Source organism: Ylistrum balloti, unplaced genomic scaffold, assembly GCF_031769215.1.
Source record: "Ylistrum balloti isolate Yb309-2 unplaced genomic scaffold, AGI_CSIRO_Ybal_v1 Utg370058, whole genome shotgun sequence".
NCBI lineage: Eukaryota > Metazoa > Mollusca > Bivalvia > Pectinida > Pectinidae > Ylistrum > Ylistrum balloti.
This window is the reverse complement of record NW_026782107.1, coordinates 1,182,570-1,254,658: the sequence shown is the minus strand read 5'-3', so window position 1 is coordinate 1,254,658 and position 72,089 is coordinate 1,182,570. Positions and strand designations below refer to the sequence as shown.

Below are 72,089 nucleotides of genomic sequence, written 5' to 3'. Positions count from 1 at the left end.
CTAAAAACTGTTACATATCACTACGTTGACGTTACGTCACTGTATTGGTTCTCACGGCTGTTGCCGTGGAGAGGGCGCGAAATGTATTTTCTCGTTATTAGGGCAACAGCGTTTTTTTTTTTTTTTTTTGCGATAACGTCAACAATGCACATTGTAGTTCTAAACCACCGGAATAATATTCCTACCCCCTAATAACAAGAGTAATGCATAAACCTTTCTAAGGAACAAAAATCACACAATCTCCATAGAATGAAGATGAAAAAAAAAGACGAGGACGCAATATCGATGTAAACAGTGATGTCGAACTTTTTGTTTTGTATTCAATGTGCTGTCTCGTGTATTTGTGTGACCAAGCATTTATTAAAGCTTCTAACTACTAGAACTATCAAATCAGGGTTACAGTCTTCATGTAATATTGTTTACTTGTAAAGTGCAGTTATTTACATATGGACAGTAAAGAACTCCAAAAGGGTTCAACACCATTCTCTGTAAAAGCAACATTTTTTAAAAAAATTATCCAATCGCATTCCATTCCCGTTTCCGAACTGAAGGAAGGCCTAAATTTTCCAGAAACGAGTTTTCCTTTCATGCACGTTCAATGGCGATACAAATCAATAGTTTTAAACAATTCTTGAATTTTGTGGGGCAAAAAAACAGTCCAAATAAACAAAAAAAAAAACTTTGCCCCTCTTTTATCAGATCTGGTTTTATTTTCACACCAGGATAAATTTGTCGAAGAGTTTATCAAGTCTTGTGTGTCTTTTGTTACCATCTTCGACATTGCACGTGGTAGATAATGTTGGTTGAGTTTTAGTCTTCGATGTTTACCGTAATTTGCATGCCATATTTCAATCATTTCCATTTCAGACACGGTTCGAAATATACAAATGTACTTAGGTTTTATTAATCAATAAATACTGAATACAACAAAGAAAATACCGATATGTCAACATATTCTCATTTCAAACTCTAATTCGTTGAAACTAAGACAAATTTAAACTAAAGAAGTATTTACACAAAGACTTTTGAAATAAAACACACGGAGAATAAGATTATCTGTTCCAGAAGGACTATAGATAATAATGATATTGTGAAATATATACATAGTACATATATGACAGAAAACCACAAAAATCTGACAGTTACAGAACTGGGCAATTAACTCTAGTCTTCTTTTTTTTAATTGAGCGGTTAACGGACTTTATAATGAGGAGTCTGGAGTACCCAATCACTAGCTATTATCACGAACAAGTGTGATACCCCACCCGTTATACAGGACACCCCTGATACATCGGAACCATTCCCTGTCATATTAACAACAGAATTACGTCCTCCCCGGTCCTGTTGTAATCAACAGCCCGCGTACTCCAGTTGCAATACAGACTGAAAACTCATTTAAAAGGTTAGTTAGAGACAATCTCTTATGTGATCCACATGCCATATTTCATATGGACAATGATGAAATACATGTAGGTGATTTTTCAACAATATCACGTGCGGTACCCCCACGAGAACACAGCAAAATTTCTGTCACAATTTTCTTTTTTTTTTCAAATTAAATTACTCTAAGCTTGATACATGAAATGTCACTACCTTCGATTTGTATTTACATAGTCTAGCCTTTTCTTGATTCAATACCTTGCAGTACAAATCTTGAGGAAAAAATTTGTCAGAGTTTAAAAATCGTAATTTTCTCAACGTAAGCCAAATCCGAACCATTTTCCTTGAAATAAAAAATGTTTATAACCTCAAACTGGTAGTTCAGCCAATAGAAGATTTCCACTCCAATGCAAAGGAAAAATAAAGTATGCTTGGTAAACCTAATTATGAAACATTAAGGAAGTTTATCAGTGGAGTGCCAGATAAATTACGTCTATTTGTAGGCGCTGGAGCACCGAATGACATCATGACAACTCTAACTCAAGCACAGCTAGGACGGAGACAAAATAACCATATACAGGTTGTCGCAGCAGCTCAAAGGACGGATAGTTATAAGAATCCTACATTAATAGAACTGAAGCTCGAGGTTGAACAGCTGACACATTTGGTGAAACAGTATATATATATCAACTGCTTCACGATCCCAGGTGTGCCAATCTCGACACCCCAAGTTCAAGGTCATGTAGCTTGACTATTCAAATCTGGTCGTCATGCTTGAGTTATAATTGAAATAAAAGACCCATTACTGTGATATACAATAAATTATGTAATCTTTTATACATGTAGTTGCATGCTTCAAAACTTTATTTGTAGTTGATATTTTTTTTTCACTGCTGGATGTAAATCGAATGTAATTTTTGTCTAAAATGAGACCAGTGTTATTCCTATATAAACTATTTTACAGATAGGTTTTGATCCATATATTATGTTATGTTGACACAATATCATTGCATGTAGACTTTCGCTTCATTTGCTAGTAAGTTTCCAAAAACCAGACTGTATGTTTTCATTAAACTTAAATGGAATGCTTTTAGAAGTCATTGTGTGTGCTTGACCATTCTAGCTATTCTCAGTTCCCAGATTAATGTAGTACATTTGATATATACTGAATTGTAAAGTGTTTGACAAAATTGTGTTGACATCAGAAAGGTGCAAGACTAGAAAATTCAGAGCAGCGAAGCAAAAATGTGTATATTATGTGTGGAATTTTTTTCTTGTCAGTGTAATTTTCTCAAACTTCACTATTTTATATAATACTTCATATGCTGGTTTGGAGATAATTATGCCAACATCGCCTGGTTATGTACACATCAGTTCGTTTATGTATTGCCTTCATATGTTTCTGAGGATAATTCTGTTAGTACGCTGTCACACTTGCAATGAACCACACATGTATTTCTGATTTAAATATAATGTTTTAACGAAACATTACTCCAGTTAAACATGGACATTTGAAAAAGGTGATAGTGATTATACGAGGTACGAATGCATATCTACAAACACATTTCTTTGCTTTCAAGTGATTGTCACTGTTACCAATTTCTCCTTAATTCAATACCTGTGTTTGAGATGAAATTAACTACAAATCTGTCAATCATGATCGGTTACTTGTACATGTATATGACTTTTTTAGTGTTCATTATCTCCCTTTGGGAAGCTTTAAAATATTTTGTTTATTCATAGTAAATGATATTTGAGAAACAGTCTAAGAAACATTTCATCTAAATGATTTTTTCCTCACTATACACCACTGTTCCTTAGTCTAAACTGAAAAAACGACTTCCTTCTCGTTATGGGAGTATTCTTTTACAAACAAGTGAACGGTGGAACAAACGTAAACTACATCGAGGCGTAATTCGCGTAAAAATAAGCCCCATCAACGAATACAGAGGAAAAAGTCAAATTAGACGATGTTTCTATTTAACATCTTCGTCGAGATTATTGACATACTGATCATTGGGGAACTAATCATACCCTTGTTAGCTGACTTGTTTGATTTTCATACGAGGCGTATTTTATCGAAAGTTTATCCAAACAGGTCACAGAGACCTTGCCAAGTCCGTTAGGTTCACTTTCAGGTGTATTGGTGACACCTTGTCCTTAAATATCAAGCGCATTATTTACGTCTATCATATATTCCAATCAGAAGTGGAAATCAAGGCTACGACAGACTCTTCTAAACCAGTCGCTCATCTTGATCTTCTCTTTCAACGAAACCAACATGGACAACTTTCCGCCTGGTTGTATAAGCGCGATAATTTCAACTTACCTATTGCGAATTTTCTATTTCTGGATAGCAATATCCCTTCATCTTTAACCTACGGCGTATTGGTGTCGCAGTTAATGGAATATTCAAGGCTCCCGATATAACGGATTCCGTGAAAGATGTCAACTGGCAAACTCTTAACACAGGGTTTCACAAGATACAGATTAATTAAAAGTATGGAGTGGTCTTGAGGTCGTCATACTCCTATTATTGAGAATAATCATACTTCTTTTTTGGCGATATGAAGTTTGACGTGTTTAATGTTCATTATTTTGCCTGTTGGTTCCGTTGTTGTATACCTTGTTCTCATTTGAGAACGTGACATTACTCATTTGCATCGACAGATTTACATTGCGGATGTTGTAAGTGAACCAGAAGACGCTTCTCTCATGGAACACCTCGTCGTATATATAATAAAAAATGTTTATTTAAAAAAAAAAAAGAAAATAAAGAAGGATTTCAGCTCCCGAAGCGGCCCCCGATTGAACTTGCAACCCACTTTGTCAGGGCAAACAAAACCAGTTGACACTTCTCCTAAGACAAGAAATTATAAACACGAAACATTTTGTTCCCTACAGACACTCACACGAAGGGCCAAGAATCATTTGTATACGAACGACACATTGGCTGTAACGCATTTCTGAATTAAATTTCCTGTTCGAATATTAAAATCATGGCTGTGGGTATTGAAGTAAATTGCTTATGTACCGACTTCTTTCATATTTTGATATATGCGTCAAGATTCCATTTTTACAACCGGACGTGAAAATATGGGATACCTACCAGACAACCTTGAACACCCACCATACAATTTTACCCGGGCTAGAAGATTATCGTGCTTATTGCATTTAATTCAGTGAAGTTTTAATTCCATTTTCCAGATTCCTGTTGTACATTTTGACGCCGTCTTTCTTTTCGCGTGCCGACACGATGTCTACCATTTCTAGAAAAGTAAATATCTTGATGTGGTACAGTATCGCGCGAATGGCGCTTCTTATTACTTGACCTGGTCAGGTTTTGTCCTTGTATGTAAAGCAAAGCTGCTATATTTTATTCTATGTTCTACACGATAAGGTAGAGTTTATCTTATTTTAACCTATGATGTAAAGTTTAAACGTTTTACACTCTAGACAAGATATATCTTATCTAACCTTAATGGAAGGTTTTACTCTATATTCTAGATAAGGTAGATTTGATCTTAACCAAAACAATGTTGTTCAGTTTTACTCTATATTCTAAGTGATAAGGTAGATTTTGATGTATACATTTGATGTTTTGTGTCAGGAAACTGGTCTTGGAAGTTTCAATTTTTGCGAGACTTTGCTAATTTCATGAAATAAGGAAGACTTTTTGGCTAAACTCGAAAATGTTGCATTATACCAGGCAAATTTTTTTGTTCATATTAAGAAATCATAATTTATTCACGTGCTGCCAACAGGTTTTCGACGATATAGGTATTTATCATGATTTTGTCTCCGTATGCTTCTCGTTTTTTCCTCCCTGAAATACACTTCAGTAGAGATAATCACCATATGTATTTGTATATCGTTCAACTTTCTTAGATAGAAAGCTTTCAAATGAGATCGAAGGCGTTGATTCGGTTTAGAATGGGGTGTGGTAGCGTACAGGGTGAAACAAGAGTGACATAGGATGGAACATTATATACCGTCCTATGCCAAAGAGATACAAATATGGAAATGGCTACGAGTAAAATAAATATGTGTTCTGGTCATAATTTAAACCATACGCGTTTTGAAATCGACGGGTGGAAAATTTAAAAGAAATCTGGACAATATTAAAAGAGTGACAAACTTTTTGAAATATAGTTGACTTTCTTCATAAAAACAATCTCAGGTTGTGGTTTTTAAGTCTATAGATTTTTTTCAAATGATTAAAAACTGAAGGTGGAGATATCTGGACAAAATGTTTAAAAAAGGACAACAACTCTTCTAAAAATTGCAAGTTCATCGTATCATTAAGGATAACATTTCTCGTAATGCTTATAAAGCCTATCTCGTTTTAAACTGTTGAATCATAGCCCCGTGTAGGAAAAAACTACTTGGTCAGTTATTAAGAATAACAAGTTGAATGAAACCCGAGAGGAAATCTAAGAGCAACATTATGAAAACACGTGAATCCAAATGACATTCTGGATAAGCATCACTTAATGTCATAACGAGAAAGATCAGTTGAATCCAGACATACAAGTTAAATAGAAAGAGCAAACACTGCCATACGTTCCGTCAAAATGTTCAACGGGCTTGTAAAAATCAAATATCATTGATAAAGAAATTAAATTATTTAAGAAGAGTATTATGTTTTGATCAAATGCTCTTTGGGTTCTTTACAATTCACACATTAATTCCACTTAGTAAAAATTATCACAAAAACCTTGTTTTGACAGTACTAAAAAAGGTAGCAGAAACTTCTGTTAAAGGAGACTTCTTTCTCTACTACTTCTAACTGAAACCGTTATCCAAAGGTGTTTCTACTTCAATGGTTTTAGTCCCAGTGACATTTTACGCACGACTGAATTTCTCTAGAAATTTACCATTCTCTTGTCATGCCCCATCTCCTTCCCGTGTATCCTAAAATCCATGGGCTATTACACCACACGAACATATTGTGACTTAACCGAAGCGTCACAAGCAGGCAAACAGTTAACAAGTCCGAACCTTCCTTCTCAAATGCTTTGAAATTAGTTCCCAAGTTTAGTAAAGTCTGCACGATGGCAACCAAATGTTCCCAGTTTCGAGGAAAAAAGACAACAACATAGGCATTATTTACTAAAGCTTGTATATTTCTGAGCTTTAAATTGGATTTTTTTGACAATGATAAAATTTAGGTGTCATTCTGCTTTGCAAAATGACCAAAATGAAATAGGCAAAAAAATAATGTAACACCCAGAAATGTTAGCACTTCTCGTCGTAAGCACTAATGTAGAAATATATAGAGCCTCTTGTACACTATAGTAATGGAATCTGTAAGATACAGCGCCAGTCCTCAAGGTTTAGGGGCAAAAACAAATAAAAAAAGAAAAAAGGAAACGGAATTGACACAATCATATTTTGGCTTTATGTATGCAAGTATGATGTGAATGTAACGTATCACTAGAAACAATTTATTAGAGTTTTAAATTCTGTTTTGAAAGTGGGCTCTTTCACTCAAATATGACAATCTAATAAATTCTGTGAATGAGACGAAGTTTCATTTCTTTCTGACCCATTTCAACACAGACATTTGTGTTTAAAAAGGGAGTTATCAGTAGCACCACTTAAGAATAAATCCAAACCTTTTGTCATTAAGTTGATATCGTGAATTTTTTGGTCATGATTATGAAAACTGATAACTGACACATAAAGTTGACTGTAAAGATCTACAAAAAAAGTGCATTTATAAAATAAAATCACTAATTGAATTGCATTCAGCCAAAATAATCAGTTGTAAACACAAGGAACCAAAAAAACAATATACGAAAAAGGAAATATTTCACGTCATACGGAAATGTCAGGAAGAGGATAAAAGTGATAGATATTTTATTTAGTAGGTTTGTAAGGACTGTACTGCACTCAGTAAATCTTGGCACGGATACACTCTCTCCTGTGGATGTCTTTGTGTATATAGACACTGTTGACCATGAAAAAACTACATTTTAAACTTAATCTCTGTAATTGCATGCAAAATCAGGACTTCCAAAACACAAAGAAATATCACAATGTGAGAAATAATGTGTCACCACATCTTTCAGAGGAAAAACTCCAACATTAGAGCTTGCAAAAATATCACATGTTAATACAACATTCGGCAAAATATATTATGGAAAACTGTTCATAACTTAATAGGAAATACATACAAGTAACTATAGTTCAAAATGTAGTAAATTCATGATCAACTGCGACAATGTGACGTTACACTGTCACAATACCGGTCTTTATCACATTGTTAGGAAACCCACTTGTAGTTTGTAATGAAAGACTGCGTTTTCAGGGTTTCTGCAAGTCCTCAAAGTTCACTAGAGTTTCCTCAATTAACATTTTCCCTGGAGTTCCCTCTTTGTGTGGAGTTTGCTCGCTAGGTGTGTTCCCTGGAATTTGATCTGTGTGTTCCCCAGAGTTTCCTCAGTAAGTGTGAGCCCTGGTGAGGGCACTGTGGAATTGTTTGTAACTCTGCCCGCTGTCCATTGGAGATCGGGAGGCTCAGGAGTCCCGGATAACAAGGCGCTCAGCCAGAGCCAGATTAGTGGACACTCTCTCTCTCTCCTCTCGCTCTTCTCTCACTCAATGCAATTCGCCACGTTGGACGAGCTGATGTCAAAACGGACATTTACGGTATCCGAATGTCACATAGGAGTAGAGGATTATTCCATGTCACCTTCTGTAAATAACAGAAAACAAAAACTAATTATGGCTTGCATAGTTTTTTTTAAAAATGTTATTCATGTAGCAAGGATTTTTTTAGGTCAATAATGGGTCCCATTCTCAATTGTAACTATATTTTGTTGAAGTGAAATTCCCAAAATTTGACAATCATGAAACCTGCGACCAGAAGTTGAAGGACTAGTGATAAAGATGGTCAGACACCTTGACCACTTGGTCAACGTGACCTCTCAAATACTGGTTCTAGATAATATGGTTTGCGCAAACCACACACCAAAACATGCATCCGGCAACAATCAAAATAACATTACCATGAAGCGGCATTCTTCAGTTTACGTATCTCTTTCGTAGCCCAGGTTGCCAGCGTCTTTGCTTTGGTGGCTTTAGAGCGACGTCCTTTAGTCAAAAGGGCTGTAATAGGTTCCTTGTCAACCAACTGAAGAATCTTCATACCAAATGCTGTACAGAGGTCACTAAGGAAAGAAAGGAACAATTAGTAACTGATATACCTGTTTAATCACAGTTACTATAAATGAGGGTACAGAAACCCGAATTGGTGAAATTTAACACCTGTATCCAAGGATTTCAAGCACTTTCCTACATATCTAAATTGTTAGGGGTGAAATATACCACCAGTTTCTGAAGGCAAAGGGTACTGATTTAATACAAGTTTTGTATGGCATATTCCTCCTCCCCCCATCCCCTTCAACTTCCATTAAAAAGGATATTTGGGGTTTTACAAAAGTAAATTTTTGAACCAACAATTCAGTATTCTTAAAGTAGGTATGAAAAAAGCAGTCTAACACAGTTCACATCTCAACTTCCAACTAGAGTAGAACTTGTTTGTGTCGAACACATACTTGAATCGAATACATTAGAGGAGTCAAATGTTTTGTTCAGTCTTGATTTTTTTCTCTTCTTTAACTTAGTGAATTAAACATGGATGATTTGAACACAGAGTTAAATGATGAGTTTGTGTCAAACATTTTGTGGTCTATCCCTTCTACATTTACACCTAAATTTCCTTCTTTGGAGTTGAACATTCATGCATCACCTTTTCTCTGGTAAAAAAAATTCCTGGTTTCAGTCAAAATGAACGAGTGTGATTGGTCAGTATAATTTGAGCCCTATTGTAAGTTTCCATCGAACATTAATCCCTGCTTTTATACGAGTGCAAAGATGAAAGTTTGAATTTATAAAGAATCAGACAACCAAACTCGATATAAAACACACTAGTCTGTTAATCATCAATCTACGGTGTTCTGTGTGCATGGCTAATGGAAACCAAAAGGAAAAAAACAAGCAATAACTAAGATTGCCATTGACATATCACTTTATGATTAACTACATATACTGGATAAGTTTTTATCTCATTCTGTTTTACGGTGTAAGCTCTTACAGTGTGGTTAGAGTTAATTTCATTGTCATCACTACATCTTTGAACTGTATTTCTATATCTATACATTTATGCATTATCTATTTGTTTATATGGAAGCTGAAAAAATTCCTCATAAAATTTGACTGTTGTCAATTATTTTGAAATTTATTCATATGCATTTGAATAAATATTTCTGATCTTTGTCTTCTTTCTTCTAGAATTTTACCCAATATTTACATATTAATCACGAGTTTAAGAAAAGAAAATTCTTTGCAACAAATCTTTACAGCTTAAACTCAAAGTACTATAAAAAAATTTGTAAAGATGATACATATTGATTAAGCTGTCCTGTATAAATTAATATTTATAGTTAGGGCTGAGGGAATAATTAATCAATGTATCTATCTATTACTTATTACTGTCATGCCATTCTATGGGACACGTATCCGGTAATCAATTGATGAAATAGGGTCAATCTTTGATGCATAATGTCTCCGTTCATAGAAACACGGTTAAGTCAAACCATCAGATAAGTCTAATATTTCATTTGGTCATGTCAACTTTGATTTGTCTGTGTGTTACTGTACATAAACCAGCTGATCACAGGGTATAGTATTAGCTTACTCTAATCACTTTTATCATACTACATCAAAGAATAATTTGGTTAACAACTGAACCTTCATTTTTAACACATTTCTGCTGACATTGTTTTACACAAATCATCTTCATATGGAATAGAATCCAACATGGTGACACAAGAATGAAATTCCAATTCTATAGAATGTGTTGTTCTTGTGATTGTGTAACCCTTCTTCAATAGCAACACTGTTTCACTTAAAAACAGGCACCATACATTCAAGGAGTTCTATTCTTGCCAAGTGTCACAAACAGGCGTTTTTGGTTGATAAGACCACAATGTTTCAGCTCACAGTTTTTTCAACAAAGTAAATGTAATTTCTTGAAATGTGCAAATGAACAAACATTTCCAATGCCAATAGTGAATAGGCTTACACCAGTATGGGAAGCAACACAATTCCTATATGAAGAAATACACCCTGACTTTACACTCATTCCTGCTACACTGTACACAAGAACCATACATCTAAAACATGGCTGGACAACTTACCCTATCAACCCACAGCTGGCTGCTATATTGTCATCACTGTGATCTTCGTCAAGAGCAATGTGTTCGATGAAGGAAATTATGTGACCAACCTGACCCTGGATTAGATCAATGTCAGCTGAAACAAGCAATAACCAAACTATAAACTTATGTTAACTTTATTTTTCAGGAACCTATTTATAGCAAGGACTGACTCTACATTATGTAACAGTAAGGGTACTGACAGGAACCTATTTATAGCTACAGGACGGACTCTACATTATGTAACAGTAAGGGTACTGACAGGAACCTATTTATAGCTACAGGACTGACTCTACATTATGTAACAGTAAGGGTACTGACAGGAACCTATTTATAGCAAGGACTGACTCTACATTATGTAACAGTAAGGGTACTGACAGGAACCTATTTATAGCTACAGGACTGACTCTACATTATGTAACAGTAAGGGTACTGACAGGAACCTATTTATAGCTACAGGACGGACTCTACATTATGTAACAGTAAGGGTACTGACAGGAACCTATTTATAGCTACAGGACTGACTCTACATTATGTAACAGTAAGGGTACTGACAGGAACCTATTTATAGCTACAGGATGGACTCTACTTTATGTAACAGTAAGGGTACTGACAGGAACCTATTTATAGCTACAGGACGGACTCTACATTATGTAACAGTAAGCTAATGGGTACTGACAGGAACCTATTTATAGCTACAGGACAGACTCTTTAAAGTTGTGAAAGTAAGCAGAACACTGGCAGGAGACTGCTGTAACAAACTCAAAGTTAGAGGATATCTTCACTTACAACTTGGTGTTTCTCCATCTCCTTTCAGACCTTGTACTATTCCAGTGTAGGCTTCTAGACATCCTTCACGTAACTCGTTTAGGTAGTCGATCATGTCATAGTCAGTCTGAAACAGCAATTACACACATCTTGGAAATTCAAGATTAACACACGAGATAGTCACATTGATGGGTCTGAAAATTTTTTGACTTTGTGGAAGCTGTCATTACATAGTGCTAAAGCCTTTGTAATGACAGGTTTTAAAATAACCTTTTATCCATCCTGAAATTCCAGAAGTGTCATGCTGTTTGTGAATCTGCATATCAACTGTTCCATTTTCAAAAAATTTTGTCTTTGAGAATTTCTAAATCACAACAGTATATATATTGAACAATTTCAGAAATTAAAGACTTCAATGTTGGGGGATAACCTTCAGAAAAGCAGAGAAAAACAAAACAGACAACTTTTCTTGGAGCTGTGATTATTCGGTATTTAAAGCTTTGTCAATGAGTGAGTGACACTATGTCTAGTTGTGCAAGTCTGATGATATTAACTGTGTTAATGAAAGATATATATGTAATGTTTAAGACCTCACCTTGTCAACGTGTGCTTGTGAGGCTTGCTGTAGAGTGTTTAGCACATATTCCAGGTAAGGCTTGAAACTGGGACCAATAGCTAAAGCAATATCCCCAAATGCTGATAAAATCTGGGGCTTCACAGATCGGTGGACAGTTGAATTCTAGCAACGTAAATTATATATGTATTCATCAACTACAATGCTATTGTGAAAAGGATTTTCATTTTTGGTCACAATGTTTCGTAAATTGAGAAATTTTGATAATCATTAAGAAAACTGTTTTCATTTATGTAAATAATTTTCAACGAATGTGAAAAACAAAAGATGATTTAAAAGCATATTTTGTACATGTCGAAAAACTAATAAACATCTAGGTACTGAAAATAATCTGAAGCACCTACCCCTAGATTCTCCAAAAGCATGGTCATAATTTCATCACAGTAAGTCAAGACTTTAGGTCCTAGGGCCCGACACAGATCTCCAACCAGTCCTACTGATGCTAAACACACCTGAAAATTAAAGCTTTATTATAGCACTGATCCACACAAATGTTTCTGTGAGAATACAGGTATATATGCAATTTCAAGCATATGCACAGACACATCCCTTTATAACTACTTTATATATAACGACAACCCATATTTCTTATTTATTTTTTCTACCTGAATCTAAGTGCTGACTAGCTGTATCGTTAATATTAAGTCAGAATTACAAGTTTTTCTAAGCTCAAAAATTGGAGTTCTGTTTTTGGAAAATAACTCAATTTTAAGCATATCGAAACAATCTTTTTGGTCATAAAATAAGGCAAAACATATTATCAATGAGTAAGAACGATTTATATCAAGCATGATAAAACATGCTGTATCATGGAAAGTTCTGAAAAGCCTGGCATCAGATTCAATTCCATTGTTAGGAAGTAAAAAGTTGATCAGTTTAGCTACTTACTGTATATTCTTCAAAGTTCTTCAAACTCATCAGCAGGAATGGTTTGAAAGCTTCCATATAATTGATAAAGTAATCTCCTAGTACTGTAAAGAATAATACAGAATGACATATATAGCATGACAGAAGATGTGTGAAGAAGTTCGAAAGTCTGAGGTGACCAAAGATGTGTGAAGAAGTTCCAAAGTCTGAGGTTAAGAACCTGTTTTTATCCATGACACCAGATAAAATCTGGTGAACTTCTTGGCTATTTAGGTCAGATGGTGGGAAGATTTTAATTCTCTCCTCTAAAGTACATACCATGTGGCTGCAAATTTTGATATTATATCTAAATACATATCTCAAAATATCTGTTCTTTACAAATACATCCTTGTTATCAAAAGCTAAATCACATTAATTCTAGATATTTTTGGATCAGAGATCCATGTCATTCCATTATAATGAACACTAACCCTCAATGAGTGTGGACACAGCTAGTAAAGCATCTTCCTGAACACCACCTGTTTTGCCTGCGGAACTTGAAAACATACTGAGAAGGGCTGTCATCACCTGGTCCGAGATCTTTGGTGCATCCTCAGGGGTTACTTTCCTTAGAACACTCTACAAAACATTAACACTTCTTGTTACAAAAACTAAACCAAAATGTACCTGAAATGGACTTAAAATGTTTATAGCAGTGCCAGCACTTCACAAGGGGGCTACACTATGTAGCAGATCTAGGTCTTTATCGACCCATGTATGGGGGTTTATCTCTTCAATCTGACAGTTTAAAGAAAAATATGACTACTATTAATGAAGATATTGACAAACTGGCCCTGGTTGCTTAAAGGTTAGTCAGATTTTACCAGTGGGCAGTGTCTGTATATCTCAACAAATCTACAACTGTAATATGTTAAAGAATGATCCAAACTTCGATTAATTTGTCGGAAAAATATTTTTCACTAACCAGGACCAGAAGTAGTTATGTTGTGAAAAGCAAGTGAATAAGCTCATGTGTTGCAATGGTGCCAAAAATTATCATTTTGGTTTTATCATTTTCCTGAACTGAAAGAGAATGATTGAAAGCTTATCTCTGGGCATGTATTGGGTCCCTTTCAGTACATTTTCTTCAGGTAGGTAATGTAAACAAAACGGAAGTTCTTATACCACAACCAGTAGAAGATTTAAATTGTCACGTTTCTATGTAAGCGAGTGCTAGTATGCTCCATACTGGTCATTTGTCTGATGAAGGTGACCATGTCGTCCTGGTAATGTCACACTCAAATCTTCGACTGGTTGTGTTATGAGAACTTCTATTTGATGTACAGGGGACAATTCATTATCATGCTGTTGCGCATAACCTGCTAAAGTTACTAACTTGTAGAGTAGCACACAGAAGTGACTGCAAGTCATTGTACTGAGCTCGATCTGCAGACATCTGAATCATATTCTGCAAAAAAAAAAAAAAAAAAAAGTTGTCACAATGCACTCTTAGATTTAATAGATTTAATTCTTGTCTTCAGTGGAATTGGAAATTCAAAAGTGTAAACAGGAATATAAATTAGAAATCCTAACAATTTTAGCACAAGAGAAACCCCAAAATTTTTGTGACTCTGAAAAAGTACAAATATATAAGCAATCCTTTTGAACTACAAATCCTGAATTTAACTTTTGATTTTGTTTTTTCTGTTGTGGCAGAAAAAAAAGTAATAATGCCAGACAAACCTCCATCTGAAGGACTCGGTTCAATTTTTCTAGAATAATTAAAGTTGTTTTCTGTACTATTGCATAGCAATCCTGAAAAGAAAACAAAAAAATCATTTTACAAAACATAAGTAATCATATTACACTGTTAACATAGCATGCCCAATACATTTGTATTCATACCAAAAAAAGGTAATGAAAGTCATATAGGGTTATTAATAGCTACCTGATACAAACTTTGCTGCTGCAACTGTCACTATTTGACATATGTTTATATTGTAATAGTTTTCATAGACTATGTAAATATTTCTGTATATCAAAATCAACTATTTTTAAAATCATTTTTATGAAAACCACTCACCTTTGGACTATTTTTGATCATTTCCATAAGTGCTTCATATGCAGCATTTCTTAAATTGTGTTGGTTTCCATCAGCCCTGAAGTAAAAAAAATAGTTATTTCAACTAAAATGTTTGTTAGGGTTTTTGTCAGAGATATTTAAATCAAATGGGTCAGTTTCCATGTAAACTGGATCATAACAAACGTTTGTTTGATGCTTATTACTAGAATAGATATATGATCAATGAAATAATAACAGTATTGATAAGTGAATTGTCAAATTTTCAAGGCAATCTGCCCCTTTATCAAGACACAAGTATTACATAAATTACATCATATACATAGAACATACCACATACTCTTTATTGTAACTAATTTTTTTTGGTATTTTTAACCAAACATCCTTATTTAGAGTTTGGCCAAGACGTACCGGTAAACTCCTTTCCTCTGTTTGATAATTTTTTACCCCTCTGCAATCACATATATGCTCAGTGGCTACAGTGCACAACATACCGAGATTTATATAAAATCATTTTGAGGCTAGTGGCTACCTCAGTGAACATCATGCAGAAGGCCCGTTGAATACTACCCTGAGCAACATGGGGTGTAACAAGTTGCTCTAGGACACAACCACAACAGTATAGTATGTAATCTCAGCTTCCTCAGAAACAAGAACCATCTTGTCTTTTCATAACCTCCATTAACAAATCTGTACAGCTTACCTATCTGTTGTAATTATTAGTTTTTCTACAATGGTTTCAAAGTAGGTGGATAGGCAATAGGTCTGGGGTTCAGCTCCCTCATCAGCTGCCTCTGCAGCAGTGTCGTACGCTGCCTCAGCTAGACTAGAAAATGCCTGTCAATCACAAGACACAACATCACTCTTCCAGAAAAGACTAAATAAAACATATCTTTAGAAACTGGATGTTCTAGCACCATTACATATGACACATTTGGTGCATTTCTGCAATAGAATTAATCGAATAGAATATTAATCAAAATCAGCAAAAACCATAATATGAAAATCTATTTTTCAATTTTGAGCCAAAAATGTATTAGTGACTCTAGAAATAAGTTAAATGTGGAAGTCAGAATAGTATTACTATTTTGCATGGATACCAGGGTTTTCCATAATTTTGTTAGTAGTAGGCTGTGTAGTGAAAGTAGGAGGCTGGCCTGCCATGTACGTGTAGTCGTGTACGGAACATTATTACGGAACTGGATTGGTTTAGGCAGCCAAATGATCAAAGTAGCCGGTCAAATTGGCCGGCGACCAGCTCTTACAGAAAACCCTGGATACTGTAAATTTGCTCCTTCTACTTACCCAACAAATATTGCTAGAAACTCTTGGTTCTGCTGTAAGCCCCTCCACCAGAGCTACTAACAATGGGTTTAGGCATTGTTCGTTGATAACTGCATCAGGCAACATTTCACAAACACGACCTACGGTCCATGCCGCAGTATCACGTACAACAACACTGGAGTCTTTTAACAATTCAATAAGCATTCTCATTGCTTGTTCCACAACAGGTTTTAGCTTGGCTGGGTCAGGTCCTTCCAATATGGAGCCTAAAAACATTAGAAATTGAATTAGAAATATGAAACTAGATTACAATAAAAGGTTACTACAGGCACTTGTGTAAGCACTAAATTCAAATTTAGTAGGGCTGTAACAAGTACCTGAGTACCCTTATTTGGGTTGGGTTTGAGATATAACTGGGTGCGAAAATGTGTACCCGGGTAACCTCAATACCCTCAAAATAGAAAACATTCTGTCTTCCGTCTGTGTTTACATTTTTAGATTATGAAAGTAATACAATATCTCACTCATTTGTTCTGTTTTAATTCACCAAGGATGACATTTTATCTACTTGTTACATTTCCACATTGAACATTGTTGTACTTTAGTTTTCTCACAACAGCATGTCGGTTCGGGAACCGTCAAACATTTGTGTATACACAACAGACTTGTATACTGTACTTTACCCAGTTACCCGGGATAACACTTGAGGATTCCAAAATTAATGGTTTGAATTAAACGTTCTTATTTATATATTTTAATGTGTTTTGATTTTGGGTTGAAACTTTTGCTGGTGTTGTTCCAATGATGTCTAGAACAATAACTCTTGTCAAATACGGTAATGTCTCAATCCCACTGTACTTCCTATTGCATAGGTGGAAGTAACACCATCATGCCATGTTTGCGGTAAGCTCAACGGGCACGTTTTGTCAACTTTAGACCCGATGCGATGCGTCTCCAGATCATTAAAAATTAGAACACAGTTGCAAGATACAAAGCAAGGAATACAATTATATTGTCAGTGAAACAGGAGTTCATACAATGTATATGGTTTATTTTTATTGGTTCCCCGAAGTTACAAGCCCTTTCAACAAGGTAACACTATGTTTCATTACAATATCAGATTAAATTTGGGTAACCAGGTACAGGTTGAGTATTAAAATTTGGGTACCGGGGCCCAAACATTTGTACCTGTGATAGCCCTAAAATTTAGCGTCGAAAATAAGAAACATTTTAATCTTTAGCTGAGAATACCAAATCCCGACGCTAATAATGCAGACATTCTTTACAGCAAGTAATACATGCCGGGTCCACATTATGCAGCAAGTAGAAACATCACCAATTTCTTATCCTTTTCCTGTAACGTATCTCTCTACTTTGAGTCAAAGCATGGCTACCTGCCATGCCAGTACCACAGGTGATAAACTATTAACATAACGATGACGTTTCTTGTAAAACCTGTTTACGAGAGATAAAAAAGAACTTGCCGAAAGCCATAACAGCAGCATCTCTAAAGCGCCAGTCTGGGTGTCGAATGTGGTCATTTACAAACGGTAGAATATGAGGAACAATATCATCTTCACAACAGTTGGCCATCAACATCAGACACACACCAGCAGCTTTACATGGGTTCCATTCATCATCGTCATCAAGTTCCTCCTACAAAACAGGCATTGAGCCATAAACAAGGGTACATAGATCAATTTCAACCTTTTACAAATTTAGGTCACTTTACATCAAACACAAAGGCAAATTTCTAAATCCTTCTTACCCTACAACCCCTTTAATATCCCCAGTTTATAACTTCTAAATCCTTCTTACCCTACAACCCCTTTAATACTCCTCGTATATCATTTTGGTAACTTACTCTTCTAAGACCTGTCACTATTGCACTCCAAATGTTTGGATTTTAAGAGTTCTATTCATTCAATGAAGAAGGGAATTTTTCTTTGCTTGTGACAACCAATTATCAATATTAAATTTCACTGTGAATATTCATGAAAGCATTTGATCTTAGGTTACATTTATCATCTTCATAAATTCATGCAAAATAAACTTTTATCAGATTTGAAAATCACTAAAGGATTTTCTGCTTTAACAAATGATTAACAGCAGTAATTCTATACCAACCCTGCCTGAAGTCTATCAGTGCGTTTATGTGATTCATGGATATTTTTTCACCACTGATTCGAAAAGAATCTTCTCAGTGCTTAGCAGTAATTCATGGACATAAGAAATTTGAAATGATGTGTATGGAAGCAGTAATTAAATACTTGTCACAACTGAGTCACCAAGAAGTTTATACCACATTTCATTATTACTTGTCACAACTGAGTCACCAAGAAGTTTATACAACATTTCATTATTATTTGTAACAAAAGTGTCACCAAGAAGCTTTTCACAATGTGTGACAGGATAAAATTCAATTACTGTGAAAATGGGAATACCTGATAGAACTGTGTATGTCTTAACTATCTAAAGTCTTAACTATCTAAAAAGTTATTTCATTTCTTTACGACATGTCATCATCATTCTATACATTGTTTTTAAGGATGTTTATCTTTGATCTCCTCTATTTCTAAATTAACATGCAAAATTCAAGTCAGGAAATAAATCTACAGGTAATTTTATATTTCTGATGTTAAAACATTCTATTATAGACACTGGGTATAATGCGGGGAGAGTCTGGTAGTTGAACTTCATAAAGACTCATTTTCATAGATTTATGCTTATAGGTCTATACCTAATTATTTCAGCATGCTGTTGTATGGAAAAAATGAACTTTTGAAAATAATGTTTACAAGAGTATTTCCACATATCACCTGGAAAAAGAAAACCCATTTAACTCAAAACAAAAGCATTAATTGAAAGAATTAGTACTATTGGAACAAATTAGTTTAAAATAGCATGTGAGCAACAGCAGATACAACTGGAACAATGTGATTTAATAAAAAAAATGTCAACTAGACCTGGGCCACTCACCTGTCTATCATCAATGCCATTCACAATACATCTCACATATACGAGCTTGAAACAGGTCAAACTTTTATAAACAATTTTTATAATTAAGCTGACATTAGTTTTCATATTATTACCCTAAATATTTAAATGTTTCTTTTAAATCAAATGAAAGTTGTTTCCAGTTTATAAAACCAAAGCAAGCTACAAATTAAAAATGCAGACATATCGCAAACTGTGTAACAGATTTTTTTGCTTGTCTGTCACTAGAAGACTGTATAGTGAATATTTGTAAATGGGAAAGAATTTCTTATGCACTCCTACTCTTCCATGGGGAAATTTGTGTACACAAAAATAACAGATTATTTTACTGCCTCAACAGTAGACCTGGAATGATTCAAGTAAATGAAGTTATGTTCTGTCAAACCACCATGCCACTGTGCCCAGGACACATTTAAAATATGCAATCTAAAAGCTGCTAATCCAGGTTCAATATATCTTGATAAGTGACAACTGATTTTCATTAATTCAAAAATTCACATGTTGGGTAAGTGAACATGGCTTATTACAAGTGTGTAAACTGTTAGACCACTAAGTATGTAATTTAATTGATAATATCACAAGGGTAACTTTTATCATTCGCTACAAGTTTAGAATTTCATGATGTGCAAGACATGTATTTCTGCTGGTTTGCCAAGTATATGACCAAAAAATAAAATGACCAAAAATACTCTCTATCCGAAGAAATAGGAATAGAAGTTGTATTACTTTGAACAGGACAACTGGAAAAAAAACCCAGTTCTATACCGGGTTTATTTGTCAATTCATCATAGATGGGGATAATAATTCGAACAGAAAGCCACTTTGTAAATCATTTCTGTGATTAACATCTCACTGGACTAACATTTTGTCAAAGGCACAAAAGACAAGCCAGGATAGGGTTTAACAATGACTACATATTAGCCACATCAATAATGTATGTTGGCAACCCAATAAAAAATGTAATTCAGCGAATTCAGGGCTGTTCCATATGCCCCTTCAAATGACAGAAATCAGAAATAGATGATGTTGCTTTCAAAGAATTATTTTTTCGACATAATTTTTATACAAGACTTATTTTCATATGTCCTTGCAGAATGCATGTTCTGGAACAGCCCTTAACTTAGTAAAGAGTTAGTTTAAAAAAAGAACTGGTAATACGTACATGCATTACCTGCTTGGTAAGAGACTGAAGCAGAATTGGAGCAAGGTACTGAAGAGCACCTTTGGCATAAAACTTGCTTGTTCTTTCTGGTGGTCGTCCCTGCTCCGCCGCCTAAACAACAAACATGAATCACAAAAATTCCAATCATACTGATATGAAAGAGCTTTCATTCAATTCATCAAAAGGCAATAAAAAGCAATTGGATACAAACTTCTGCAAGATCCTTGATCTATCAAACACGGAACAATGTTTCTAAAAAGTCCAAACTGTTCAGTGGAATTTGATACAGCGTTTCCATCCAATGATCATTCAGGGCTCTTGATTTGCCAGATTTGGGGCCTAATTCCCAATGCAAAATAGTATCTTTTTTTCCCAATTTAAACCCAAGTTCTCCCAATTCTAAGGAAAACACCATTATTTTTCCCAATTCTAAGGGCCCTGGGCCCCAGTCCTAAACTTGGGTGTGAGGGCCCTGTCATTTACATCCCATGATCATTTATTGTGAAATGTTAACATTTAAATATTATATTGAAATATTGTATAACCTCTGACAACTCAATGGATAAGTCCACCTCCTCATCACAGACCGTCGACCAGAACTCTATCCCCTGAAGGGCAATCTCATCTACTTCACTCTTCATAGCCTCCATGGTAATCTGTAATTAATAAAATTCTTTCAAAATTGTTAATTCAAAACAGATCTTATTGAAAGCTATGAAATAAATCCCTTTGTTACAGTCATTAGCTTTAGATTGATGTAGGGGTACAATTGATAGAATTAAACCACTACAGTCCATTTTAAAATCAGAAAGTTTCAACCATTAAATTATTAGTATGTAACATACGTGAATTTTCCAAAAATTTGAACCTAATTTTGTTCCAAGAATTTCAGAGTTATCTTTCAGAGTATGTAACAAAATGAATGATAATTAGTTAGAATGATGTTGATTTAATTAACTACAATATATCAAGTATCAGAGCAGTTAAGTATGGGTACAAACAGTATGTTCGATAGAACGAACAAAAGTCGTTATAGGAAAACAACAAAAATTGATGAACAGGTTCGGCTGCAAAGTTTGTTAGTAGGGGGAAATCATGGACCATTGGCTGTCAAGCTGTCAGCCAGCGACTGCTGGTGATGGATAATTTGTGACAGGGCAGGGAGATCAGTAACAATACACAAGGTGGATCAGGGAGTTGATAATTGGTACTCTTAGTCGCACCTGCCTTTTTAATATGCACAATGGGTAGGATGGAAGGAAAGATGCTCAACTTTAGTATATGGGATATTTGTGATGGAAGGAGAGAAAACAGCTTGTGGAGAGAGACTGAGCAGGAGAGAAAGGAAGAAGCAGACATGTGTAAACACAACGCAAGGGAAATAAACTAATTGTAACCATATGGTGGTGTTGTGTTACAACCAGTTTTAATGAAAATTTTCTCATTCTAGAGTACACACATCTAAACATGAAAATGTAAATAAAGACCCTTGTTAAACCAAATATTATGGATGACATTCCTATAGCCATGGAGTAAACCGCTGAATTCAAAACTCAGGAAAACCTTAATATTGATGATTTTGAACAGGGCTCCAAGTTGCGACTAAAATGGTCACATTTGCGACCCAAAAATTCAAAATGTCGACTGAAAATTTATGCACAGTCGACATTTGGCGACCAAAAAAACCCCGGAATTTTCGGAAAAATAAGTGTTGACCGATTTGACTCTACGTTTACAACGCTTTCCGGTTAAAAAACAAAATGGCGACGAAGAGGACGCTTGCCGATTTTGGCTTCAAATCTAGCTCTGGAGAAAGTAAAAAGGCTAAACCCCCCGAAGACGACCCTCAGATAAAGACCAGACAGAAAAAATACTACTGATGACCACAGAGAATCGTGTCATTCTGGGAAATGAAAAATAGCAGCAAAATGGCTGAAAGAATTCATTTGGCTTAAGGTAAGAGATGGAAAAATGTTTTGCCATCTATGTCAGTTGTATCCACAGTTGGCTGGTAAATCAGATTTCGTCAGTACAGGATGATCGTCATTTAAAAGGGAGTGTTTGACAATTCATGGGTCGAGCAAAAGGCACATTTCTGTGAGGGATTCTGTTGTCAAAAGTAAACAAACAGGAGCTACGGTGCAGGCAAACTTTCAGAGAATTGAACAAAAAAAAAGAAGAGAAGGCAATGAAAGACATGTCTGTTAAATTCATAACTGCATACACTATTGCAAAAGAGAAATGCCTTTTATAAAATTTAAATCATTACTGGAGATGCAACGAAGGAATGGGTTAGAAATCAATAACAATTATGCAAATGATATGAAGCGTGTAGAAATGATTCACTGTATTAGTGATGAAATGAAATCTGAACTGACTGAAAACCTCAGAAAGAATATGTATTTCAGTTTAATAATAGATGCAAGTACAGATACGTCAGTAAAAGAAAATGAGGCAGTTGTGCGTTATATCAGTGAGGGAAAAGTTGAGACAGAGTTGCTTGAGCTAGTGGAGTTGGAACATGCACATGCAGATTGTAAACATACACATAGATATTTGTAACTGAAATTTAACAACAATAATTGAAAAAATTAATGAAAATAAAATTTCGCATTATATATATATTTTTAATTGATTAGACAAATTATGCATACATTTCAAGATGGTTTGTAAGCCCCAGAAAAGTACATTATAAGAGGTTTATTTTTTATTAATAAAACAACTGATGTTACAAATAAATAAAGTAAAACTTGACAAGAGTTTCAATAAATGATTTCTAAAATGGCGACCAAAAATTTGGTTGATGGCGACCTAAAATTTCAAATGGCGGGTAAAAATTTCAACAGGTTGCCATTGGGCGACCTGTACTTCAGGTGTTCTTGGAGCCCTGTTGAACATGGCACTTTTTTTTCAGTGAAAGAATCCTGTATGTGCGACTGTAACTTTCAAATCTAGATAAAAGCTTGTTTTCTTCTGTATGTAACAGAAAGAACAAACTATACATTTGTAACTTACAGCAAATAAGGCAGGTCCCATGTAGTGTTCCATATAGCTATAGTAGAGAGACATAATTTTCACCAGACACTGCATTGCTGCAACTTTCACCTGTAACAAAAACAATTCATATCACACCATTCATATTGGACACTGGGGCAGTGCAAAAATACATATAATACTCCCATGCTTTCAGAAAAAGTTCCGTTTTAAGGGTAACACATTTTAAATTCTAGCAGTAATGAATCCATGTTTAAATCCCCAGACAAATGAAACACTTTTTTCTAAACTGTCCCATAAAATTGGGAGACTGAACATACTATATATATTGGGAATGTCCAATTATTTGCTCTCTTTTTTTGCGGTGGAAAAGGTCCCCATGTTTTAAATGAAGATTAATCACTGATCTAGTGAAGTATGTTAATTATGAATTGTTCACTTACCCTTGTATCTGTTGACTGAGTAGCTTCACAGACAACCTGCATGATGAAGTGCCTCTCTGACTGCAAGTAAAATTAAATTCAAAATAGGAACAGAGTCTAAAAATAAATCTGATCTTATAATTATGAAAATTTTTGAAATATTTCATTTTGTTCACATTGTTGCCTACGAAGTTAAAAGGCGAAAAAGAGTAAAATACCGATTTGTTGATAATGAAATTATTGGTTTATTCCAGTCCAGAACATTTAAGCTGCGTCAAATCATCTGAAGCTGATATTGATGAAGTGTCCTTGTTAAGATGTGTTCAATTTTCACCTTTAATGTTTGACATCTTAGATATTCCAATATTACATTAAAGCAGTAATTGATGCTACCACTGATGGATTCCTCTTTACCTAACATCATATCCATTCTTACCAACAGTTGGCAGTTAGTTGGATCACATTTCACAACTCAACAAGCTCATTTGTTTTCATGACCCCCTCTCATTAATCACAAAAATATTTCAGGTGCCTGTCTACATTTTAATTTTCTTGTACTATCATGGTTGAATGTAAAGTTATTAGCTGACGAAATGTTTCAACACTATTGATATATGATCAGAAGGTAATTCCAACTTGTTTTAAATCCTGGTTAAGTACCATTCTGAAAATATTTCAGCTTGCAACCTCAGTAAGACTAATCAATACACATCATATTGTGTGTCACAAATAGGCATTTGTCATCATCGGTCTCAAGCAAACTGAAATACAACTTAAATACAGGATGGTGCTGTCATCAGTACAAAACTTTTGCCAGGTTTCTAGATATATGAAGATGTTCATGTAAGGAAGTGATGGGAAATTGAGCAAAATCCATAATCAATAATTGTTAAAATCAGAGAGGCTGTCCCATGTAGTCATTATATTACATAATCAACTGTATTCAATATTCACTGAAAATAAATGTTTTTCCTTTGAAGTAGTATTTTTTTTGGCAAATCTAACCTGAAATAACTGGCTTTCCTAGAATTGACATAAGAATGAATATTTATAAGCAATTGGTATCTTTATAATCCCAACAAGATAATGTAACCTTGCTGTTTAAATGAAAGATACACAATCATTAATGTTAATATTGCAAGAAGTTTAATTTCTACTGGTCATCTTTAATTGTTCCATACTAAGTATTGAAATTGAGAACTTCTACGAAGTAGTAGGTTGATGCCTGTACAAAGTTTTGAGTATTTAATAATTACCTTGAACGATTTAGGAGAACAGGTCTGAAAAAGCTGTTCTTTTTTATTTGGTCCTGTTTCCATGGTAATAGAAAGGTTTTAAATGGAGAACTTCCCCATAGCAAAAGATACTACTAGCTTAAAAGGTGTAAAAGGTTTTGAGCAATTATCTTGAACAGTTTCAGAGCACAGGTCCAGAAAATCTTAAATTTGTGATGAGGGTTACCCATTTCCATGGTAACAGAATTTTTTTTACCTTATTTTCCAGGCTATAAACAGCACCTGTATATGAGCTGCAGAGCCAATTTAAAAAAAAAAGGTTTACAAATAAGCCACACCAGAATAAAAGATGAACTGTTTCTTACTATATGGTAAGACAGGTAGTTTGTAAAAATGACAGGCAGGTAGTTTGTAAAAAGGCACTAAGTACCATCTCTACTCCAACAATGTTAGAGGTTTTACATGGTGAGAAGCTTATGAAAGGCACTGTGTAGTTGCAGTCGCACAATGACAGAAAGTAAAAGGCCAACCAGCAGCCTCTATATTATAGGAGGATACCGTCTTGTACTGGTGTAGTAGAACAATTACCCCTACCCCCCAACCCCCCACCAGCTCCTTTTTCTTTTTCATCCCTCCAATATTTTTTTTTGTCCTTACATAAGCCGCACCGGTACATAAGTTACTCACAGAACTCACAAGGAAACACGAGACCTCAGAGGAATCTTGGTGCCCACCATTGTTTGATATTTATATACTCTTTGAATGTTGGATCTTTTCCCTTCTTTTCCCTTCTCTGTATTTGCTCTTAATGATAAGACATTTGAAAACATTCCTTTGCAGAAATAGTGATGATAATCTTTACCTGCCGAATCCAAAATGGCTGTCTGGAAGCCATTTGGTTTCTCATCAGTCCCAAAATCAAATGAACACAAGGCGAGACCAAAGAGAAGATATGTATGAAATTTGATCAATATCCATTCAGCACTTCTTAAGAAATAGCAAAAGCAATCTTTACAAGGCAAAATCCAAGATGGCTGCCTGTTGGCCATTTTGTTTTTCTGATTAGTCCCAAAATTAGACAGACTCCAACTAGGGACCACAAGGAACCTATGTATGGAATTTGTGAGATATCTATACAGAAGTTCTCAAGAAATAGTGAAAACAAACTTCCAAAGTCAAAATCTAGGATGGCCCTCTGTCAGACATTTTGTTTTTCTGATCAGTCTAAAATTATATGGACACAACTAGAGACTAAGGGAAACCTACATAAGAAATTTGAGGGATCCATCTCTTACTTTTCATGAAATAGTGATAAACTTCATTGAAAAAATCCATGATGGTTGCCTGTCAGCCATTTGAGTTTTTTTTATCAGTCCCGAAATCAAACAGGCACAACTAGGAACCAAGGGGAACCTACATATGTAATTTGAGAAAGACTCATTCAGTACTTCACAAGCAATAGTGATAATAATTATTGTTGACGAACAGACGATGGATGCAGAGCGATTTGAATAAAAAAATGTTTTGATTTAAAAAGGTTTAGCTTACAATCCAGAATATTGTTACTAGGGCACTAAACTATTATATAAAGAAAGTTTTGTGGAGTTGAGTGGTTATTTTGAAGTTATAGCCCAGAAAGGAAAGTTAACAATAATTTTGTGTTTTTACCATTTCCATGGTAACAGAAAAAATATAAAAAATGAAATGTCCTTATTGGAAAAAACACAACCAGGACACTAATTTAATATATACAACAAGTTTTGTGAAGTTGAGTTCCACAGTTTTGAAGATACAGCCCAGAAAATTCCTCAGATGGACACCTAATTAATATCCCCAGCAAACACGTGTTTTGGGGGAAAATCATGAATTCAGTTGTTTTGCTAAAAGGCAAGAAAAAGGTACCAATGATTGATTATGAAAAAAATTACAACTGATCATTGCATCAATTGAGGTTACAAAATAATTCAGCTTGCAACCTCAGTAAGACTAATCAATACACATCATATTGTGTGTCACAAATAGGCATTTGTCATCATCGGTCTCAAGCAAACACTCTTGCAAATATCACAATATCAAGATATCATTTGCTTTAGTAAGCTTATACTCAACCTCTTCTTACTTGGAAAAACATGTACAATCCCCAGCAAACACGTTTTTTGAGGGGAAAATTATGAATTTACTTTTTTTCGCTAAAAGGTACCAATGATTTATTATGAAAAAATTCCAAATGATCATCGCATCAATTGAGGTTAAAAAACTGAAAATAATGATTATATTTGATCACTACCCCTTCACTACTATAAGGTCATCTATAATTAAACCTGATTGCTCTTCCAGTTACTAAAATTAGAAATAACTCAGAACAATATAGACTTTATTTAAAGAAAGTGTCCCATTAAATTAAAAGTATTTTAAAACTACTGTCAATTAAGTTGCTGTATATAAACTTTTGTGCTCATTTACACTTTGTTTACTGCTTGAAAATAAACACTGGACCAAGTTCAAAGTCGAAATATATATATATTATATATCGAAATGTATTTTAAGACAAATCTACCTTTAAAGTACAGAAAGTTAAACAACAATGACCAATTCCTGGATGTGTTTTAGCTTGCAACCTCAGTAAGACTAATCAATACACATCATATTGTGTGTCACAAATAGGCATTTGTCATCATCGGTCTCAAGTAAACACTCTTGCAAATATCACAATAAGAAGATATCATTTGCTTTAGCAAGCTTATACTCAACCTCTTCTTACTTGGAAAAACATACAATACCTCTTTATCAAAATTGGCTTTAGTAAACTCCAAGGAATTCAGCAATGCATTGGTAGCTGCTAATCTCACATAGTTGCTGAAAACCAAATTTAATGTTTAAGAGTCAAGCTATTTTATGAAACCAAGTACAATAACTGATCAATTACAATTGATGCCAAAAATGAATTTAACTTAAACTAATAACCATCCCAAATCTAATATCTTATTCTATGTTCTTCAATTACGTTATCCTAGATACTTCCAGGAGTTATGCTCAATACTGCTCTCTGCAACCATGAATATTTCATGATTAAATTGAAGGATCTAGGTGCATCACCTTGTGGATAAGACAAGACTAGTTTGATCCTTTGATGCACATCAAATAAATCTTGAGGTTGCATAATAGTGTGTTGTACTGGATTTGAAGTTGGGTGTCGCTCTTTAGTAATCTTTTAAGAGTGTATCAGACTGTAATTGGTCATTTTTTTTCTCCTGAAACCCACTCTAGACCAAATTATTTTACCTGTGTCTTCAATTTTACCATTCCACGGAGCATCAAGGTTGTAATTACATAAAACTTTGGTCAAAATTACAATTTCATAATTTTCTTCCATCTACTGAACAAAACCAATATTCAAAATAAATTTATCAGAAACATTCTGTTGTAAAAGTTGAACAGACTTTACCTTGGTTCTTCCTTCTTCATACCATGAACAATAGCTGTTAGAATGATGTTGGATTGGGTCTGTAGAATGTCAGGGTCCTGAACAAACAAACAAATGGAAAATTCAGTTACTTCATGATCTTTAAACTAAACACAGTGAGAATTTATGTCAAGATTAATACATCCTTGAGAGATTAGAAATACTAAGTGAAGTTTCTTCTGTTCCCATAATTCTATGAGATCTATGACAATCATCCTTGTAAAATCTGCATGAAACAGAAAGGGTTAAATACTTTCCAAGTATCAAAGAAAACATTCATGAAATGTACCTGGCAGATTTCCAAGAGATAAACATGTCTTGACAGAAATTTAAGAGAACACCTTGTAATTCAACTAGAGATTTTTATTGGTCCAGAGCTTACAAAGGCCGTCGGATGGGTTATGGTCCCCAATTGGGACAAAATTTTCAAGTATAAAATATAACAAAGGGCAACAGAGAGTGATGGTTCTGGTGCTACGCACTTCTCCTTGTCTATATCTATCTACCTATGAAGTTTCATGTTGATATCTCTGATAGTTTTTTGTGTTATACTCCAGACAATATTATGACATGTACGGACAAAGCAGCGACTATATGCCCTTCCTTAGAGGAGCATGATAAATATGACTGATATCAACAAGACAATATTTTCACTGATACATCTGACGGTTTTGTGACAAAAGTGACAGCAACTTTACTCACAATATCTTGACAGATATAGCCAATGGCCTCTAATGCTGACTCCTTCATGATCTCAGTACTTCCTGGGTTAGTCACATTGCTTGTAAGGACTGTGATGAGGTCTGGCCACAGCCCTGAAGGCAGCTCAGCACAGGCAATATAGGCCACACACTGGGCTGCAGAACTTGGACGGATGCTTTCCGTACCCAAAGAGGCAAGTACCTACAAATCAAATATCTAAAAGTTTCTTTTTCTGATAAATTTTCTTTTTTTTTCCCTCAAACTTTTATCAATCAATATATTTCCAAAATGGATGCACATACAGAATTCATTTTCACATTGGAAGAAAATACAGTTCTACAGAATAGAAAAAATTACATAAAAAGCAGTTAAGTACCACCTCCACACACAAAAAATATAGCTATATAGTTAATCAAAAAACAATATTTATGTCAAAGAAAGATGAAATTATAAGTAATTGCAGATATAGACTTTGAACTAACATTTTGTTTGACTAAATTCCTCCTTTCTTCTGGAAACTGGAGCCATCTTTGTTGGTATTCGACTCGAATATTCTGATCTTTGGAATACAATGCATTCTTCAACTGAAGACCAGCCTGCATTCGAACCACTGCGCTATTTCCACCATTTTTGAGGACATCAGACAGGGATTGCAGCAGATTAGGCTAAACAAAAGATAAAACTATGATAGATCTTTATATGTTGTGAAGCTGTATATCCAAAAGAATATATTACTCCTAACATTTTTAAAACCAACGTCGGTCATTAATCATATTAATTCCTTTGCTAGAGACTGGACCTAAAACCTCTCACTTGCTAGTATTGTTATCAACATTGATCTAGCTAGAGATACTTTCTCTTGTCGAGAGGTACATCGTGACTAGTAATTACAATGTATCAGGATTTTTGCTAAAAAGGAAAACTACAACAGAATACTAGAAACATAAAAAAAAGGTAAAATATAATATGCTAATTTACCCACAACACATGTATCAATTCATTTCAAATAGCCAAATTTTAGAAAATCTAATTGATGAAGGATTTTTTCAATAAATATTTTTATCAAGCCATCAAGTAAATATTTCTTTTTAAAATACGATGTAAATTTGGTTACAAACTATGAAAGATAAGAACTATCATAAACTTTTGTTTTTCATCATGACCATGACTTACATTAACATGCAACTTTATGCAATTCTGTTTCAATTTCATTAAATCTTATATACATTATAGTTTACAGAATATATCTTAAGTTGGAATGAAATGTTGTGACTATGCTAATATTCCGCTATTTGGTATTTGACTTATTTCAAACTTTAATAAATTCAACACTACTCATTCATCTATTTGCTAAATATTCACAAATGAAATCATAGTACTGTGCCTAGACTGAGGTGCATTATACTTTATGCATGCCTTGTGTCAGTCTGATTCTTCTGTTTCTATAATCATAAAGCTGCATTCTTTTAGATTTTGCCCTTTTCTCATTATCTATGAGGTCGTTACTTAGATTGTACTGAACTTGCAAGTATTCGAACTAAATCTGAAACTATATACACAAAACAAAATCCTTAACTTAAGTGGTTAAACTCTGGAAAGGGCAAATAGCTCTAATATCATATCACGCGCGTGGTGATTAAATATCCATGTTATCTGCCTATTTCTTGACATCCTAGTCACCATCAAGCTTATGCATTGAATAATTACTGCAATGGTAAAATTACTATTCTGAGTTCTGTTGTAGGTTAAAAGGAGTTTTTTCTTCATTCAACTAAGATTCTTTTTATCGTTTCCAAACAAAGATATACATATATTTTTTTTTAAAAATTCGGTTTTATCGAGATATGACAACCTAAATGATGACATCATGTCATCATACTCAATCAAACACGTGCCGGTCAATTCAACGGGAAAAGTGAACACACCAAATTAGTTTGCGATGCTTGCTCAAGAAATCTCTGTGCTGCTTCAAGTTCTTGTTGATCTGAAAATATAAAATAAGCAGAAAGTTGAAATTAGTATAATCGAATTTACTGAAAAATTGCAGACAAAGTCATCTCAAAACTTCACAAAAATCGGTGCCGGTTATGTCGGAATTTAACAAAAAATCCATCTTTACCTGACGAGACAGTCTTCTCGAGAATGTTGACAAGATCCATGGCTCACTTGGTCACTTTTCCAACGACGTTTTTAACACTCTTCAAACAACTCATCGATCATAGGTGTATTTTTTCTTGAGACCGGTCACTCCACTTCCCCATGTGGGCTGCGTGATAATCCAAGATGGCGGGAGAAAGGTGATCCGGTCTGGGGTGCCCGACAGGGAGAAGTAACACCAAATTTGATTGGATAAATATTTCAGGAACGTCACAAAAATGGGAGATCGAGCTAATCAATAACATTGTTCTTATACGAGGACTATTTTCTGCGTTAAACTTGATATTCTTAAATTTCATAATTTATTAATGTTCTTACAGATATAAGACTGATATGATATTTTTAAATTGAAAGCGACTATGAATTTTATTTGCATGGTAGTAAACCTTACGACGCATGGAAAGATATGTATTCTATGGCACTGCGAGTAGTGATTTGGTTAAAATGACAGCACACAAACTTTTCGCGCCAAATTTGCGAAAGCTGTCACTTTTTATGCATTGTCAGACTTTCATTCATCTCACTCTCTTTCTTATATGATACATTAAAAACAAAACAAAACAAATAAAGGCAAAACATACAAACAAAATAAAAAGAGAACGTTTCAATGGGATGAATAAGTCGTTTAACAATGGAATTTCATAATGCATATTGTTTCTACACGCCTTGTAATAATCAAGCTTAACAAAATTTCGAACGCTTAACAACAATTCCTCCATATTTACCACAACCTGATTAAAATACAGATCTTAATTTACCATTCCAATACTTTCCCTTTGTTGAGGGAATGTATTGGAGAGAGGTAAATTAAGGTCTGTATCTAAATCCGATTGTATATACCAAAGAAATACAAATATCGTTACAACTCCGATTTTAGTTGTACATGTATTATAACCATGTGATGTGCTGAAACACAGTACACGGTCCAATCGTCGGCGGAGAAACTCGACAAAATATAAAGACGCAACTGTCAGTCTCTGACAAAGTGCCATGTATAGTTTTTTGGTCTCTTATTATTATCACACACTATATAAAACTTAAAAGTAACTACCATCCTTTCCCTTCCTCCATTTTCTTATCTATCCTCTCAAATCCCTTTTCTATTTGTCTATTTATCTGTCTGCTTGTTTGTCTGTCTGTCTGTCAGTCAGTCTGTCTGTTGTTCCTTATCTATTTCCTTTTTAATGTATCAGTGCAGTGAAATATATTTGAGTGGGGTGTAAGTGTGTACAGGTGAGATGTAAGAGTATATGAATGAGGTGTAAAAGTGGATGAGTTAAATGTAAGAGTGTATGAGTGAGCATAAAAGGTAAATTTCACTATATATGTACAACATATACCGAAAGCTCCTGTGGATGTGTCATGTTGTGAAAGTAAATGGTGTCTAATTGTTATATAAAATAATGATAATAATAATGATGGTGATGATGATGATGATGATGATAGTTGCAGTAATAAAAAAGACATGTTTATGATGATGATGATGTTGTCATCATCCTCATGACTAAAGTGTGTGTGTGTGTGTGTGTGTGTGTGTGTGTGTATGTGAGGGTGTGTGTGTTGTGTGTGTGTGAGGGTGTGTGTGTGTGTGTCCTGCGTTATGTACATGTACTGAAAAATCTTTGGGAAAAAAAACTTCATTCGGGCGTAATGATAGCTGTGTTAAATCATGTGTTAAGTACGAAGGAGCTTAGTTTCTTGATATGGTAAAATTGAAAACGATTGTGATATCGAAGCCGGGGTGGGGTAGGGTGGGGTTTGTGTTGTTGGGTGGGGGGGGGGGGGGTAATGAACATATAAATTTATCTTCCTTCGGCCTTTTGCGCTTTTTCTGAAATGTTCAAAGCTAACCTATGTCAATTGTCCAGTTTCAAAAAGAAAACAATAAATAATACATAATACATCGGAGACAAGTGTGTTGAAATGTAATGTACATGTACATGATGATTATTGTCTACTCAAGATAAGTCCGAAAAGTGTCAATGACAAACAACGAAACAAAAACGTTATATGTTCCTGGAGAGTGTGCGATAATTCAGGCTTGCATTTCAGAGATGTTTCACGAGAGAAAAGCGAGTTCACTGACCAGGGTCATACAATGGATAGATTATCATACTGTGTATCTCATATAGTGTTCCTGACATTCAGATGTCAATTTTCTTTGTATAATGTTTGTGATATATGTAAATAGGTCACACAGAAATTAAGTTCTCTTCAATATATTCCGCCATGGTGAGACGTGATGTGATCAAGTATATAGAGAGGGAGAAGGGAGATACAAAGAGAGAGAGGAGAGAGAGAGGGGGAGGAAGAGAGGGGAGAGAGAGAGGGGGGAGAGGGAGGGAGGGAGACAGAAGGGAGAGAGAGAGAGAAAGAGAGAGAGAGAGAGAGAGAGAGAGAGGGAGAGAGACAGAAAGAGATAGAGGAAGGGAGAGAGAGAGGGAGGAAGAGAGAATGAGAGAGGGAGAGAGAGAGAGAATGGGGGTAGGGGAGGCATTTGCTTATAACGAGTAATTTTTGTTTAAAATCACCCTCAAATATCGCGCTAACTAAAGTTTCGTCGTAGTTTTCTTTCCGGGTGCGACATTGCATTGACTGTGTTTTTGTTACATTCGATCAGTAAGATGTAAGATAATATGCCTTGCTATACAAGTCACATTCACAGTTATTACAGCATCGTGAAATATATCATTCAACATGGAATGAGATGGTAAACGTTCTCCTCCATCAACCGTCCACAGAATTGATCTTGAAAAATCTCAAAGCCATCATAACTTTCCGGTGCTGCTATATTTAAAGATGGAGCTTAGAGGAAAATACAGGAAAGAACGAAGTGATGCCATCATAATGTAACAACTTAAACTTGAACTAATATGCCTTCTAATCCAACTAACACTCGCAATCTTTTTGTAAAAGACAGATTCAAGCATCCTTCACAGTGCAACATATTAAGGAGACATCGTCCGAGAATCTATATACATGTACAATTGTAAAGGTGAAGGCGAAGCGAGGCTTTACTTAAGTATGATAGATGAAGACATCAATAGGTAAAGGATTTATCCACGGATAATAGTTAGTGGCATTATCCATGTCTGGATAGATGGCAGCACTATCATACATAAATACATCGCGGGTCTGGCATCACATACGCCTTAATGATGGTTGTGATTTTTGACGCTTTATCCGTGCTTAATAAGTGAATGCTTAAATTGTGCAAGAGTATGTGGGCGTCATCAATGCGTAGATAAAAATATCCACAGATAATTAGATGGAGACTTCATCCAGTATAAATATGTTGAGGTATTTTCCATGGATAATCAGGTCACGGTTTTATCCAGTATAAATATGTTGGGGTATTGTCCATGGATAATTAGGTCAAGGCTTTACCCAGTATAAATATGTTGGGGTATTGTCCATGGATAATCAGGTCACGGTTTTATCCAGTATAAATATGTTGGGGTATTGTCCATGGATAATGTTGGGGTATTGTCCATGGATAATCAGGTCACGGTTTTATCCAGTATAAATATGTAGGGTATTGTCCATGTGAAAACGGCGCCACAGCTTTATCCAGTATAATATGTTGGGGTATTTTCCATGGATAATTAGGCCAAGGCCTTACCATAAGGGGGGTTGGGGTTGGGTTGGTGGTTTTAATTTCACCATTATGGCATTTTGACCCCGCATCATTTCCCCATGCTTCACAATACCATGCTACATCAATGTCACATCATATTTGTATCCCCTATCATAAAAGTACCTGGATACTTTACCCCTCATTATGAAAGTATCCGGGGATACTTTTTTGCCCATCAGAAAAGTAACCTTCTATAGTATTTGAATCCCCCTTGAGATCAGTACTATAACTTGATCTGTTGTACAAATTTACTGTTTATACTTCAGTTGTTGGTCACATATATCAGGGGTACCTGTACAGGTGTCCAATTAACTGATTACACTTGGTCAGGTGTTACATAATACCTGTAGGCAGTACCCAGGTGGGGCAAGGCTTACCTAATTGTCTTTTGACAGCCAATATTGGCAGGGTTAACTGCTTGTTTGTTAGGTAATTACTTCCATGTACAAGAATAAGATATCATTTTAAAATTCAAAGGTTACAATAATATACCTTTACTATTACTGCTTGCAGGGACAGGGACAGGGGAAGGGAGCTGGAAATGTCAGAAGATTGATCTAGAATATCAATGAATTCTGCTGTTTGGCAGCTGTTCAGAGTATTGATTATATACAACAACCAGAAAAAATCTTATCCAGTGATTCTAGGAGAAATTAATTACTTACTAGTAGGCATAAAGCATAGTATAGTAAAATAGTAAATAGGGATAATAGTAATTATCAGATATATTTGGGGGTGGGGTGCATTTATGATGGTCATCAGAATAGTCTCTAGTGGACAAACAGTTTAAGTCCAGAGGGTTTGGGCCACTTCTTACATAGTGAATGTGTTGATCTCTTGATGCCCGTCATTGCTATATATTGTTATGGGGTGGGGACCTCAACAGCTTCAAAGATATAACATGGAAATGTCCCTGGGGATGGGGCCAGACCCCAAGTGCCAATTCTAACATCATGATTTTATTTATCTCTTGATGACCGTCATTGATACATATGTATCCCCCTATATATATGATAAATCTTCCCCTGGCCATCATATACATGTATGTTTACAGTATATATATATATATATACACTTATTTTGTTCCTATATGGATCCAGCTTGAACAAATACATATATAGTAATGTATACTTTTATGATAGCCAGAAAAAGTATCTGGATATTTTTATGATGGGGGATACAAATATGATATGACACTGGTATTCCAAGTTTCTCCTCATGGCAACCTCCAAAAAAAATGGTCTGGAAAAACAAAACACTAATTATAGGAATCATTAATCAGACATAGAAGACTGCGGACACCTGCCAAACCCATAGACGTTCATATACCATAAATGTGTTTTTCCCCTAGATGACTCTGGTTCTGGTGATTTTATCAAGACTTTACAACAAAAATGATTGAATTTTTCCCAGCAGTAATGAAGCAGATTTTGATAATCTTTATTAACCTAATTTATAAGTATACATTTTTGGTGATTTTACCCCCTCCCTGAAAATAATATCAAGTATTCGCCAAGTTAGATGCAACAGCTTTCACTCTAATCTACACACAAGACCCTATATGTCTTTCTTGATGATAAGTGACCTTATGTCTTCCAATGATAAGATACCTCACGTCTTTCTCAATAAGGGACCTTTTATGACTTTTCCACTGATAAGATATCTCACATGTCTTTCTCAATGATAAGGGACCTTTTATGACTTTTCCAATGAAAAAGAAAAAACACATCAACAAAGTACAACAGAAACAACAAATATTTATTTATAAAACAACTGGTCTACATTCCATTACATCTACAGAGTTCCATTTTGTTACACATTAAGAACTGTTGATGCCAAATAGCAAGAATTAGCACTGCAACAGAAATGTGAAGTTGGTTGGGTATCTATCCGTGGTATTGGTAAAACAGCTATTACAAGTGACATTTATCATATACCTGGACTTTTGGTTTCATTTACTGGTACCAGCCATAGAATTTTATTGATAATTAGCAGGAATCCGACCTATGGATAGAAACTATTGTTGTTTACATAGATATTTTACTGGCACAGCCATAAGCATTTTGTGTCTTACACTATTTGTAACATTGTTGGAAGAACAGTGCCTCTTTGTGATTGAATCTATATTTCTTATAAGATTTCACTTATACTTGATACTTCAGCAGTTACAATAACTTTCCCTCTCTACACCCCTAGAACATGAGGCAAAATTGAAGTCACAAAGTAATCTAATTTGTTCCAGGTGAAAACAAGAGGCCCATGGGCTATAAAGACCTATATATGAAAGAGGCAAAACAGACCTAAAATGAATTGCTCAACGACTCTACAAGACAATAATACAAATTCAGGTTGCCACCATGTTGATCTGCGTTTTGTCAACACTTTGCATATTACCTCAGATTACACACAAATTACAGCTCAAGACAGGCCTTTCAGACATTTTTTATTTTCATAATGCTTTTCCACTAAACATGAAAAATGAAAATTTTGTTTTGATAAATAGACAGAACAATACTTCAAAACAATATCTGATATAGAGAGTTAACTATGGAATGGTTGCCAGATTGCATTTATAGTAAATATGAAAGCAATCTTGGTGACAACAGATGGATATCATTTAATTTATATCACCTAGATAGCATTCATACATACCATAAACACAATCTGAAAACTGTTCTATCATTAAATAAACCTGTGGAAGTAATGACAGCTAGGGACGTTAGCTGCAACTTCATTGCACCTCGGTGTTGGTTCCAAACTTTGAACCTTATCAAATAAACTTTGTACATTAAATTGTTCCAGTAAAACCATTCACCTCGCTCCTGGACACTAAACATTTAACACAGACATATCCTTAGTTGGGTGTTTTACCAACACTTCTATCTCAATCATTGTTAACAAAATTCTGTATATTTTACTGCTGTGCTCAAACAGAACTATGCTAACAACTTCTGTGTATGTTGTTCAAGAAGCAATTATCGACGATATGAAAATTCATAATTGTACTTATTTGTCAATGAGTAAAAATGCAGACAAATCTGATTGCCCCAATTTATACATGTTTATACTAGGAGCAACTGGAATATTCTTGGGGAGGTACTTCTGTACAAAACATTAAGTTCTGAAGATAGTAACATGGACAAGGTCTTTGTTTGATAAACTGACATCACATCTTGGTCACTCTCGGTCATTAGAACTCTTTGTTTTCATCTGGAAAATAAATCAAAACAAAATGTTATCTAATGTGTACAGAATTTGTACTGGTGTTATATAATGTTATTTCAAACCAACCATTTTTGTGTGACTGCCAACTGACAGAATTTCTATAGCACAACGAGTTTGCAGCAATTAAGTTTCCTTAACCAGGCCATATTACAGTGTAATGCTCAAAACTGTTTTTGTTTTGATAGCACAATGGACAAAAGAAGTTGCAGGCTAAAAAACAGTTGGTTGACAGTAATTTGATGGCTGTTGAAGCTGTAGGGGATAAACTGTAATAATTTTCATCTCTTTTTTGATCACACAATGTCTCTCTATACACAAGTTTACTATATGTCACTAGACCACACAATATCTCTATATACAAGTTTACTAAATGTCATTAGACCACACAATATCTCTATATACAAGTTTACTAAATGTCATTAGACCACACAATATCTCTATATACAAGTTTACTATATGTCATTAGACCACACAATATCTCTATATACAAGTTCACACAATATATCTATGTCATTAGACCACACAATATATCTATATACAAGTTTACTAAATGTCATCAGACCACACAATATCTCTATACACAAGTTTACTAAATGTCATTAGACCACACAATATATCTATATACAAGTTTACTAAACGTCAAATATGGCTGCAGCTGGTGAGTAAACATGATTTGCTGATGACAGGTTTTGTTTCATAAGCATAACACAACGTGTTGGTGAAACATAAAAGTCCTCACTGACAATCCAAAAGAAGTATCGTCTAGATTGTCATCTGACCCCACAATATCTCTATACACAAGTTTACTAAATGTCATTAGACCACACAATATATCTATATACAAGTTTACTAAATGTCACTAGACCACACAATATATCTACATACAAGTTCACTAAATGTCATTAGACCACACAATATCTCTACATACAAGTTCACTTAATGTTGTAGCCATTGCTAGTTGATTTTTAGTTCTCAAGGTTTGTCATAATCTGCATGCCATGTTTTGATTCATTCTAACAGTGGCATGATTCAGAATATAAGAATGTATTTAACATTCTTCTATAATTATAAATCACATGAAAATTACTAAATTTATTGAATTATGGGCTATTACACCTTCCAATCTAGATTTCAACTTTTCATTCTATCATTTTTTATTTTTCTCATGGCTCCAAAATCTAGGCCCTTATCACTGATGAGACTTGGGAAGGCAAAATAGCATTATGATATAGTAACACTCTATATTTGTATCAAAAGGTGCTATTTGCTTGTACATAAAAGAAAGAAGTATACACACCACTCTGTTTAAGAATTCTCCCCGACCATGTAGACTCTAAACCCTTCAGGAACTTTTCAAAGATCCTTAGATAATCTCCCATAGATGTTTTTTTGTAATCTGCAAAAAGAAAACATCAAGAATATTCTGCAGACATAATTTTTTTGATTATTAAAATTTTACTGACAAATATACCAACAAAATGTCCTGATTTTGTCATTCTCTGGTATTGTGCAATATTTTTGTTTTCTTTCCTTCTTGCTGTTTTTCATCATCTTTTTTTAAATTTTTGTGAAGGTGAGACAATAAAGTTGTACATAGTCAATTTTGAGTTACTTTTAAATCATATATTTTTGTGAGGATAAAAAAAAAAAAATTTTGCTATTTCACTGGTACATGACTACGCAGACACAAAGTACTCCTGAAGATGTACTAAAATTAATGATAAATATCTAAATGGTTATTATTTCATAGTCTTGTCTAAAAGTGCCTTTGAGAGAAAATTTTAAACTGCAGTGTCCTACCTTTGATTTTCTTCCCTGTATCATCAGATGTTTGGGTCTGGTTTAGCTCATCTAAAATCTGACTACAATGGAACACAAAACGCAGTCAGAACTCAAACCTTTAATAATTAAAACGTATATTATATCAGTGTTCCATATAGTTTATCTCTTGTAACAAATTACCTAAACAGAAGCTCTGATATAGTTCCCATGTGATATGTAAATTTATGAGACGAGACTGAGAATTTTTCAAAAAAAAAAAAAAAAAAATAAAAAAAGTTTGTGTTTCATAAACCAGGTGTAGAATGGAAACAAGTTGAACCTCCTTTTTACAAGATCATTTTCCAAGCAGATATTGCAGAAGATGGACATTTTTATGTCAAACATGAAGACAAGTCATGTTCGATCTATGTCTTCAGTCTCCATGGCTACATCACAATACCATCGGTGAATGTGCGACATTTATTTATTTAAAGTGACGTGGCTGCAGATGGCAACAATGTGATCATTAGATGGACTAGTATGAGAATACTGGATAGGTCCTCGGGGGCTTAAGTCAGAAGGTCTCCTTATCTGACAAAATTCCTTGAAAGTATGTCACAAAACCTTTAATATCCTCAGTGCCATAACTGTGGAGTTCATTTTTCACCCTTGCATCTAACCACGCATAGTCTATGTGTTTTTTTGTGTAATTTTTTATTTTTCAAATTTTACCTGGTACTGATAGAGAAAGTGATTCACACACCTTTACTCTCATTTAGACAAGGCCCATACATCATTGTATCATTACAATCAGAAATGTTTGCACATAAGGGCCATGCACTATTCATAAGTCTTTTGTTTCTAAATGTACACATACCTACACACTCTTACTCACTTACATTCATGCTACAGAGAGAGAGAGAGAGAGAGAGAGAGAGAAAGAGGGAGAGAGAGAGAGAGGCACATGATAATTAAGTTTTGTACAATGATAAAAGCATCAGGTATTATATATGCAATCATGTGATGAAAATCATTTTTTGTATTACACTTATTTTCAGGAATATAATTGTACAAAATGGTCTCATTTCCTATTCAACTCAATGATATATATTGTATTTGCAATTTTGTCTACACTCACCACAGCAATAAAAGTTTGATCTTAAATACAAACCTAATGGTGGGGACTGCCATCGGATCAAACTCCTCCACTTGGTCAATGTCTATAGGGACACAAACTCTACCTAAAAACAGAAACAAGCACGTTTCAAAGATATTGGCTGAGAAACAGTAATTTTAATGTTTTGGTTAACTTATGGGTATTCTAAATCCAAAAATTTAAACGTTCGCAAAATTATAAACTGGTACACGCAATTCCAGAGGGATCTTGGTGCCAGCCTTTGTTTGATCTTTATATGTTCTTTAAAAGTTGGGTCTTTTCCTTTATTTTCTCTTGTGTTTTTGCTCTTAATGATAAGAAATTTGAACATTCCTTCCGATAATAATCTTGAACGGCCAAATCCAAAATGGTCTCCTGGGAGCCATAATTTTACTGATCATTCCCAAAATCAAACGGGCATAGCTTGGGACTAAGGGGAAATATGAAATCTGAGAGGGATCCATCCAGTAGGTCTCAAGAAATAGTGATAATAAGCTCTAATTGGTGAAATCCATGATGGCCACCTGTCAGCCATTTTGTTTTTTTTGATCAGACCAAAAATCAAATGAGCAAAACTTGGAACCAAGGATAATCTATATAGGAAATTTGAGAGATCCAACGAGAGCTTCTCAAGAAATTGTGATAACAAAGTTTATTGTAAAAATCCATCATGGCCACTGTTGGCCATTTTGTTTTTCTGATCGGACCCAAATTCAAACAGGCTCAACTATGGACCAAGGAAAACCTACATATTTAACAAAAAAAAAAAAAAAATTTAGAAAGATCCATCTCATACTTCTCAAGAAATTGTTATTTATAACAAAAATGTTTACGGAAGGATTATGTCCATCAGATGACGGTCGGCTAAAAAATTGACATGAATTATAGTACCAGTGGATTTTTGGGAGCAAGATTTATCAGTGAAATATGAAACCTTAGGCTGTATGCACAGGGGAATGTTAAGAAGATAGCTAGGAAAACTTACCTGTTTCAGAGTGTATGCAGAGAGGAATATTTAAAAACTTACCTGTTTCAGAGTGTATGCAGAAAGGAATGTTTAAAACTTACCTGTTTTAGGGTGTATGCAGAAAGGATTGTTTAAAACTTACCTGTTTTATGGTTTAAGCAGAAAGGAATGTTTAAAACTTACCTGTTTTAGGGTGTATGCAGAAAAGAATGTTTAAAACTTACCTGTTTTATGGTTTAAGCAGAAAGGAATGTTTAAAACTTACCTGTTTTAGGGTTTAAGCAGAAAGGATTGTTTAAAACTTACCTGTTTTATGGTTTAAGCAGAAAGGAATGTTTAAAACTTACCTGTTTTAGGGTGTATGCAGAAAAGAATGTTTAAAACTTACCTGTTTTATGGTTTAAGCAGAAAGGAATGTTTAAAACTTACCTGTTTTAGGGTGTATGCAGAAAAGAATGTTTAAAACTTACCTGTTTTAGGGTTTAAGCAGAGAGGAATGTTTAAAACTTACCTGTTTTAGGGTGTATGCAGAAAGGACTTTTTAAGAGATGGTTGACACCTTTACTAACATTAACATCCAGACGTGGGTAACAATACTGCAACATTATCTCTTCCACAATGTGATGCGATGCTTTGAAGGAGCCCTGAAACACAGTTAAGGGTGCACAGATCAGTATAAATAAACACACATTGTTTGCCATATAAAGATTTCTCCTATTGGTCCATGCCATTAAGATTTTTAATTGTTAATTTATCTCTTGTTTGTATTTGCTGTAATTAAACTATTAATTAAGGCTCGGATGCTTTTTGTATTATTGATTTCCTTAGGTTATATACCACACCTTGAAACTCAAAACCATTTGGGTTCTGTTTTTGCTAATGTTTTATTTTCTGTCTGACTATTGATAGAAACAGCACTAACCTTGGACACACAATCTTTCTCGCGCTTTTCTATGATTGCCCACCAGTTACTGGAGTTGCTTCCCTTGTCAAAGTCTTCTTCCAATGTAGATCTCAACAGTACCAATGGTTAAGGTTAACAATAGGAGAACTAACTTTGCAACACTTAGTCACTCCAAATGGCTATTGAGACGTAAATAACTTCTTATAACTCGAACAAATTCCTGTCTGAGGTACCTGTCAAAAGTTATAGCTATTAAGTTTGTGTAATTTCAAATCTGTTTTAAACATTTCCTTAAACCATAATTGTCCTTGATTCACATAACTTCAGCTTTTGACATTTTTTTCCGACCACTATGGATTTCTCTCAAGTCATCTCATGGGCTTCAAATTCAGTCCCTTTGCATCATTGATGAGACCAAAAGGACGAAACAGCTGTATGATGCAGTTTTATTCATTGTTCGACTCTGTTGCATATAACTCTAAATTAATATGAAACGGTGCTATTTACTGGTCTTTTGAACGATAGAAAATAAAATTTTCCATAAAACACACTGAATTGCATGAGTATTTAAAAGACAACTGTTGACAAGAAAGGATATCTTCATCAGGTACAAGAGCTAACACTTTCTTCTGTTTTTCTCCGTCTCCTAAAAAGTCCTGTTTTTTGATAGCGTAGTCATGAAAGTTTTGCCGTACTATGTCTATTGACTGTCTGATGGAGGGATGGACGGGGTCATCTAAGGTCACCTTCCTCGTCTGCTGTTCTCCGCCCTACAACATAAGGTGCTGTTTCATCATGTAGATCTTCCTAATTTTATATTCCTGAGGGAAAATTCCAATCTGATTATTATAATGTAACAAACCTAAATTGAAAATATATTTTCTGTATTTTTGCATTATATCATTGTACTTTTACAATAATGAAATTTTATCAACTGTTTGCCTCTATTTCAGATACCTTAACAACACTGAGATATTCTGCAATGGCTGTACGTCCTTGAGCTGAAAGTTTCCTGGCGACTTCATCACAAACCCAACAATGGACACCACGTCGACCAGAATACACCCATAATATATGTTTAAATCCAAAATCATCTAAAAGAGAATTAAGGACAACCAATAGACTTAATTTCATAGTAACACCAAAAAGCATGTGATATAGATGATGAACTTTGTGGAAATTTGATGGCAGATTGAAAAAAAAAAAAAACGAAAAAAGTCTTTTCAGGCTACTTTGGGAATGGAGCCCATGACTTTGAAAATGGGAAAATAGCAAGACAAAACCTAAATTTGAGAAAAAAAGAAATCTGAAGATTTTAATATTTCATAATGATATTTATGTTTTATTTCTGTCCTGTGTACAATCTTGAAGTGAGTACAAAACTATTAGCTATAACTGTCAAAAAAATGTACATGGGACATTGCCACCAAGATTTTCTTAAACATATGTAAGTTTATTCACTACAATTCTTTAGTGAAATCTAATAATTGGATTGGGGGAAAAATGGGCCCCAAACCTGCCTTAAGAATTTTTCTTTTGATATAGCACATACCTCGTAAAGCTCGGTCAATGATCTTTATAGCAATTTGCATAAGGGGCCAACACAAACCACATATATCAGCCCCTCTGAAAAAAGACATAGGTGTAATTAGTGGCAATTAATACAACAAAATAACTTATGTATAATGCTTACAGTACACAAACCTCAAACTTTATTTTGACATAACAATAGCTTAAAAAAATATTCTGAAAGTAACTTACGAACAGCAAGCTCTGACATCATCATAATCTGTCATGTCTATATCAAAAACTAGCTCTTTCTCCTGAGCTTGGAACGCTGCTGCCTTCACTGTCTTATGGTCCTTAGGCTACAATACAAATATTTACACAATGTGTGTTATTAATGTTACATGAATGTATAACGAAACAACTTTAACAGATTTTGAAGGTAAAGTCTTACATGCCAACAAATAAATCAGTTCACTCAGATGCTTTTAAATCTTGTGAGATTTTATAATATTTACATATCAGACTTAACTGCTCATCTTCCAGATATCCTCGAAGTTTAGATCTGATTGAAATGCTTTGTCATTCTATAAAGTGTTTTCATTTAAAAGAAATACTTTATCATTATCATCCAGCAACCAAATACAGTTGAAACTTGTTGTCTCGAAATTCTGTTGGAGTTGAAATAATTTTCAAGTCCCAATTTTTTCCTTCTATATCTTTGTAATTTTAGTTCGGATGACTCAAATTTCATTAAGTTGAAATTTCGGTTGAGTCAAAGGGATTTGTCAGTACCTTCAATTGTAAAGCAAGAGAAAAGTCTCTTGTTGTTTCGAAATTAATTTTTGTCAAAACATCAGCACATCTTCTGACAAAATTCTTAAGTAGTGTCACCATCCTGTGGCAGTGACTTACCTGTACATTAAAAAAGTAGCGTGTTTACCCACAACATGAAAAAACATTTAGCTTGGTTGCTTGCATCTTCAGGAAGGATAAAAACAAAACTGTCAAACCAGTACAAATTTTTGACGAAATGAGATCGCTACAACTCCGAGAGAAACTAATTTTGAGCTTGTTTACAATAACAGACTTTGATTGGGCACTTTGTCAGATTTAGTGTTTGGTTGAACAATAAAGTGCTAAAAGTATTTTTCATTGATTAAATCTATATCTGTGCGTGATTTGAGAAGTCTATTGCTCGAACAATGGTTTCTGTAACAGGTAAAAACTTTGTAGTGCCACGTTTTTCATATGTTTATTTATTCTTAATAAATTCATATTGATGTGATCTGTAGCTTCATACATCGTTTCTTGTAGTGTATCAAAAGCAAGCTTGGTCAAGTAGGGTATTGAACAAGTGTGCTGGACAGAACGTCCTGAGTATATGATTGGAGTTGTTATTTCATGTTTTGTTGTTTGGATGAATAAATAATAAAAGGAGAAAGTAGAAATAGATATATTTGTTTATTCACTGCCATTTCAAATAACAGATTAAACTATGCTGTTTGCCTGTTATCGTCGCCCTATTTCGTAACCGTAATCAATGCCAGGAAACTGATATTGTCAACCTTATTTATACACTTCGTTTGAGTCAAAATTCAGATAAGTCAAAATATTTTCCAGTCCCTTGAATTTCGAGATAAGTTTCGGCTGTATACTAAAAGGACAAACACATTGTTTTCTTCCTGCTCAAAGTCAGTGTGGTGGGTTTAATATGGGAGAAAACATTTAATATTACGAAAGGGATCAACATTTTTCTTCTGACTCAAAGTCTGAGGATGGGACTATAACTTCTACAATTCTAGCATACTGTAAAACCATTTGATTTATTTGAAATTTTGATTGGTAAATATCTCTATAGTGTTTTTTGTTTAAACTCTTATGACTACTAGTTGTTACTTACCCTGTGTGAAAATATGGCACCAATATCTATTTTGTAAGGACATCGTTTTTGTATCTCTTTTTCCATCTCCTGTTTGTCGGCAAAAGACTGGTAGCGGATATATACATCATCTTTTAATGTGAAAGAAAATTCTCGGTTTGTGAAATAACTTTTGGGGGCTGAAAATAGAAAAAAACAAAAATAGGAAATCACCAAAAAATTAATATCTGTGTAAATGAAACATTAAGAAAGTTGCAAAGTCTAATAATATAGATTTATGTAAAGAGGTATTCAAGGTGAGTGTACGTATTGAGTGCATGTATTTGTGCGTGGCTTCCTGTAAGCTTTAAGCCTCATTCTAACAGTGCAGAAACTGATACCTGCAACTCTCAAGTACCACTACAATATATAGATATTCTTCTGAAGTCAGGCAAATGGGACATCGGAGTTGATACTGATAACTAAAAATGTCGAATTACTTGTTAATCATATTAACGAGGGAGTTAATCAGAGAGTACATAACAGTAATTATAACTATCATTTTTAAACACTAGTGTCTTGCAATGGGCAAATATGTCAACCTTTCTCAGAAGTGCGAATGTTCAAGAATCAGTCTCAACAAAGACACAAAGAAAAATGTTGTTTAGAAAGAAGACACAAAATCCAATCCCAAATTTAGTTGACCCTTATAAACAACAGTGTGGACATTGGGTATTATGTTCTAACATACGTTGTCTGCAGAGCTGAAAAGAGGCGCTAGACAGGAATATGTTTTGCCCTGTTCTTATAACTGACACTCGGACTCCAAAATAAATCAAATTGCAATAATTTTCATATTAAAACATACGATTCCCGTACTAATATGCTTTAATTATATATGTTTCTATTTTACAAAAATATCAATATTAAGAAAAAACTAAGTATGTTATTTTTAAGCCGAAACAGCTCTGGATCGAAACATGACCTGCTGATCTGAATGATTGAATGGGACAGTTATGTCTGATGTGATTACCTCCTCCGTAATTCAGCCACCGGAAATAAGGTCCGTACGGGAAAAGTTTCTTGTAATACATCGGTAACAGATCCGGCAATGATGCCGGGTCGTAACTAGAATCATTGTTGCCGTCCATTTCACAGCAAATTTGGCGCCAACGAACCGGAAGTTTATATTTATTCTTCCATCTAACTCTTGATCCCGAATACACCCTTGTTCCGGATTATCAAAAAGGATAACTTGCAGCATTAAACGCTACATAAATGCTTTATAGATATCCTTTCATCAATATCATCGATCAACTAACTTTTGAAATAAAAACGTACGAAAAATTCGTTTTCCTCTCATATGGAATTTAACAAAATGGCGAATTGAAAATTTATTTATTTAGCTTTACTTGTATTGGTGGTACATCTATATCAGTGATATGTTGTAAATACACTACCCGCCATTTTTTCCCTTTGCAGAATAAACAATTGCCTAATTTTCGTTATGATATAGACAGGAGAATATTGTTAGGAGGAGGAGTGTCTGTTTCAGTTTAATCTACATGTAATTGTATCATATCTTTGCTATCCAACCTATGATTATTGCAACATCATGATTTTATGAGAGTTAAATTTATTTAAATTTCACAAAAACTTATCCTTACTTCATATCAATATCACGGAGTTAGATTATCTATGTATAAGTCCCTGTCAAAACAATGTATGTCATTGTACCTTGTCGGCCCAGTATCATCGGGTTTTTACTTAGTTTTTTTATAATCTTGTAATATTGTGAATAATTCGTTACTTTTTGATAGATTTGTAACCCAAAAATTTAATGTTAGTGCATTAATAGAGAAACTGTGTAAGCTAAGAAAGGTGTTTTAAAACCTTTTACATTAAAGCTACATACATACCTTAAAATACACTCTCACATAGCGATATAAATAATTGAAAAATAAATTTACAGAGTAATAAAAAACAACACGCACCACATTGCATCTCATTACCTGTAGATATGATGAAATTTATCACCAGAAAATGGAAATTTCTTATTTTTTTTCAGATTGAAAGGGTTATAAATCTGGCTAAAGGAGATACAAGAATACACAACACTTACTTCTAAATTCATCCCCCTTCCTGCTAGCTGCGATGTCCTTTCTTCGTTCCCTTCATTCATCAGAAATCGATAACTTATGACATCCTGGCCTGAAGAGCTGTCAAGCTGTTAAAATGATTTTACTTAATTTGAGATGATTACGGATATTGACACAATATTTTTTATATACGAGAAAATAACTTGATTGGAGTAACATGAAGTTTTTGTCTGGTATTTGGTATCAGGTGAAAAGACGAATATAAAAAATTGAAAACAGATAAAAGTTATATAACACTGCGCCCAGACGGCTGAGTATTGCTGGTGACGGCAATGTTGAAGATACTCTTCTTTTGAGAAGTCGGAAGTCACTCATGTCCCCTCTCCTGACAGTAGTTATTTACCTGTCCACTGGGTGCCGGTCTTCTGTGCGCCTTCCCAGATATATAAAGAGGAAAATTTTAATGGTCATTTCAACTTGAAAATAATGAATTGTTTGTGCTTTTTAGCTTTTAATTGGCTATATATATGTAATAACTATATATTAGAATTTTTATAGGAAACATCTCCTGGTCATCATATAATTTTAGATATGGATATAGAGGCATTAGTTTTGCCTGCGTCCATTAATATAAACTTTATATATTTTACAACAATTGCGAAACAAGTTTTACCAACTTATACTAATCACTCTTGTTGGCCCGGATGGAAGCGCGCGAGGGGTCTTATAGTGGAAGGAAACCGGAGTACCCGGGGAAAACCCACGTGGTCGGGCAGGTGACCCCTTACCTTTTCACGTCCGTTCCGGGAATCGAACCCCGGTCGGCTAGGTGAAAAGCGAGTGCATTATCACTGCGCCACTCGACCACCTGCGTCCATTACATACTTATTACTTATTTTTACTAATTACTAATACAATACAATACAACACAGTACAATACAATACACTATTTTATTATAGAGTCACACATATCATTGATACAATAAGATATCATTAAAATTCAATACAGATGGGTGATGTCCAGTCGTTTTCGACTTACGAGAAACTTGAAAATTCAGTTGCCAATTGGTTATTAACAAAATCCTATAAAACTTTTGAACTAACCGCAAAAATAACTATGAATTTATGTGGATTGGTGTTCATTAAAAGGATACGTTTACACAAAGGATACATACAGTCATTTAATTAGCACCTATCAAATTTACTGCGAAGATTGACATGTAACGTATTGGTATAAGTGCGGAAGTCTATGATGTCCCACCATTGAAGTACAGTTGTGCTTAGTGTGGACTTCGCACTGACCGGCTTAGAATAATTTTGTCAGCGGGTGGAAAGCGAATCTTTTTGATCATTTTCATAGCCAAAATAGAACTTAAATGGCGTCTTAATGAAATATATGAGTCAGACAGAAAATCACTCTCAACTTTTTATAAAATGCGATTTGGCTGAGGGTGGTACACAATATAGGGTGATATTTTTGTTGTAAATAGTTAAAATAGATATAGTTATGATTTGAAAATACGAAAAAATATCGTGTCTCAACGGACGTAACAAAATAAATTAGAACTTTTACTACTTTCTGTTGGTGTCAATTTTGAAAAGAAGTTGTGTGCTGTTGGAGAAAACTGGTTTGTAAACACAGCATAGCGAATTTATTCGAATTTCTTGGTTGAAGTTATAAAAAAGAGATTGAGACTGTCTCCTAAGTACGCCCTTGAACTAAAACTATTTATACCTTATCATATTCATTGTGTGACATTTAAATTTCATTATTGTGCACGCCACCTTCGTTGTCCGGAAAGACTACACAAAGGTATATCACAATTGAAAGTCCTTCAAAAATATCAATAAGATTTCGAATGAGCGTGGATTAGGGAGGTAGGCCTATTGATCAATATCTGGAATTTAAACTTGAAAGATACAGCAGAAAAGAACTGAAGGTAACAATTACATCACGTAATCACTTGATATATCCTAGTTTCTTTAGTGGTATAATTGCGGAAATACACGGATTTAAAAAAAAAATGGTATTTCAGCTCAGCACATTGTATTTCGGAATCGATTATTGATTGACGGAGTTTAATAATGTTCAGGTACCTATTTCCGATTCCGGTAACTAGTCTCACCGGATGTTAGAGTTACAGCTGAGGCGCGGTAATTTCCGTTCAACTTCCGTGTTGTTGTAATGGGCTGATTTGGTTTGTCAACAAACACGAACAGATGACGAGACATGAGGATATTGGCATTTCTCATGGCTATATTTGCCTCTACAAATATAAGCACAGGTATAATCGATCGCCGTCAGTTTTTTACAAGTATGCTCAAGTCCGTATGTCATGTAAACTTGTCTCAGGTCCATCGTTACACGCAAAAATATACATGTATAAGTGATTATAGATCAATACCCGATGTCACATTTATATTTCTAACGAAATGCCATAGAAATTAGGATAATGACCGGAATCTAAGCATTATGTTGAAATATTAAGTATAATCATCTTACCTTATGCAAGGGGAGATAATTCAAAAATTCTTGTTGGTGCAGCAGCTTCAGTTCAGTAGAGAAAATAATTTTACCTGTTTGGTTATTGTATACGCTGTAAAGGCAATAGACCATCAACCACTCAATACACGTCTAATTAACTTTTTCACAGGGAACATCATAGCTGAACAAAAAATGTACATGTCAGCCACTTGAGGCCAGATACCTGAACATAAACTTAGTTGCAGGATTTTTAAGAAATAATTGGAACAAATAGTCACAGTTATGATTGCAGAGTATAAGAAAGAGCAGGTAAAACCACATGCCTGTTTATTGCTCAAACAGGAATAGCCTTGAATCCCTGGAGTGATATATATAAATTGAACTTTAGAAGCTGAGCGACGGGGGCCATATACAAGCCACACCAATCAAATTTCCAAAAATATATTGTCATTTAAGTATCATTAGTAATTTCTATTAGGTTACCTGTGGATGTCATATGTCACTGTTTCAGCACAGACTGTATTGATTAATAAAAAGACATTTCACAAATTATGTTATTTTGTTTTATCACAGGGGAACATGATATGAGACTGAAGTATTTTGAAACTCTGAAGATATCTGACATCAGATTACGAACCCGAAGAAGTATTGACCCCAATCCTAAGTCTCATTTGCATCAGGTTTCCTTTTACGCCCTTGGAAGGTATGTGGTTCCTGAACCATTTCAACAGTTAGTAGAAGAAATAAAAAATTATCATGAAATGCCACCTTAGTAAAATTAACGATTCATTTCATGGCCCTTATTGTAATTATGAAAATGATGGTTACCTTCAAAGTTCAAACTATCAATGGCTAGAGAGAATATCACTTTAACATACTTGGTAGAATAATGGACTGATTGTTGGAATTATTGCCTCATAGAAAGCTGGAGTCATTTTGAGGCAGGGATCTCATTTTGGAAGTTGGTGACCACCTCATTGAATTAACTTCATTATATGCCATGCAGAGCAATTAGGGAAAAATGTCTTGCCCTATGACACAATCGTGTTAGCACAGATTCCTGCAAAACACAAACTGCCAAATGAAGGGAATGTTAAACCACATTTCTCAGACCTTTACTTGAGTTATATATAAGTAGGTCAGTGCTCTAACAAACTGAGTTATCATGGTCCCTTTGTTTGAACTGAATATAATGTCACGTAGTGTTAGGAGCAGACACCTTTCAAAAGATATAAGTACTTACTTTTTATATTACTATCTCATGTAAAATTCAAACCTTATCTTTAGTTGTGTCTGACAATTAAAATGAACTGTTGTACATGTAGCTCCGTTGTTTACGAAAGAAAACTTATATTTGTATACAATATGTGACTATGTATCTATGATAATTGTAATCCACAGAGACTTCCATCTTGATCTTCACCTGTCCACCATCATACAACCAGGATTTAAAGTTACTGTTGTTGACAGTGAAGGGAAAAAACGCAAAGAGCCCATTGACTACACACAGTTTTTCAGTGGTAAATTAACAGGTAACTGTTGACTGTTTGATACAAAGACTCAGACATCAAAGGTTAAAGTCTATAAAATGTACAAATTAATTTCTGTATAAATATAGACTTTGGTCTTATTACAGGGCTCTCACACCCCATTTTGCGACCGGGGCCCGGGGCCCTTTGAATTGGGAAAAATAATAGTGTTTTCCTTAGAATTGGGAAAACTTGGGGTCTAAATTGGAAAAAAAGGATACTATTTTGCATTGGGAATGGGGACGAATATCGGCCCCAAATCTGGCAGATCGAGAGCCCTGCATTATGAATTGCTTAGCACATTATAGGCAGTTATTTTCACAGTATATCCATGTGATAGCAAAGATGTTGTTTTACATTCAGGATAAAGATATGAATTTTAATCAGTTAGAATATAATTCAATTGTATTAAAAGATAATCCCAAAAAATTTCATCCTTGAAAATTACCAGCAATATGATTACAGAAATATGTCTCTTAGTTATTTAGGATTTAAAAAAACAAAAGAATTTTTTTATTATTTAATTTAAAAAAACAAAAGAATTTTTTTATTACTTATTTTCATTTTGTTCGAACAAAACATTTACAAATAATTCAGGAACTATATATCATGCAGAAGTAAAATATCATTTTCTCTTTTCCCCCAAAAGAATTTTGCAGAAACAGATTTACATGTAGTACATTTCCTTTTAAGAATAGGTAAACAGAATTTGCTATAAATAAACCATTTCTGTCTTTGCACAGGTGATGCTGAATCTGATGTCACCGCTCATTGGGAGGATGATGTTTTGATGGCTAGTATTAGTACAAGCGAAGATGATTATGTAATAGAGGTAGATCTACTTAATGATTATACAATTATTGACCTTTTTGAAGGTTCATCTGAGGATTTGTTAACCTTAGAAATGTGATATCCCCAGGATGGGAGCATATGAGGGGTCTTCCTGTGGAAGGAAACCATAGTGCCCAGGGAAAACCTATGGAGAAGGCATCTTTTTACCTCCATTTGAGAAATTGAACCTCTGATATGTAGTTGAAAGGGATGTGTGTAGCCACTGTGCCACTCCTTTATCCTTAAATAATTAGAAAGATTTTTTCCTATGAAATAAGATTTGTGATACAAGTTGCTATTGAATTGACTTAATTTCTGAAAAAATTGACAAAAACACAACACTGTGCATAAGTTTTTCTGACTTTGTCTATTTCTTCCTTCGCAAGGAATTATATTTTTATTTTATCAACTACATATATTTATATATATATAGACATATTTCTTCAAACTTTTAATGTTCTTGTTTTGCAGCCATCATGGCGTGTACTTCCCCCATCCAGTAACCACAGTATCATTGCCTACAGGAAGTCGGATCTTACGTGGGACCATCCCTCTGACAACACTGGCTACAAGTACTACTAATCCTACCATTTGTTTCCATTTCACAATTAGAAAGAGTGTTTTATCTATACTTATCTTTTATCATCCAGGAGAAAAGGAATTATTAATGTATTACTCATTTGTAATGCTTAAATTTAGTGTCCTTTATTAATTTCTCTCATTTTTGAAAGGCTGTTGATGAAAGTACTGGATTTTCTTCATAAAGAATACAAACTATTAAATATAATAATTAAATGTATGTTACAACATTAATAATACTACAGTGAAATCAATTATTTTGTATTTAGGATTTTTGGTTGCTTCTTTTTTCACAAAATTTTGTCCATGGAACAATAAATAGATAGAAGCTGACAGAAGGAATACAAACTGAAGACATTTAACAAAACAATCATTAAAAAAGACACCATTATGGATTTGTTTTTGTAATCCGTGTTTCCTTTCAGGGAAAGATTTTGTGATGGAACAAACAGCACTGTTGATAGAGATGAGGATTTAGAAGCAAACAGAATTGAATTGAATGGAGGTAGGTGCAGAGTATTAGCACCACTAGGTATACAGAAAATTTCTCCTCCATCAGGTGGCCAGAACACATTGATGTTTTGTATGAAGATTGGACTTGACAAATGACCATCACACATAACTTGATATCAATAAAAATGCTGTTAAACTTTAATAGCGATTAATAATGATAACACTGCAATCATTGCTGAGTTTCCATCAATAAAATTTGGTTTAGTTCTGGTTTAAAATTACAGCACAGTGTGAGCTACAATTAACAGTTGTTTTGTGGTTTTGAAGAAGAAGAAAAACATAAAAAAATGCAATATGAAAACACTAAGGTTGATTGTGAAGAAAATATTGACTATGAATATTTACGACAGATATGATGCTCAGGTGAATTTTTCTTTAAAGTGCCTAATACACAAATACTATCTAAGGTCTATATCATGTTTGTTTTTGTTTAGAAAACTTTGAGAGCCGGAAAAAAAGAGACACATCCACGATGATTTCAAATCATAAATCATGTCGTCTGTATGTCGTTGCTGATTACTCATTTCACTCCAATATCGGGAAAAACAAAATTCACTGGACAGCAAGTTATCTGGTAGGTGAGGCCATGCTGAGTTGTAAAACATACAGTGTTCAATGCCAAATTGAAGTATCTGTAGTTGGTTGTATTCAGGGCCAAGTGCTATTTAAAATGTATTTTTGAAACCCTACTACCCATCGAATATTAAAACTAATTTATTTCACACATGAAATGTAATGGAAATGCCTCCCACCCTTCTGATACATGTAATTCTGGAACAGCCCAAAGTTGAGAAATCAATATTCAGTGCTAAATCAAAACCTTAATTATCAATGATTTGAGTTTAACATTAGATGAATAAGTCTTCGGTGTCTTGTAAAAGCAATTATGATCAGACATGGAGGTTTAGTGGCCTATAGGGTATGTGATTTAGGTAGTGTGTGCTGTTGATTTCAGCTTTGATAGAAGTACATATATCTGCGCTAGAATCAGGATTGTTTTACCTTCAAACATTAATTCTGATTGTCATTCTTTTTCCAGATCAGCATTTTAAACAAAGTGAATACAATATATAAAAAAACAAAATGGCCAGACGATAATTCGTTGTTGTCTGATTTCGGATTTGAGATAGCAGAGGTAAGAAAAACTCTCAGCATATGTACAAACATTGTTAAAAAAAATTTCATCACATGTTTGTAACTGATAATATAAGGTGCTTTTTGATGAGAAGACAAGCCTACAGCTGTATGGGCTCTCACCTCTTGCCGGGAAATAAGTAATTTAATTATTCTTGTATTGTTTATCTGTTTTTAATCTATTAAAAAACTTGAATACAACTGGAGTTGCTGTAATGAATTCAATGCCTGCATGTTATGTGAATATTTCAAAATAATTCATTAATGGTGTCAGTTTGATTGTTTGGTCAACTTTGATTTAGATAAACATTTCAATTAATTTGATATAATATTGTGATATAATAAGAATTAATTTAACAGTTGGGCTACTCTGTTTACGAAAAAGAATATGTATACTGAATCCGTTACTAGTTTAACAGACCTGCTTCTTTGTATTTTTTGTTGACGTTAGTTAAAGATCCATGAAGGCTATACGTATGGAAAAGGGGACCACTATAATATGCCCAACAGGGAATTTAACACTACCCGTCTGCTGCAGGTAATTTCTGTTATGATACTACCTACAGTAAACAAAATCCTATTGAAGATTTAATCTCCTTTTAGCACTTATTGCAAAGAAAGTTTTGCATTAAGATATGTTTTCGCTAAAATGCAGTGTTTGTATGTTTTGTAACAGTTATTGTGGATACGAAAAAATTTCATCACACTACTTTTACCACAAAGGAAGAATGAACTAAGATTTGAAAAGTTATGTATGTTTATAATAATCATGATGGAAAAAATTATTGTTTTTAGATGTGGAATATTTCATAATTTTGCTTTGTGAAATCTGTGTGCTTACTGGCACATTAGAACAAAGATAAACATTTATTACCTCACAGTATAAAGATATGATAGACATATTTATTTTGTATATAACTTGTATGATCTTTAGGTTTTCAGCAGAGGGACAGAGTTCCAGGGTTACTGTCTAGCTCATCTTTTTACCTATCAGAAGTTTGGACGTGGTGTGCTTGGTCTGGCCTACATAGCGTCTTACAAACAGAATACGCCAGGAGGGATATGTTCACCTTGTAAGTATAATGTAAAAGTTGTGGTGTGGCTTGTGTTAAATATGGTCTGTGTTTCTCAGCTGATGGAGCATGCTTCTTTAGCTCAGTTGATGGAGCCAGCTGATTATCACGCCAAAGACCTGGGTCGGGGTTCTCAACAGGAATGTGTATTTTCCCTGGAAGTCATATTTAGGGAAAATTAATATGAGATATTATCTATAGTAGAGGTGTTTTTCCAAAATTCGTATGACTCTGCATGGAATTATTCCACTATAAATAAATGAACTTTTACTGGATGTTGAAAATGTCATATGTAAAGTTAAAGTGTAGAGTTTTAGAATTTCATGCCCAACATGAAACAATTTACCAATAATAAAATACATCTAATCTTATTTTGTTTATAATAACATCAAATTTTCCGTAATTTGTGGAAGCATTGACCTTGTTGTATGCAAAGACTTATGGTATACAGCCAGTTAGTTTTTGACAAGTATGGTTGGGCTTTTCAAAATTCTGCTATCCAGCCCTGGTCCTGATCTGTGCCTGGCATTTCTCTTGTTCTTGTGGTCCAGTCGTTTCAACTGCTTACATGAAAGTGGTCTAACTCAGCATTTGTTTGTTTTAGCTTTCGCAGTGGATGGCCATTTGTCCACTCTAAACACAGGCTGGAGTACCTCGGCTAACAGTCAGGGCAACAGAGTTCTCTCCCTTGAAGCAGCGCTGGTCACTGCTCATGGTACACTTCTTTTACTAAACATATTTTATTTCTCTTGATATCTCTTTGATCTGGTAGGTAATGTAAAGTGTGAGTGACATAGTGGAACAAACATTTCATTGTTAAGTATGGTGATGTTGCCACAATGTAAAGTTGTAACTCTTCTTAAGTCAGTTTTCTATATGTATTGTGTTTTCCCTTTTAATTAAAAAAAATAACCCACTTAAGATAACCACAAAGAAAAGGAAGAAAAAAAAACAGTTTAAAAAGTCCAGAAGTCAGAATAGCTGTGCACTCTGTATCCTTTTGGTTAGTTGGCTGGTAGCAAATTTTTTGTCAGGACTCTTGTGTTACTTTGTAATATTTTGGCGACTTACATCAATGTTCTGACTGCGTTTTATTATTATCTATACCTATTCATATCATCTGAAATGAAGACAATTCATCTTTAGTGAATACCATAATTACGAATAATATTATAAATACTTACTGCATCCAACTACATCTGATTTAAGTAAAATGATATTCAAACTTTACTAACGCATATTCTCGTTTGTTTTTTCCATGTGATTACCTCATCTGGATAACCAGAATTAGGTGAGTTAGAAATCTTTCTTACTTATAGAATCATTTTCAGCTGGTGTACTCATTTTTCTCTTGTTACTCTCTATTCTCTTGAGAAGATTCAAATTCCAAATTAACCACATTTTTCCTATTTTGGCTGAGATAACTTATGTTGCACTGAAATCTTTCAGATGTCATACTAGAGTTAAATTACTAAATTGGTGATTCTCCTTGTCAGTAAAATTTGACAAGGCCCCAAGCTTGTGGAAACATATTGTAACTAGGCCTAGTTAGAAAGACGTATGCTGTAATACAGGGCTGATGGAGATTTTGTTTTACTATTAATGACAATATTTCACTTTAGGTCACAGTTGGGGGAGTGAACATGATGCAAGTCTACGATGTACACCAAAACATGAAGAAGGTGGTCACTATCTCATGTATCCCTACTCTGTCAGCGGGTATGAGGCCAATAATAAGGTCAGTGTACAGGAAACATAACATAGAGGTCAGTATATAGGACACCTAGAGGTTACTATATAGGACACATAGAGGTCAGTATATAGGACACATAACATAGAGGTCAGTATATAGGACACATATAGGTTACTATATAGGACACATAACATAGAGGTAAGTATATAGGACACATAACATAGAGGTCAGTATAAAGGACACATAACATAGAGGTCACTATATAGGACACATAACACAGAAGTCAGTATATAGGACACATAGAGGATACTTTATAGGACACATAGAGATTACTATATAGGGCACATAATATAGAGGTCAGTATATAGGACACATAACATAGAGGTCAGTATAAAGGACACATAACATAGAGGTCAAGTATATAGGACACATACAGGTCACTATATAGGACACATAACATAGAGGTCAGTATATAGGACACATAACATAGAGATCAGCATATAGGACACATAGAGGTTACTATATAGGACACATAACATAGAGGTCAGTATATAGGACACATAGAGGTTACTATATAGGACACATAACATAGAGGTCAGTATATAGGACACATAACATAGAGGTCATTATATAGGACACATAGAGGTTACTATATAGGACACATAACATAGAGTTCAGTATATAGGACACATATAGGTTACTATATAGGACACATAACATAGAGGTCAGTATATAGGACACATAACATAGAGGTCAGTATATAGGACACATAGAGGTTACTATATAGGACACATAACATAGAGGTCAGTATATAGGACACATAACATAGAGGTCAGTATATAGGACACATAACACAGAAGTCAGTATATAGGACACATAGAGGTTACTATATAGGACACATTACACTGAGGTCAGTATATAGGACACATAAGGACACACAATGTAATTGTAAGTATATAGGACACAACACAGAACACAGTATCAGTATATAGGACACAAAACATGTGTATATAGGACACATAAAGGTTATTATATAGATATAGAAGTAAGTATATACACCATAAGGTCAGTATAAAGGACACATCATGTATATATAGAACACAGAAGTAATATAGGACAGACACATTACACTGAGGTCAGTATATAGGACACATAAGGACACACAATGTAATTGTAAGTATATAGGACACAACACAGAACACAGTATCTATACCTGTGTAGGACTTATGATATAGAAGTAAGTATATACACCATATATAGAAGTCTGTATATAGATAATTAGGACACCAAGTGTTTAGTATATAGGAGACGTAATATAGAGGTCTGTACATTAGATGTGTCAGACATATATCATAGAGGTCAGTATATAGGACACAAAACAAATAAGTTAGTACATAGGATATATGATAAAGAAGTCCTGTATAATACCGAACACATAACAAAGAAATCAGGATATAGGCATTATAACATAGTGGACATTATGTAAGACATTTAGCATAGAGGTCAGTATATAGGACACTTGTTATAAAGGTCAATATGTAGGACACAATATAGAGGTCAGCTTACAGTATATGGGACACTCAACATAGCTTTCAATATATACAGGATATAAACTACATTAATTTTGTGAGTTTATGGATCTGATATTCACATATTAGCCATACAGACGTTATGTAGGATCTGTGCCTTCAGCTTCATATTTATATTTCAGTATTAGGTGTTGATATACAGTGTGTGTTGTATTGATGAACACAGAGGATTTTTTTTGTCTCCTCAGTATTTCTCGCCCTGCAGTAGAAGATACATATATGTGGTTATGAAATCAAAAGCCAAGGACTGTTTCACAGGTAAGTGATTTGAGTCTGTATGACAATAAATGTTTCCAAATTTGTTAACAGTTTGGTGTCAGATATCACCTCACTGTAATTCGTTATTATCTCTAGTCACATTGGACTTCAGACCATACTGTAACAGAGTTCATTATTTACTCCAAGACCTATACAGTTTGAACCCAGGACCTCTGCTTTACTTGTCTCATGCTCCACTAAATAAAGGGTCACAGAGTCTGAGTGGTTTAGGTATCTGACCATCTTTATCACTAACACTCCACCTCTGGGTTGTGGGTCTGAGGCCTACATAGGGGAGTCACCAGGTACTGACTAGAAATCAATGGTTTTTCTCTGGGAACACTGGCTTGCCGCCAACACCCAAACAGACCAAAGTAGGATGTTTAGCAACAGGAAACCACACCAATCTACCTGTTGTACTAAAGAGAAGATAACTCTAGAAATGTTGTATATTGCAGCTAATATTTTACCAATGTTACAATACATTATGCCTAGGTTAGTTAAGGTGCTTTATTCTTAGCAGTATTTCCCTACAACTGTCCTTCCATTATATTTGTTTGTTTATTCACAACATTAGTCTTTTTATGCTTCTTGCGTTTTAGGGGTAGGGGGTGCATGTAGTGTTATCCATGTCTGCCTGTCTCATTACGTTGGTTTGCATCCTGTTTTGAATCCTTGTTATATCTTGAGAATTTCTCAACAGATTCCACTCATATTCACCACAATGTATTGTAACATCACCACTTACTCCTTATCTTGTTAGGATGATCATTGGTAAAGGTTAAAGGGTCAAAGGTCATATTTGAAAACTTTCGCAAACTTATCAAACTTTCAAACTGATATGCATGGGAGATGACCATCGAGAAATTTCTACTTTTAACAATACACTGAGCATGTATGGGTGTAAGGGCTCCTGTTTTCATATCATAATCATCTGTTATATAGTGGTTCAATTTTCCAAATTAAATTTTTAGGTCATCAGACCCCTTCGGTCAGATGACCTAAAAATTTAATTTGCGATGGCCTTTTGTTTGGCGTCGTACGTCGTCGGTTGTAAACATTTTCGACTTCTTCTCAAGTTCTACATGTCTCATTGACCTGAAACTTACCTGAAATGATCCTTATATGATCATGACCAAAGTTTGTTAATTTCGGGTTGGTCCGAAATCCAACATGGCCCCCATGGTCGCCATCTTTAAAACAAATTTTCGACTTCTTCTCAAGTTCAAAATTTGAAATCTTTTATATTTTATGTCAGATGACCGTTAAGGCCCATGGGCCTCTTGTTTTTATTTGTATGTCACTCATTATAAAAGATTCAAAATGACTTAATTGGCAGCAAAGAGGAAATCCTTCTCTTTCTGTGGGAATGGTCGCATAGATGAAGGTGAGGAGTGTGATGCAGGGGTGTTTGGTGACCAGTGCTGCAACAAAGAGTGTCAGCTGGTGAATGATGCTGTTTGTAGGTAGGTATAGAGATGTTAAATGTGATGGTGACTGATTACAGATTTTAATAAATGGTGTCGCATGATATGAATATTTGTTTTGTATTGGTAAGATTTGAATGAAGACAGAACATACGTTGGGATCTCGTTAAAATATATGTAAGGTTCTTATATCTGTAATACAATGTATTTATTTTTCATTGTATTGCACTAAAATTCCCAAAACATGCAATGAAAAAAAAATATTTAAATAGATTTAAAATCAGTTTGTGAAGTGTTTGTGAAGTTATAGATCAAATTAAGAATTTTGAAAAATTACCAATAGTTATTTGGATTAATATTTAAGTCTATAAGTTCTGGGGTTTAGCAAACAGGTGTATAAGTATAATTATCTTCCAGGATTTTTGGCACAATGTAAAATATTTTGATGAAAACTTCTACACTGTTCATCAAAAAACTGATACAATGTCCTATGAGTTGGCTATTGGCACTGGAAAGTACTTATTTCGCATGGATGAGAAATTTAATGAGGTGACTAGTCACATTTAACATGCGACCTCATATTACTTCAACCGTGTTTAATATGTAAAGAATAATATGGTAATTATACACTGCACAAATGATCCAGATTTTGATTGATGACAGTGAAATTTTCTCCTTGAATGAAATACTAGATATTGTTCCATACAGCGGAACATCCACAGCCAAGGCTTACAATTCAGAGTTTACCACTGTTCATGGTCAGGGTAGTTGTGAATGTTATGAAATAACTTTTTGATAAAACATTTGTGGTAATTATACATGTATAAATGATGACCTTGTTTTGGTTTTGCAGTTTTGGAAGTACAACATTGTTTTTGTAACATTTCGGCAAGGCATATAATATACACAATCACATATAGTAGACAGTTCCATACAGGTACATATGTCAGTACTCATAAACAAACAAAAAACAGACTATGATATAAAAAAAAATGTGAATCTTGTTGACATTTTCAACAGAAAAAGCAGTTAAACTAGATGATAGGAGGATGTTAAGCCTGTTATTTCTCATATGTTTTTTTAACACACAAGTCCAATGGCCAAAAGTTTATCACCTGCCTGGACTAGCAATGAATAAATGTATGTTTACATATAGAAAAAATATAAAGTACATTAGAAAATTCTTATTAAAAAGCATACAGTGACTGCTGTTGATCATAAATCAAAATTTTGAAATTAACATCCAGTTCTTGTCACAACACTGGACCCCGAACTCTGTCCATTATGTATATAACAGGTTCATAATATGAACAATCATTTAACACATGTTCATTGATTACACACTTGAAGGCCAAATAGTACTGCAAGTATGATTAAATTGATATAATTCAGTCTTGCCATCTACTGTATGGAAAGGCTGGGTCATCATCCCTTTCCTTCAATTATTGCTATAAAATTTCTGTTCAATTTAGACTTGAATTTGATTACTTTGATCATGAATGAGAACAGATATTGAAACTGGAAAAAAATTTGCGCTTTGACATCATGTGTCATGTGACTTTGTTCTGCCCTCAAAAAAGGGGACACAATAAGCTATCGCTGTTGTCTGTGTGTGGAGAGAGACAGGATCCAACAGACTATATAAGTTATTGCACACTTTCAGACTAAAATACAAATTCATGAAAAATTCAGGCCTAAATCTTTTTGGACCTACCTAGCTGCTTTTCTAGATTGTTATCATCACAAAAAAACCTGTGCCTGAATGTCTTAAGATATACTGAAGATGATTGTACACTGCTGTTGTCCTGATTTCTGTCGGAAAAATAGATATTTTTTATAGTGTGATTATTACATACTGAAACCGATCATGTCACGTCATTCATTTCATTGTTTTCTTTTCAGTCCATGGAATTTTGCATGTTGCCGTAGTAACTGCAAAGTGGCACCATCAGGGACAGTGTGCCATGACATGCCAGACGACACTATCAGCTGTAAAGGAACAGCCTACTGCGAGTATCCTTTAATGGTGTCCTAGTAAATCCAGCAGGGATATTATTCTTACTCATCCAAAGATTTTGGTTGGGGAATACAATTTTGTTCATCCTTGTGTCCGTCTATCTGTCACAGTTTCCGTAGTTTTCCAGTAAACCATTCTAGATGCTGTAATATTTGTTATTTTTAAAGATTTTCTTTTTGTTGTTTTTGAAACTGAACTTAGAAGGTAAAATAAAATTGTAAATATCAAAATAACTGAAAAAACACACGACTTGTGTAAAATGTACATCCTGTTTGTTTCATGCTTTCAGTAAAACTACAAATATTAGAAACGTCGAAAATAAAACAATTACAGTAACTTCACAGGATGTTATATCTGCATTAATTTCTAGGTCAGGTTGTGCTTATAGCTTTTGATGGAATTTTCAATTTTATACTATTCCTACAACCATAGAAATATTTGCGACTAAATCAACGATCTTGTTTCTAAAGTGTGTCTCAAAATTAAGAATAGCACCATGTCAACTATATGTGACAACCACCATTGGAAAATGATCTTTTTGCTGTTTTTCGTTTCTGTTTTCATCCTCCTGGCAGGAAAATGAATACCTGTCAGCTGAAATCACTAATTTTGTTGTGGATGGTTCAGGTAACGCTCAAGCAGACATCATAATCATCATTTGTTTATCAACCATTACCTTTTACCCATGTTTGAACTTCTCCCTTGGTAAAGTATCTAAATGACTTTATACTTGTTAAGTTTTGGAGTTCTGCTAATGTGACTTCAAAATTCTGATTTGTGTGCCTGTCTCAACCTTTTTATTTTGATAAAATTACATTTAAACAAAAATATCAGATAATTTTTGTAATGTTTTTCATGGGTCTAATTTTTCAAGATTTTCCCGTAATTTTTGAGTTCCTGGTATTGGCATGCCTTGCAATGATATCCCTGTGAACCTAACTTTTACAGATGCTGATTCACAGCTATAATGTTTGCATGCTACTCATTTTCATGTTTCAGGCTAATATGTTCGATAATTATTGATATAGTAAAATTAAATCCCCAACAAATATTACTGACTATATATACAAAGTGTCTCTAATGCTATAATGGAACTGAGTATTTGTACTTCTGGTCAAGCTGAATGAGTAATGATTTTACTGAACACACAAACCTTTCTGTGAAACTTTTCTTTAACAAGACACATTGGGATTAACATGACATGTCCCAAACCAAAGGACAAGGCAGATAACAGTTCCTGTGTGGATGAGTGAGTTACATCTCTTTACCTATTTTCAGTATTTTTAAACTAACTTTTTATCATTTCAATATCGTTAACCCTTTTTATAACATACTTTCACCCACATATATGAATTTGTGATGTAGTATACACATCAAAATACTGGGATGTACCGGAAAGCTGCCCAGGGCGGCTAAGTGGAGAATCATCATGGTATACATTAGATGGTTGAAAATCCATTAATTGGGATAATAACCTTCACACATACTGTTTGTATATAAAAAATTGCAACAATTAACGCCCAGTGGAATTAACCTTGTTTACCGTATTTAAATAATAATTAATGATGGTCTTGTTCGCATTTGAAATACTGACAGCATTTGACATGTAGTCATAAAACAGCCATGGGAGAAAATTAAAATCTGACTTTCTCTATCATAGTTATGAAATGTGAAAAAATTACAAGTTGTTATATGTATAGGAATTAAGTTGACCTTCCCTATCAGGTTTTATGAAATGAGTTTAATAAGTTTAAAAAATTAAAAAAAATATGTAAACAAGTTTCAAAAAATCTATTACGAAATGAAAATAATTTTTATTGCATTATGCAGAAAAATTATGTTTGAACAGGTATTAAAGTAGAAATGTGAAGGACAAAATGGGATGGAGGCAGCCATTTTGTTGCACCATTTTCAACTCATGACAAAACATCATTATCCATATTGTGACATTACAAAGTATTTCTGACTGTTGCAGCCAGCAAACTATGGTCCAGTTTACTAGTGTATTACATTAGTAACATATATGCTGAAATATTACATAAGTAAATTCACTGGATAACAGATTGACTATGTGGACTAAGGGATAAAAATGTATATTCTCCATATTGTTAGGCTTTCTTTTCTATATCATAGGAGATTTATAAATACAGTTGAAGACTTTTCATTCTTAATTTATTTACCATGTGTATGTTGCAGAGGTCGATGTATCAACGGTACATGTTTAGGATATTGTGAATTGAGAGGGAAAGTGGCCTGTATTTGCCCCCAAGGTAAGTACACGTCTGGAAAAAACTGTATATAATTTTGTTTTAAGTCCAGATGATCTTGAGATAATACTGTCTAATAATACTTTCTCTAATTTTTTTTTGCAATTTTTTCACAGAAAACCATCAGCAATAGTTAATATCATTGGCCTTACATCATTTGTGGTCTGTTCACTTAGGCAGACAAACCAGTTCGTCTGTACTTTAAATGTAACATGTTAGACATGAATTGGACCTTCAAATATTAATATAGGCCTGGAAAGGCTTATATAATAACTGTAGTTTAGACTTGTTAGAAATCAGTTAACTGATAGAGACCATGTAAACATTGTATTGTATTTGAAATTTTACAATAACAGTTTTCAACAAGAGACCAGGTAAACGATGTATTGTATTTGAAATTTTTCTTTCAGAATCTGCTTGTTTCCGATGTTGTGTTAAACCTAGTGACATCAATGGTCTCTGTGAAATAGAACCAGAGATGGATAAACTACCTGATGGCCGTCCTTGTTACCGTGGATACTGTGTCAATGTAAGGTTCTTGAGATCCTTGTAACCATGGATATTATGTCAATGTAAGGTTCTAGTCATCCTTGTTACCGTGGATACTGTGTCAATGTAAGGTTCTAGTCATCCTTGTTACCATGGATACTGTGTCAATGTAAGGTTCTAGTCATTCTTGTTACCATGGATACTGTGTCAATGTAAGGTTCTTTTCATTCTTGTTACCATGGATACTGTGTCAATGTAAGGTTCTAGTTATCCTTGTTACCATGGATACTGAGTCAATGTAAGGTTCTAGTCATTCTTGTTACCATGGATACTGAGTCAATGTAAGGTTCTAGTTATCCTTGTTACCATGCATACTGTGTCAATTTAAGGTTCTAGTCATCCTTGTTACCACGGATACTGTGTCAATGTAAGGTTCTAGTTATCCTTGTTACCATGGATACTGTGTCAATGTAAGGTTCTTGTCATCCTTGTTACCGTGGATACTGTGTCAATGGAAGGTTCTAGTCATCCTTGTTACCATGGATACTGTGTCAATGTAAGGTTCTAGTCATCCTTGTTACCATGGATACTCTGATATGTAAAGGTCCTAAACCTGTGCTTAAACTGATTTCAGAAGGTCTGTCTGTTTGGCTACTTGAAGATCTTCAGCAATATATGTTAAACTCTTATTTTCTAAACCTATGAGACTTCCTGGAAATTAAACAAAATACACAGAAATGAATAGCACACTTTAACACAAATGTAGGAAAAGATACAATACAGCAAAATAATAAAATACACAGCATACAGATGTGTTTTTCCTTCTAGGTCTTATCAATGATGCTGAGAACCTAATTTCAAAGTCTTGGAGGCCACTGAGAAAAATCCAAAGTGAAAACTAGCTAACTTTTAGTTTTAATAATGACAGTGTTTATATTTTCCACCATAATGTTGTTAAGATGTGATATCATTTTAGTCTAAATCAGATCATGTGATATGTAGTTATGATTTTGTTTCATTTTGTTGACAGGGACACTGTGAGAAACAGATTGCCGATGTCATACAGCGGCTTTTCAGCCTCATAGATAATATTACTGCAGATGAATTAGGTATGGAATTATTTCACTGAATAAGATTTTTTTCTTTAGATTATAATGAAAATAATTTGAAATAGAAAAAAAATCTAAATAATACCTTTTTTTATCTTTATATTTATGTTTTAAAGTGGTGTTAATGTCTCTTACCATTGTGAGGATATTATCTGTCACTAAGTAAACAGTGGCCTCTAGTAACATCTAGTAACATTGTGGAGAAAGTCAGGGCTCTCACACTCTATTTTGGGACTGGGGCCCGGGACCCTTAAAATTCGGAAAAATAGTTGTGTTTTCCTTAGAATTGGGAAAACTTGGGGTCTTAATTGGGAAAAAAGATACTATTTCGCTCCAAAATCTGGCAGATCGAGAGCCCTGAAAGTATATTTTTCAGCTTCTTTTAAATCTCTTACTAGTGAGACCAAAGGAATGTTTCCTGATACAGTTGACTCGGTGTCAAGTGACATTGTGGGGATATTTCCTGTTACAGCTGCCTCATTGTCTAGAGACATTGTGGGGATATTTCCTGTTACAGCTGCCTCATTGTCTAGAGACATTGTGGGGATATTTCCTGTTACAGCTGCCTCATTGCCTAGAGACATTGTGGGGATATTTCCTGTTACAGCTGCCTCAATGCCTAGAGACATTGTGGGGATATTTCCTGTTACAGCTGCCTCATTGTCTAGAGATATTGTGGGGATATTTCCTGTTACAGCTGCCTCATTGCCTAGAGACATTGTGGGGATATTTCCTGTTACAGCTGCCTCATTGCCTAGAGACATTGTGGGGATATTTCCTGTTACAGCTGCCTCATTGTCTAGAGACATTGTGGGGATATTTCCTGTTACAAAGGCCTATATTTCTAGTGACGTTTTGGGGATGTTTCCTGTTACATCTCTAGTGACGTTGTGGTGATGTTTCCTGTTACATCTCTAGTGACGTTGTGGTGATGTTTCCTGTTACATCTCTAGTGACGTTGTGGGGATGTTTCCTGTTACATCTCTAGTGACGTTGTGGGGATGTTTCCTGTTACATCTCTAGTGACGTTGTGGGGATGTTTCCTGTTACAGAAGCTGTGATGTCTATTAACAATATCATGATGTTTATATTACAGTGGCCTTCATGCGAAGCAACATTGTGGGAACCATTATCCTTTTCTCTTTAATGCTGTGGATTCCTGCCAGCTGTACTTTCAGCTATTTTGTAAGTCTGGTTAATATCGACTGATAGCTTAATAGCTAAAGCACATTGAAATATTTTAATTAGAATCTTTTTTGTTTTCCTCCATGCTTTAATTCCCCTGTAATTCAAATAAAATTACATGTTTCCATCTTCTGTAAGGATTCTTCTTCAGAAACTGTAATTAAACACGTTTATTTGTTTGTAATTTTGTTAAGGTATATCACACATTTATTGAATTCAGTTATACAAACAAATTTTTTAGGAGTCCAGTCCAAGCTCTGTCTGCCAACACAAAACAGAGCTGCTCATGAAGTGGGGGGGGGGGGGGTGTTATTTTGAAGATATCTGTTTTATTGATACCTAGCTCAATAAATCTCCTTATACATATTTACTTAGTTTTTGGATCTATAAATTTGTGGATTAAGTGTAACCACAAAATCTAGGAAAAGAAATAAAATCCCTCGCAAAGTTTATAATTTTATCGTATCAGGCCATCGAAGAATGAAATCAAGAAGAAACATTTTCTCTTTCTTTCAAAATATCTAAAAAGTTAACTGCATTCAGTTTTAAATGATGTCCTTAAGATTTCTGACCTGTATCAATGTAATTACCTGCTTGTAGGACAAGAAGAAGGAGAGACGATACTACAAAGAAGCACAAGGTTATACTAATAGAGGTTATTTTGACCGCAGTAGATCAGTAAGTAGACACAGGGGTTATACAAATCAAGGTTATTTTGACCGCAGTAGATCAGTAAGTAGACACATGGGTTATACAATTCAGGGTTATTTTAACTGTAGTAGATCAGTAAGTAGACACATGGGTTATACAAATCAGGGTTATTTTAACTGTAGTAGATCAGTAAGTAGACACATGGGTTATACAAATCAGGGTTATTTTAACTGTAGTAGATCAGTAAGTAGACACAGGGTTATACAAATCAGGGTTATTTTAACTGTAGTAGATCAGTAAGTAGACACTGGGGTTATACAAATCAAGGGTTATTTTGACTGTAGTAGATCAGTAAGTAGACACAGGGGTTATACAAATCAAGGTTATTTTGACCGCAGTAGATCAGTAAGTAGACACATGGGTTATACAAATCGGGGTTATTTTAACTGTAGTAGATCAGTAAGTAGACACAGGGGTTATACAAATCAAGGTTATTTTGACCGCAGTAGATCAGTAAGTAGACACATGGGTTATACAAATCAGGGTTATTTTAACTGTAGTAGATCAGTAAGTAGACACATGGGTTATACAAATCAGGGTTATTTTAACTGTAGTAGATCAGTAAGTAGACACATGGGTTATACAAATTAGGGTTATTTTAACTGTAGTAGATCAGTAAGTAGACACATGGGTTATACAAATCAGGGTTATTTTAACTGAAGTAGATCAGTAAGTAGACAATGGGTTATACAAATCAAGGTTATTTTGATTTCAATTGTACTAAACTGAAACAAAACTGGGTATTAAAAACTTTCCCCTCTCAGGCGATTTTCATTTCCAATTTCTTTGATTTGTTTAAATTTCCTCCCTTTCTGTTATTGCTTTAGAAAGACAAGAAAATCAGCTGAGACCAAATTGAGCACTGGTTAGGCTGAAATTTCCTGTTGCATGTACAACATACTCTTTTCTCTTTCACTTAGAAAATATCTGATAAGTATTTATCTGACCTGACCATGGTAATCCTTTTTTATATCCAATATTTAATTTTTTCAACAGATAAATAAATGAAGATGTTTATATATTTCCTTTCTGAATTTTGTAAACTTTTGCTTACTTCCATTGTAGTTACATACTTTAGTTGAGGAAGACAAAAATCGTGTGTGGCATTATGGGAGTTTCAAGCTACGACATGGTGGCAGTGTGGTGCGTAAACAGAATCTGACGACTGGGTATGCAGACTTGGAACGGGAGTCAAAAGTTTAGTCAGTGGAGTGATGATGGAGAATGTTTATGGATTTGGTGGATAGAAATAAGCTGTCACAGGTTGACGAAGAAAAAGCACATGAAATATTGACCAATGGTGAAAGCTATGGGTGTATAGATGGATTTTAGCTGGCTTCAGTTATAATTACAGTCAGTAAGTGTGATACCATACTGATGTTTGGCCCCAAGGATTTACGACCCAACAACCTTTTTATAGGACTGAATCAAATTGTTTTTGTGGTTCAGAGTTGTTGCCAGGAAAAAAAGAATATGTGCTTGGTGCCTGTCTTGGAAAACAGGAGACAACTATGATTAATTAATTAATTTTTGAGGTGTCTATTTTTTCTTGCATTTTCAAAAATAATGAAAAATTGGAACCCTTCAAAAAAAAAAAAATTTGCCAATACTTGTAGCTGAAGAAACAACAGATGTATACCATCCAAATAGCTATCAAACTATCTACCTGTCAATAATAAACAATTTTTGTATACGACAGCAAAAATTAGTTTGGCATTTTTAGCTGACGTAAAGGACACATCTTTGCAGGTCAAGGTAACACACCAGGTATTGCAATAGCGTACAATATGCCGTTTGTTAGCATAGATTTGTCTCTGTGTTTAAGAATTCATTACACCAATGAAAGTAAGAGAAAAGAATGCTCAGTTATTGTCATGTTTATGCTTTTAAATCCATGAAGAAACTGTAACAAAACTGTACGCTGGTGTGATGAATTATTTTAATCATGGAAATTTTCATGAAAATCTTATTTTAACGTATACGTTTTTAAGGGTATATTCCATCTTTGAAAAAGGCAAAAAATAGAAACCCTTGAAAATGATGACCTTTGCAGCATCCAACAGAAGAAAAAAGTTAATAATTACAGTGTTGACTTCACTGTAAGGAAGTGAAACCGGCAGAGGTTCTGTTATACAATCACTGTGTGAATTGTGTCTTGTGCCGTATGGCTTGAGCTCCGTTGTAAATATATTTGTGAGACTGGAATATTGTTTGGATGTTTATTGGCTGTGTGTGTTAGAGTTGTCAGCCGTCTTCAGTTGTTATCAAGAATTCGGAGCCTTAGGTAAATGTGTTTGTAAAGTGTTGTGATACATAGAGATTGGATGTTTTGTGACCTGTAATGTGCTGAAAACTATATAGTAGATATCCTCAGGTGTCTTGTAACAGTTACTCTACAGGGAAAAAAAATACCAAATATCATCACAACATCGTTTAGTAGTGATGAAGAGAGAATTCCATTACATCATCAATTCATTCTATTTTCACAATCTTTAATGTCAGTATAACTTGAATTCATTTACATAAAACTTACTTTTGTTGGCACGGTCAAATATTACAGTATCATCATCTGCATCCACTATAATTTCTGTATTTATGGCGACGGAAACAAATGCATTCATTTTTAGCGAAATACTTAAATTGTGTAAAGCTCTTACATAAGACTACCCCAGAATGTTTGCAATATATTTAGATGTATGAATTGAATTTAGTTTTGAATTTAGTTTATTTCATTT

At 34.4% G+C, this 72,089-nt stretch overlaps 3 protein-coding genes across 5 annotated transcripts; 1 reads left to right on the top strand and 2 right to left on the bottom strand.

The window, feature by feature from the left end:
* Nucleotides 1-6,485: 6,485 nt before the first annotated feature.
* On the bottom strand, nucleotides 6,486-31,465 carry LOC132549437 (importin subunit beta-1-like). Of its 3 annotated transcripts, XM_060213375.1 has the most exons (24): nucleotides 31,312-31,465; nucleotides 31,118-31,176; nucleotides 29,675-29,857; nucleotides 29,193-29,393; nucleotides 28,473-28,549; nucleotides 27,808-27,883; nucleotides 23,814-23,873; nucleotides 23,392-23,481; nucleotides 20,922-21,032; nucleotides 20,377-20,487; nucleotides 17,702-17,873; nucleotides 16,239-16,483; nucleotides 15,637-15,770; nucleotides 14,937-15,012; nucleotides 14,597-14,668; nucleotides 14,250-14,321; nucleotides 13,345-13,492; nucleotides 12,895-12,977; nucleotides 12,351-12,458; nucleotides 11,968-12,111; nucleotides 11,394-11,499; nucleotides 10,587-10,701; nucleotides 8,394-8,555; nucleotides 6,486-8,080 (listed from the first exon to the last, which is right to left on the bottom strand). In XM_060213375.1, coding segments are annotated over exons 1-24 (2,646 nt in total). In that variant the 5' UTR covers nucleotides 31,352-31,465; the 3' UTR covers nucleotides 6,486-8,079. The 3 variants fall into 3 exon arrangements, with proteins under 3 accessions (XP_060069358.1, XP_060069357.1, XP_060069359.1); XM_060213374.1 differs by lacking the exon at nucleotides 6,486-8,080 and having other exon boundaries at nucleotides 8,390-8,555; XM_060213376.1 differs by lacking the exon at nucleotides 6,486-8,080 and having other exon boundaries at nucleotides 8,390-8,555; nucleotides 20,386-20,487.
* A 6,489-nt stretch (nucleotides 31,466-37,954) lies between these two features.
* On the bottom strand, nucleotides 37,955-47,517 carry LOC132549474 (DNA primase small subunit-like). Its single transcript, XM_060213413.1, has 12 exons — nucleotides 47,400-47,517; nucleotides 46,409-46,566; nucleotides 44,761-44,867; nucleotides 44,552-44,625; nucleotides 43,957-44,093; nucleotides 43,598-43,769; nucleotides 43,018-43,115; nucleotides 42,607-42,739; nucleotides 41,144-41,213; nucleotides 40,012-40,073; nucleotides 39,509-39,607; nucleotides 37,955-38,196 (listed from the first exon to the last, which is right to left on the bottom strand). Exons 1-12 carry the CDS (start codon nucleotides 47,515-47,517, stop codon nucleotides 38,177-38,179), a joined length of 1,248 nt encoding a protein of 415 aa, XP_060069396.1. The 3' UTR covers nucleotides 37,955-38,176.
* A 3,178-nt stretch (nucleotides 47,518-50,695) lies between these two features.
* Nucleotides 50,696-70,557, top strand: LOC132549492 (ADAM 17-like protease). The gene is made up of 23 exons (XM_060213435.1): nucleotides 50,696-50,750; nucleotides 51,524-51,653; nucleotides 52,352-52,482; nucleotides 53,223-53,311; nucleotides 53,782-53,882; nucleotides 54,315-54,394; nucleotides 54,837-54,976; nucleotides 55,442-55,537; nucleotides 55,988-56,074; nucleotides 56,471-56,609; nucleotides 57,214-57,324; nucleotides 57,895-57,900; nucleotides 58,232-58,347; nucleotides 60,080-60,149; nucleotides 61,489-61,615; nucleotides 63,479-63,589; nucleotides 64,774-64,842; nucleotides 65,790-65,863; nucleotides 66,271-66,389; nucleotides 67,380-67,458; nucleotides 68,555-68,643; nucleotides 69,244-69,321; nucleotides 70,420-70,557. The coding sequence occupies exons 1-23, from the start codon at nucleotides 50,696-50,698 to the stop codon at nucleotides 70,555-70,557; spliced, it is 2,235 nt and encodes a 744-aa protein (XP_060069418.1).
* Nucleotides 70,558-72,089: the final 1,532 nt, after the last annotated feature.

Bases quoted from the DNA above. Each gene is read 5' to 3' on its own strand.
- LOC132549492 (XM_060213435.1), top strand. From the start codon at position 50,696: ATGAGGATATTGGCATTTCTCATGGCTATATTTGCCTCTACAAATATA. The intron at 60,150-61,488 runs GTAAGTGATTTG...CTTAATTGGCAG, and splicing joins AGCCAAGGACTGTTTCACAG to CAAAGAGGAAATCCTTCTCT. The intron at 65,864-66,270 runs GTAAGTACACGT...TTTTTCTTTCAG, and splicing joins GGCCTGTATTTGCCCCCAAG to AATCTGCTTGTTTCCGATGT.
- LOC132549437 (XM_060213374.1), bottom strand. From the start codon at position 31,351: ATGGATCTTGTCAACATTCTCGAGAAGACTGTCTCGTCAG. The intron at 15,013-15,636 runs GTAAGCTGTACA...TTTTTACTTCAG, and splicing joins CTAATAATTACAACAGATAG to GGCTGATGGAAACCAACACA. The intron at 11,500-11,967 runs GTGAGGTCTTAA...TTGCTGTTTCAG, and splicing joins CACAAGCACACGTTGACAAG to ACTGACTATGACATGATCGA.
- LOC132549474 (XM_060213413.1), bottom strand. From the start codon at position 47,517: ATGGACGGCAACAATGATTCTAGTTACGACCCGGCATCATTGCCGGAT. The intron at 42,740-43,017 runs GTTAGTGCTGTT...ACTGTGTTTCAG, and splicing joins AGAAAGATTGTGTGTCCAAG to GGCTCCTTCAAAGCATCGCA. The intron at 40,074-41,143 runs GTTTGTATTTAA...GTTCCATTGTAG, and splicing joins ATGGCAGTCCCCACCATTAG to TCAGATTTTAGATGAGCTAA.